Here is a 72,089-nt window from a genome sequence, read left to right as displayed (position 1 = left end):
TGATAATAGATGGGTTTGCCTAAGTGAGTTACTGAACGAAATATTCATTCTATGTATGATTAAGGGTAAATGACTTTTATAAGTCATATCAAGCAATGATGAAGTCGAATAGTAGATTCGACATAGAATTCGTAAGATGGAATAGTCGTATGTGATAATGGTTAATCTAACCGTCTTACGAATTATTAATTATAGTTTGACGCTTGACAAGCTAGGTGGAGGCTTGGAAAGGAAGCGGGTCAAACGAAGCAAGTGTGAAGGAAAATCATGTTTCGGATGCAAGGTAAGTGAAACTAACACCCCCTCTTAGAATAATTGCTTACTTTATGAGTATAAATACGATAAAGATAATATGGGAAACATCGATTTCTGGCGCAATTGATGCGGGTCGGACTAATATAAACAACAAAAACCATGGGTTATGGTAAAAAGGTTGAAATGGTAACTTGGTCATGAAAGGACTAAGAAAATGTGAGTTTTCGATAAGATTACCTTGTAGTGTAATCTAATATTAAGAAAAAGGAAAAAAAATGGAATTTGGTCAAGTGTTGACTAATGTAAACCGAAGTTAAAAAGGTAATCATGGCGTAAGCCGAAATGGGCTAAATAAGTAAGAAAAGGGATTTAATGAAAGGAAAATCCGAAATGGGTCGGATGGGCAAAGTGGTACCTAAAAACCATGTTTTTGCTATACATGTAAGAGTTTGGCCATATAGGGCAAACGGGTCAAATGGTGGTGGTAACACCATTTGACAATATCGACTAATGTGGTTGTCGAGCCTTATGTTAACAGGAACGATTAGCAAGGCGGATGATTTCGTCGCTATAGAATTTGTGATAATAAAAGCAAGGTATAAATCGGGTCTATTTGTTGACCCGGGCCAGGTACGCATATTAAGAATTATACTTAAAAAGCGATAGTTTCGTCAAATATTAGCGAAAGTCCTTTGTCGTAAATGAGGGACTAAAATTGACCAAAAAGCCCTCGGTGGGTAAATTAGGCGAAAAACCCATAAAGGTTGTTTAGTAACTTGCATTTGATTATGGAATCATTAAATTTGAATTAAAGTTATAGGTATGCACCTTCGTGAGTCAAAATAAAGTAGGTGGTAAAATGTTGGTTTTGGTGTTATAAGGTTACAAAATAAACCGGCGAAAGTAAACGCGTACGCAAACCATGTAATGGGAGCGAAAACGCGAACGTTTGACAAGCTCGGGAATGGGTAAAAATGACAAGAAATAATATTCGTTAATAAACATGTAGTATGGTGCAAAAATGAAATGGGTCAAATAATGGCATAAAGAATTTATAAGTCGTTTGCTTATAAATCAGCTTTTATTGCGAATCGAGATGATAAACGGATCCGAAATTGTATACCGGTCGCATAGAAACAAGAATCACGTAATTCGGATAAGTAGATCGAAAGTTATGAAACTTTTAAGTTGGAATTTTGGATGAAAAACATAGCTGGGCAAAATGCAGCATCAAGAAAACAACCTGCTGTGAAAAATAGGCCGTCGCGCTACACGACGGCGAAACCACAAAATGGTCGCGCGACGCGACCCCTGTTGCGGGCCGCGGAGGATGAGTCAAAGACGGTCGCGGGGCGCGACCGACTTGTAGTTCAGAAATTTTGTTTTATTTCTATGGTTGGGCCTTTGAACTTGTTTATACGTGCTTAAACATTGTCAAAACTAACAGTTATGTGGTTTTGGCACTAGGTGAATGCTTCCAAGATTTCCGGATGAAGATCAAGCGACTTACAAGAACCGAACACACAGAACAAGCTTCCGCATTGATTTATTTTGTTTTAGTTAATATGTAAACATTAAGAATTGCATTTGAAATTCTTTTAAACTAGTTAGAATGATAATTCAAATATTTCGATCATGTATGATTGTAAACCAAACAAAATTTTTGTAAGCTCGCATTTTTGTAAGAAATGCGTGTTAAATAGTATAAATTCTGTTATTTCAAGATGAGTCTTACTAGTTGGTAATCAGAGCTCAAGGTTAAAAGAATAAAGTGTTCGGTTCAAGGGTTGATCGCAAATCCGGTAAGTACATGTATGTTAATAGTTTAGCATGCTAAAGTGTTGTAAACAACACATAGGGCTATCGTGTGATACACGTTACCTCAATTAAATGATAAATTTAGTTGACGAAATTGTGCGCGTTGACGCGTATAGTAGAAAAGCCTTGTATTATAATACGGGCGATTATTGAAGTTGATGTTACTAATTCTTGTAAATGTTTTAATTGAAGGACACTCGCATCTGAAGATAGCAAGAGTTTAACAAATCGCGGATATGACGGTGGAACGGTCCAAGGTATGACAAGCAGAGCATACTCATCAAGGACCTAAATCGCGTGACGATCGCGAACAAGGTTAACGACATAGAAAGCCCGTTAGGGCAAACATTTACAGGTGCGCATTTTAAATTATTACGTGAATAGTAATATGCAACAAATACGTAGAGACTGAAAGTTGCATATATAGATTAAAAACTTGAAAAACCCCGAATAGAAAACCTATCCAGGATATTGTTTCCAAGAAAAACAAATAGAGGCATTACTTACATAGGGTGTAATGTGAAAATTATAAAAAGGTCATGTATACCAGGTATTGATCGCTTACTCTGGCCAAGTAAGTGGTGAGCACGTGGTACCATGAACTTTTTATGATGGACATACTTACATCCGATGTAGTAAGGACATGGTAAATGGGATAAATTAAAAGTACCCAAATGAATCAAATAAGCAAAATACTTGAGAATAATGTAAACGCAAGCCGGGTGACGGAAGCGTATTACATTAGAATAATGAGCCTGAGAGAAGGGACGAAAGAGCCATGGTTGATAAAATGGGCAAGTAAAACCAAAGTATAGATGATCCGCCGGATCATAAAAGCGAAGGTATTGCCCACACGAAAAAGATAATCAAAGTTGTTAACTTTGGTCATAGTAAAGAAAGGATGACGATGATAATCGTCATTCATAATCTATAAGGCCGTCAAGGATGGTCACATAAAGAATAAAAGACATGGTCGAATGAAAGCGATGGATTTCGCTAAGACGGCCAAATAAATCGAAGCGAAGTCTTAATGCATACCGGAAGGGTTGCAATAATAACGCCTTCGGTAAAACACCCGGTTGATGGGTAAGGATTTAAACACATGCGTAGACCGAGAAGCAGGAACTCGGAAGGAAAGTCAAAAGACTCGGGTTTCGAGTCATGATAAAAGATGATAAGATGCTGTAGATAGAAATTTTGAAGAAAAAAAATTTAAAAATTACGTTCAACTATTTTAAAGTTGAACGGGTCGAACAAAGGATGAGGCTTGACACTTATAAGTGACGCAGTTCACACGAATAAGTCAAACGAGTTAAATAAAGGATGACGCTTGCTAATGCAAGTAAGCGCGAACTGAATAAATAAGAGCACGAAATATTAATAAACCTATGTAAAGGGTCATTGGCGTTAAAAAAACATTAAGATAAAAGAACCCGAGTAATGAGCTGTAAAGAAGTATAAGTATGAACCGGGAAACAGTAAACGTAGAGCAAACCGACGTGTATATGACATGAGGAGTCATAAAGTCAGAAGATTAGTCTGAAATGGGTTATGAATGAAGCCTTAGACTACGGTCAAGGTCAACTGAAGTTCAAAAGTAAAAAACAAATGATTCCAAACAAACAAGGGATGTCTTAGGTACATTTGCATAGAGACACAAATAAAAGATGATCTACGAGATCATCATAAACTACGGGATTATAAGTAGTGTTAAAGTCTACGGACCAAAATGACTCACGAGTCATAAATAGAAGGAAACGAACTGTTGGGTCTCACCTTAAAAAGGGGAAAAATCTAAAGAATTAGCCTATGAGACTAAGTGAAAGAACCTATGGGTCAATAGCGTAAAACGAGGGAACTGATTATGATTCCCCGTCTAAAACGAGAACGGAAAAAGAATAAATTGTGGGTTGTCAATTTCCTTGACATGAGTAATTGACATAGTCAAAGAGAAAAGCGTTAAACTAAAATTTAGTATTAGTAAGAAACAACGCTTTAACAAATAAGAATATTGTGAGATGAATTCGGAAAATGATTAGTATCAAAGAATAAAGATCTTGACACTGACAGGTGCAAGGCGATACATTCGAGAGAAAGATTTACGGTAATGAAAAGTCGACATAAACGTAAACAAGACGTGATGTGGTCACGGTCACAAAAAAATGGTGATACTAATATAACTACGTCATAACGTTAGTTACGAGATATGAAATCAGAAAACACGCAAAGGGGCGGGTTGGCAATAAAATACTTGGGTGACGGGGTATGAAGTGACGGCGACTAACAAGTCTAACCGCCAAAATAGATAATTAATAAGGATAACGGACACGAGCTGAATGTAACGGCCCACGAGGCCTTACACATGAAAGACATACGCGTCAATATAAATGAAAACTTTGACCAAAAGAAACGAGTGCCTTGAAAACGAAACTAGGTTCGTTTGATTAAACTAACGAACTACTTAAATAAGATTTCGGGGACGAAACCTCTTTAAGGGGGGTAGACTTGTAACACCCCGAAAACGGGTTTGGTAATCAAACCCCATTAATACTAAAAGACGGGTAAAATACCGTTAGTGGTAAAATTAACCCGGTAAATATTAGGATTTAAATAATTAAACCTAATATTAAATAAAAAGAGAATAAAAGTTCTAAGAAAAACAAAGCTTAGGACAGGCCGACTTAGCGGGACTTAAATAAGACGGGTTATAACTCCCGGATTCCAATAAGTTAACTATGTATAATAATAACCTAGTTAGATAAAAGTCTTGTAGTAACTCATAAGTGGGATAAAACACTAAAAATAAGAACTAAACAATAGTTGAGGGACTAAAAGTGTTTAGTTCGAAACTAACAATAATAAAGCATAAATTAAAACTCAAAACACACACTTATGTGTGTGTTTGAGTTAGATCAGAAGCACAGGGCGACCAAGAGAAACCCCCACAACGCTAGTTCTTGTCTAATCTCTCAAATTGAAGGTCCAAATCAATTCTAAATCAAAATCTGAGCACGAATTAGTGATCTCCACTGAAAAAAGGAGTCACAAGGTATGTGAATTTCATGAGAAATCTCTAGTTGAATTTCTAAGTAAACTTAGAGAATTTGAAACTATGGTTGCATGTTTGTTATATAGGTGATATAGGAACAATATAGTGTCCAGGGGTAAACCCTAGACAAGTATATGATGAAATCATGCCTAATTATAGCAAAATTCATAATCACCATTGAAGGTGATAAGTGGGTTTTGTAGAAACATGTTAAACACTAGGATTTTGATAGTTATTCTAGTGTAATTTGAGTTCTATGAAGTAAATTCATATTTGCTGATGCTAAATTCGTGTATGATGTTTTTAGAGTTTTGATTGCTAAAAAAATAGTGTTATAATGTCATAAACATGTTTTAATTGAAAGCTAAATTCAAATAGTTTCTGATCAGAATTTACAGCTGACTTCTATTGGCTGTAACATGGACAAAACGTGACAAAAACGTGTGTTTCTTGAGTCTAAATGTAATTCCAGGAAATATCTTTTAAACCCCACTGGAATTGCATTTTTTCGACGAAAATTGAATTTTTATGAATTTTTCGGTATCGAAGGTTCAGGCTGCGTTTTCTGGCAGAATTTGCAGCCCATTACGAATGTCATAACTCAATTTAAGAATTGATTTATGATCTCAAATTTTTACTGTAGGTAACTTCAGGTAATTCCAAAAACCTCCGATTGGAATTTCGTCAATCGGATAAACGAGGAATTTTAAATGAATTTTTTCATAAGCTGCAGTCAGAAGTGACGAATCTGATTGCAGCTTAGTAAATGAATTTTTACGAATTTTTAGTAAAGAGTTAGATCTGGAAATTTTAACACAAGGCCTAACCCTCCGAGAGGTACGCCACATAAAAAAATCATAATTTTTGAAGACTTGTAAACAGGTTAAACAGGTCTCCAAAAACAGCTTATTTTCAGTGATATGAACTTGGCTTGATTGGGTATCCATAGGAACGCCTAATAACGTGAAAGGGGGGGTTCATTTATAGATGAAAACCCGTAGATGTTGTCTAATGAATAGTGTGTCTTTGATAATAGATGGCTTTGCCTAAGTGGGTTACTGAACGCAAATTTGCATTTTTGTATGATTAAGGGTAAATGACTTTTATAAGTCATATCAACCAATGATGAAGTCGAATAGTAGATTCGACATTGAATTCGTAAGATGAATAGTCGTATGTGATAATGACTAATCTAACCGTCTTACGAATTATGATTATAGTTTAACGCTTGACAAGCTAGGTGGAGGCTTGGAAAGGAAGCGGGTCAAACGAAGCAAGTGTGAAGGAAAAGCGTGTTTCGGATGCAAGGTAAGTGAAACTTACACCCCCTTGTAGAATAATTGCTTACTTTATGAGTATAAATATGATAAAGATAATATGGGAAACATCGATTTCCGACGCAATTGATGTGGGTCGAACTAATATGAACAACAAAAACCATGGGTTATGGTAAAAAGGGTGAAATGGTAACTTGGTCATGAAAGGACTAAGAAATTGTGAGTTTTCGATAAGATTACCTTGTAGTGTAATCTAATATTAAGAAAAAGGAAAAAAAATGGAATTTGGTCAAGTGTTGACTAATGTAAACCGAAGTTAAAAAGGTACTCATGGCGTAAGCTGAAAGGGGCTAAATAAGTAAGGAAAGGGATTTAATGAAAGGAAAATCCGAAATGGGTCGGATGGGCAAAGTGGTAACCAAAAACCATGTTTTTGCTATACATGTAAGAGTTTGGCCAAATAGGCCAAACGGGTCAAATGGTGGTGGTAACACCATTTGACAATATCGACTAATGTGGTTGTCGAGCCTTATGTTAACAGGAACGATTAGCAATTCGGATGATTTCGTCGCCATAGAATTTGTGATAATAAAAGCAAGGTATAAATCGGGTCTATTTGTTGACCCGGGCCAGGTACGCATATTTAGAATTATAATTAAAAAGCGATATTTTGGTCAAATATTAGCGAAAGTCATTCGTCGTAAATGAGGGACTAAAATTGACCAAAAAGCCCTCGATGGGTAAATTAGGCGAACAACCCATAAAGGTTGTTTAGTAACTTGCATTTGATTATGGAATCATTAAATTTTAATTAAAGTTATAGGTATGCAACTTCGTTGGTCAAAATAAAGTAGGTGGTAAAATGTTGGTTTAAGTGTTATAAGCTTACAAAATAAACCGGCGAAAGTAAATGCGTACGCAAACCATGTAATGGGAGCGAAAAAGCTAACGTTTGACAAGCTCGGGAATGGGTAAAAATGACAAGAAATAATATTTGTTAATAAACATGTAGTATGGTGCTAAAATGAAATGGGTCAAATAATGGCATAAAGAATTTATAAGTCGTTTGCTTATGAATAAGCTTTTATTGCGAATCGAGATGATAAACGGATCCGTAATTGTATTACGGTCGCATAGAAACAAGAATCACGTAATTCGGATAAGTAGATCGAAAGTTATGAAACTTTTAAGTTGGAATTTTGGATGAAAAACATAGCTGGAGCATCAAGAAAACAACCTGCTGTGAAAAATTGGCCGTCGCGCTACGCGACGGCGAAACCACAAAATGGTCGCGCGACGCAACCCTTGTCGCGGGCGGGCCGCGGAGGATGAGTCAAAAACGGTCGCGGGGCGCGACCGACTTGTAATTCAGAAATTTTGTTGTATTTCTATGGTTGGGCCTTAGAACTTGTTTATACGTGCTTAAACATTGTCAAAACTAACAATTATGTGGTTTTGGCACTAGGTGAATGCTTCCAAGATTTCCGGATGAAGATCAAGCGACTTACAAGAATCGAACACACCGAACAAGCTTCCGCATTGATTTATTTTGTTTTAGTTAATATGTAAACATTAAGAATTACATTTGAAATTCTTTTAAACTAGTTATAATGGTAATTCAAATATTTCGATCATGTATGATTGTAAACCCAACAAAATTTTTGTAAGCTCGCATTTTTGTAAGAAATGCGTGTTAAATAGTCCAATTCCTGTTATTTCAAGATGAGTCTTACATGAATTGGTCAAACATTTGCCTCTGAATGATTAAGCATTATACAGGCTCTTAATGGTTCAGACCTCTTACTAGTTCAGCACTTAATGGTTCAGATCTCTTCCTGGTTCAGCACTTAACCATTCAGATGTTGCCAAACAGCCTCTAAACTTAACTGAACTTGGCAACGGACTTAACCGGTGAACCGCGGGAACTTATTTGAATATTTGTTATTGAATTTTTGGCCAAAGGGGGGCAAAAGTTTTATGCACAAAGAAGTTGATAGAAAACAAGTTTTACTCAAAAGTTTGTTGAAGCCCAAAATTATTATCTTGGGCCATTTTTTCATACCCAACCTTTCAAGACCAAACATAAAACCAACAATAACCAAGTATTGCTTTGTAGTTTTCCTTACGTCCAGTTAACTCCTTTCAATTCAAATATTTTCAGCCTGAGTCCTTGAACTTTTGTATGTTCAAATAAAGCATATTAGTAATTTGACACTTATGTTATCACCCCCATGAGGCCAAGATTGAACCACGAACTTATAGTTTTAACACGCCCTAGCTACCTTTCACGTAGGCTGATGTTGAAAATCTGCAGAGATAAGAGGTTACGGAGAAGCAGGGCCGGCTCAACCATTTTGGTGACATAAAGCAAATTAAAAACTCGAGGCCTTTTTTCAAGAAAAAAAATACTATTTGAGAAAAATCCTTCTTTACCCGGACTTGGCACCAAAAAAAAAATACACTAAACAATTTATTGTTGGCGAAACTTTTTTTTTTTTTTGCATTTTTATATATTTTTGTATGTCTAAAGATAAGTTTAGTCCAACCCAAATACCATATATAATTTATTTTAAAGTTGGAGGCCCTGTTGATTTAGAAGCCTAAAGCCCAAACCTTAAAATATTTGGTCTTGGGCCGGGACTGAGGAGAAGAGGCATTGTGTATTATTACACTAGTTTTCTTACAATTATGTGTAAAATATTTATTGATTTTTCTTAATATTTTGGGGTGTTCAAAACCAAACTCTAACCGAAAATTAAACCATTAACCGAAAACCGTCCAAACTGATAAGTTATGGTTAAGTGCATCTCCATCACCGAACCATTGGTTATGGATTAGGTTTTGTACCCTTGGTTAACCGAGTTAACCCAAACCGAACCATACATCATAAATTTTCATGTATTTCTTTGCAAAACCGAGCTTGGAGCACCATAACCGAGCTTGAAACTTGCATATTTCAGGTTGGAACACCATAGACGAACAAACTAAACAATCAACCGAAGTTAACCACAACTGGTCCATAGCCACTAATTAACCAACCCTGCCATAACGATGCACGGTTATTGGTTTCGCTGGAGCAATCTTCCATAATCAAAGCTCAGTTATCGGTTCTAGATGAAGCCTCCATAACTGAACTGAACCGACTTTACACACCACTATATTATTCGGGTAATTTGTACACGATCAAATCGGATTGCTTAATATAGTTTATTTCTTTTATGTAATTAGAATCATTATAGATAAACTCCCTTAGTTGTATAATTATGGATAAGACAACGTGTGTAGTTGTTTACCACTAATTTATTTCCGTATTTGAAGCCGCGTGTTTGAACGTCGCAAATAATACGTTTAGACCTACGAGTAGCGTGATCAACTAGTATTGAGCGAAAACCATTTTTATATGAATAATTTTGGTTTGACCTTAAATTATATACTAAAGTAAGACCATTTTTATATGAATAATTTTGGTTTGACCTTATATTATTATATACTAAAGTAATAAGATATTGATGTACTCAATAAATAAAGACATGTTTTGGAAGTTTTAATTATCCAACATTCCAACTTGATGTTTTTTCAGTTAAATTATTTTCTACACAGTTTTCTAATCTGAGAATGTTAAACTAGTATAATGGAAGTTTAAATGCTTATCTTATATCTTTTATTTTTGAGTTAAATGCTATTTTAGTCCTTGTAGTTTGTCTCATTTTGTCAGTTTAATCTAAAGGTTTCATTTTTTGTCTGTGGGTCCAAAAAGGTTTCACCGTTGTCATTTTAGTCTACTGGTTAACTTTATCCATTTTTTCTGTTAACGAGAAGGGCAATTCGGTCATTTTATATGTAATTCTGTTAACTAGAAGGGCAATTCAATGACTGAATTGCCATTCTCGTTAACAGAAAAAATTGATCAATTTAACCCAGTCGACTAAAATGGCAACGGTGAAACTTTTTTAGATCCACAGACGAAAAATGAAACCTTTAAGTTAAACTGGCAAATGACCCAAACCACAGGGACTAAAATGACATATAACTCTTAATTTTTTATCTAGCATTTTCTTTCAATTTATTATGGGTTAACTTTAAATTCTACGTTCTTAATGCATATAAGTACCCGCCAATCTAACGCATTTTAAAAATGTGTGTCCTTATTGAAGAAAAAAAAACATTAGCATAACTTTCTCAAAGGCTTGAAGCTCAGCGGTATTAATATTTGTTGTAAATGGGCTACTCCTCAAGTTGTCGAGAGTTCTACTTTCATAGTAAACTTTGACATACATTTAGAGTAGCTACGTATTTAGTATCACAACCTATGTTTTAGTTGTATATTTAGAAAAATTATTCTTTTATTCGTCACCTAGTTATATAACTAGGTTATTGACATTAGTGGTGTGAAGTTGTAACACGATGCGAAAGTTAACACGAACTTTACACGGGTTTTGTGTGTTCAGATTGAGTTTAAACAATTTTGGGTCAACGATTCAGTCTGCATGCTAAGTGGGCTCGTCAGTAAATGGTTTAGATGTTAATTGTCCAAGCATAAGGGGCTGTTTGTTTACCTCTTAATGAGACTCTTAATGGTTCAGACCTCTTACTGGTTCAGCACTTAATGGTTCAGACTATTTGTTTTACGAGCAGATGTCTAAATGGTTAAAACATTTGTCTCTGAGTGGTTAAGATTTATACAGAGTTTGAATGGTTAAAACCTCTAATCTGAATTGGTCAGTTATTTGCTTCTGAACGGTTAAGCATTATACAAGCTCTTAATGGTTCAAACCTTTTACTGGTTCAGCACTTAATGGTTCACACCTCTTACTGGTTCATCACTTAACCATTCAGATGTTGCCAAACAGCCCCTAAGTTAGAATAGGAGGTTACCCCCGATAAACATGATTTACGTCTCTTGGAAACTTTAGGGAAGAAAAATGTAAACGAATATTGGATTAAAATAAAATTCAACTTTCACCATTTGTCTCATAGCACTCCCAATTTACGAATTGTACTACGTTTTTTCCAACTTTCAACTTATTTTCCTCTAGCACTTCCAAACTAACTGAATCCAAACTCAGTTAGCTGACGTCTGATGTCACGTAACAAAAAAAGTGCCACACTAGATGCCATTTCATAAAAAAAAGCACGTTAGATGCCACGTCACTAAATAAGTTCCACTTTCGATGCCACGTAATTGAAAAAAAAAAACCACGTCAGAAGCCACGTCAGTACACAAGTGCCACATCAGCAAAAAACTAATTGGGTTACTGAAGGGGTATGGTCCCAAAAAGCCGCGCAAACCCCCGTGTGGTTGCGCTTGAGACCATACTCCTTATTTTAATAAACCTCTTACTGAGAAACTCGCGAGAGGTCCGGTCCTCAAGAAACCCAGATAGCAGCACTTGGCATAAAATAAGGGAACACATGGGCATACTAACCACGCGCGGGTTAGTTACATGCCCAACAAGAACCACACAGGAGGGAAGCGCAAGGCTACCTCCAGTGGTACACAAGGTACAAGTGGCAGTGAAAAGAGTCAATGAACGTCCAGCAGGGTCTGGTCAATCGTGCGCCACGATCGCCTGACGATAAGTACATAAGGACGCCTACGTGGCACCAATCAGGGGACGAAGACAACTGTCCCACGATCTCCACTTGTCTGCTGATGGCAGAAAGACAGCAGGGCCGACAACAATGACACGTGGCTCCAATCAAGGTGCGCCAGCACCAAAGAGCTTCTAGAAGCCACTAAACGGTCGGCACCAGCAAGGCAGGGAGCATATCCGCTACGCTGTCCATTTCCGGCCCAAGGCCCATCAGCCCATATCCTCTTACACCTCTTCGGTTATAAATAGAGACCTCATTCCACAGGTTAAAGGATCCCATTCCCTCTACTCTCACTCTTAGCACTTAATTACTCTCAAAACAGTCGCTTATTCTCACGCCGGAGCCTGGTTAAGAGGGAAACCCCCACATTCCCCTCTTAACGAGTAACGGTGTTCTGTTTTGCAGGATCATACATCAAGTCGGAGCTCAAATACTCATTAGAAGATTAACCACTATGATAGGAACATAAACCAAACTGATTAGTAACCTTAATCAGTTCAGTGTTTCTTCATTGGCGCCCACCGGTTTTTTCTATTACCACCTTCATCTTCTTTTATTTGAGCCTTTGACACCTTTTCTTCCTTCGACCATGACTGGTCAAGGAACCATTCCAGAGTTCGGCTTCGGAGCCAACTCTAACGAAGCGTTGGGCGAAGGAATCCAAAATTTCCAAGCCCAACAGATCGAAGAAATTGGTGAGGTCGACGGAACCAATACTGGGGGCCCGCGCGGGAGCTTCACCCGCATCACTCAAGTGGTCACCCCAGGGAACAACGGAGAAGGACCTTCGAACACGGCGCCAGCTCAGAATGTTTCGGCATTATTAGGCCTACCAGAAGGCGAAACCCCAGCCTCGTGGTATGCCAAAAACATCGCCACTATCAATGCAGCGTACCAGTCGCTGATTGCGCAACAAGCAGTTTTGACGGCAGAACCGTCCTTAGTAACTCCCCCAAGTCAAGGAGCGCGCCAGATGCCTCCACCGCCAAATCTCCAAGGCAGAATAAACAGGCCTCCCCCTACCAGACGTTTGAGCGTACACGACACGCGCGATACAAGAGGGGAAACGGATAGTTATTACGACTATCCGTCAACCCTTCAGCGAGGCCCTGTTCACAGCCGGCTCACGCCGCGCAACATGAACAACGAATGGGAAGAGACAGATCCAAACGATCCGACTTGGGTAGATGACGAGGGTTCGTCAGTCTTTAACCGATTGCCAAAGAACCACGAGTACTTTAAGCCGAGACAGCACATCGGGTACACAGAAGAAGCTGAAAGAGATTTCCGCCTGGCGTACTGACCAGCGGAAGCTGCGGAACACTCCAAGTTCATACCAAAAATTGCACTCGCGCCGCTTTCACGAGAGAAACTACCCCCAACTGTCGGGAAGTTCAACGGACTGACTGATCCAGATGATCATGTCAGAACATTCACAAGTGTAGGCTGCATGGGAGGTTGGAACATGCCCATGTGGTGCCACTTGTTTATTCAAACTCTTACCGGGGCGGCTCGCGCCTGGTTTGATAGCCTTCCGCCTGGGAAGATTAAGTCGTGGGTAGATTTCAAGACACAGTTTTTGAGCTACTTCAGCCAACAACGTCGCTACCAGCGCGACACAGCCGAAGTAGAAGATATTTGGCGAAGAGACGGTGAAGGTTTGGAGGACTTCATCACCCGTTTTAATAAGGAATATTTGGAGATAGGCGGCGTCAGTGAACAACTCATGCGTTGTCATTTTAAGAAGGCCATACGCTGTGATAGTCTCATTAGAACTATCACAGGTAAAGATGGAATGCCAAAGGAGTGGGATAAACTCATGGAGGCCGCAAAAATCGTCGCGCAAACCGAGGAGTCACTCGCTGGTAGCAAGAGTTATTACTCTGAAGATCGATTTTCTAGAGGAAACACGCGTGATAACAAAAAACGCAACAAATACAAGAGTGACGACTGGAAGTCTGGGAGATCAAGAGGCCACGACGACAGGCCGCGCTACAGGGAAGACGCGCGTGAAACGGTTGACCGAATCGGTTACAAGAAAGCGGTCAAAGACGACAATCGTGACAAGCACTGGACTCCGCTCACGAAAACGCCGAAAGAAGTATTGATGACGGAGAATCACGACTTCAAGGCTCCCAGGCCTATGACAAACAAGAAAGGGCAAGACCCCACTTGTACTGCGACTTTCACAAAGACTCAGGGCACTTGACTGATGACTGTTACAGTTTGCGCCAAGAAATCGAGAGCGCACTTAAAAGCGGTAAACTAAGCCATCTAGTGAAGAACGTGCGCAAAGAAACTCGTCAGCTTCAGCGCCATGATGAAGGGAACCACAAGAAAGTCCGACGTCTAGAGACTCACATGGTCAACGGACCTAGGTATAGCGCGAAAGAGAAAGGCAAACGTCCATACGAGCCTTCATGGCAAGAGCAGCAGGTCATTTTCCCGATAGTGCGCGGCGGTCCTCGTGCCACACGACCCGATGTCATTACCGGTATCATCGGCCATTATGAAACGGAATACATATTCATTGATCCAGGAAGCACAACAGACATCATTTACGGGCAGTGTTTCAACCAATTTGATGAAGAGGACAAGGCGAGACTCGAGCCAGTCGATTATCCCTTATCCGGATTTTGCAACGAGATGGTCTTCCTACTCGGACAGATCAGTTTCCCCGTCACACTTTCTGACAGAAAACATTCAAGAACAACAAATGTGAACTTCATGGTGATGCCAGTAAAATCGAGACATGATGTCCTAATTGGGAGGGAGACCCAGGGTGAGCTGAATATGGTAACTTCAACACCCCACTCTGCAATAGGGTTCCCAACCAAGACAGGAGTAGCAATTATCTATGCCAAAAAGGAAGTGATGTCAACTGAAGAAATGCGCCCGGCGAAAGCGGCGAAGGTTTCTACAACCGAGCCCGAAAAATGGGTCTTAAACCGCAAATACCCAGAGCAAACAGTGACCATTGGCCACGCCATTTCATCAGACATTCGAACGCAGTTGAAGCAATTATTGTTCCGAAATATGGATATATTTGCCTGGACCCCGGCAGACATGACCGGTGTCCCGCGCAACATAACCGAACATTGCTTAAACACTTACCCCTCCGTTGAACCGAAGGTACAAAGAAGACGCAGCTTGGGAGCAGACAAAACGAAAGCAATGAACGAGCAAGTATGCGAGTTGCTCAAAGCTGGGATCTTGCGGGAGGTACGATATCAGAGTTGGGTTGCGAACCCGGTGATGGTTGAAAAGTCAAACGGCGGATGGCGAATATGCGTAGACTACACTGATCTCAACAAGGCATGCCCAAAGGATTGTTATTCCTTGCCTGAGATCGACAAGAAGATAGACTCGCTAGCGCCGTATAGATGGAAGTGCTTTTTGGATTGCTACAAGGGGTATCATCAAGTTCAGATGAAACTCGAAGATGAAGATAAGACAGCCTTCAGAACTGATCTTGGAATCTTCTGTTACACAAAGATGCCGTTTGGCCTAAAAAATGCTGGCGCAACATATCAACGGTTGATGGACAAGACCTTCGCAGGAGACATCGGAAAGCATATCGAAGTTTACATCGATGATCTAGTGGTTAAAAGTCCCGAAGAGGACCAAATGTTGAAAGACATCGAAAAAACGTTCAATTCACTGCGCAGTGTAAATATGAAACTGAATCCAGCCAAATGCTCCTTTGGCATGGAAGAAGGAAAGTTTCTAGGCTTCATTGTCACAAACGGCGGTTTCAAAGTGAATCCAGAGAAAGTACAGGCTATAGAGCGAATGTCCTCACCGCCAACCATCAAAGAGATGCAACGACTGGCCGCGCTTAATCGTTTTCTCTCCAATCACGCCGCGAAGTCGTACCCTTTTATTAGCACGCTGCGCAACTGTGTGAAGAAGCAGGAGTTCAAATGGACACCCGAGGCCGAGACAGCTTTTCAACAAATGAAAGCGTGTCTGATTGAACTCCCTATCCTGACTGCACCATTCGAAAAAGAGCCACTCCTACTGTACTTGTCTTCTTCAGACAGGGCGGTAGGGTCGGTACTATTGGTGGAGAGAAACGGAGTCCAAACTCCAATTTATTACGTCAGCAGGGTACTCACTGACCCGGAAACAAGATATTCCATGATGGAAAAATTGGTCCTCGCGCTGCTACACGCCTCCCGAAGGCTGCGCAGATACTTTACAGGCCATGTGATAACGGTGCTTACCAATTTCCACATCGGCACGATATTACAAAAGCCTGAGACATCAGGCAGGCTGGCAAAATGGGCTATCGAGCTAGGAGGCCATAACATCTTGTACAAGCCACATCCAGCCATTAAAGGCCAAGTCCTAGCCGACTTCATCACAGAAGTGCCGGCCGATAAAATCAAAGAATGCGAGCTGATAGAGACTCCTGAGAAAGACGTGACTGATGAGACTTGGATGCTTTATACAGATGGAGCATCCAATGAAGATGGCGCAGGAGCAGGATTGCGCCTGGTGAGCCCCGAGAATCATGAATTTACTTACGCCATCAAGTTGGACTTTAAAAACACCAACAACGAGGCGGAGTATGAAGCATTTCTGGCAGGCTTACGCCTCGCCATCAAAATGGGAGCCAAAAGCTTACGAGCACATGTCGACTCACTCCTGATAGCCAGCCAAGTGAATCGCATATACGATGCAAAGGGCGAAGTCATGGCCCTATATCTGGAACAGGCAAAAGAATTGCTTCAACAATTCAAATCTCACAAAGTTATCCACATCAATCGCTCGGAAAACAAACCAGCTGATGCTTTAAGCAAACTTGCTTCGACTTCTTTTCAGCACCTTGCAAAAGACGTAAGAATAGAAGTACTCAAAAATCCATCAGCACTGTTGCGCCAAGTGAACGTGATTGAGGTGGGACAACCATCCTGGATGACCCCCATAATCCAGTATTTGCAAGAGGGGATACTCCCTGAAAACAAAGCAAAGAGGCAAGGAAGATTCAAAACAAGGCCCTGCAATATGAAATGAATGGCGGTATTCTATACCGAAAATCCTTCTTGGGACCACTAATGCGCTGTGTGGACCCCCAAGATGCGAACTACTTGATCAGGGAAATCCACGAAGGGATCTGTGGCATCCATGCAGGACCGCGCATGGTTGTCGCGAAGATCATGAGCGCCGGATATTACTGGCCAGGGATGCATATCGATGCCCTGAAGGAGATCCGCAAATGTGACTCCTGTCAGCGACACTCTCCAAAAACCCTGCGCCCCAAGAACGACCTTATCCCTGTATCTACTGCATGGCCTTTCCAGCAGTGGGGAATCGACATGGTGGGACCCTTCCCAGAGGCTCCTGGCGCCGTCAAATTCATCATAGTAGCCGTCGATTACTTCACAAAATGGGTGGAAGCCAAAGCCCTCGCGTCAACTACAGCTATGATGGTGCGCAAGTTCATTTGGGAGCACATCATATGCAGATTCGGCCTCCCGCTCAAGATTGTAACCGATAATGGCACCAACTTTGCGTCAGAGGACCTTCAGAAGTGGATGAAGGAGATGAAAATAGAACACACTTTCACATCCGTTGCGCACCCTCAAGGCAACGGACAAGTGGAAAGCGTGAACAAGTGCATTGTCGAGGGGATAAAGGCCCGACTGGGCACAAGGTGAAGAGGTTGGGTAGATGAGCTCCCGAGCATCTTGTGGGCTCATCGAACCATGCCAAAAACTACTACCGGCGAAACCCCTTTTAGCTTAGTGTATGGCTCAGAGGCAGTTATCCCGGCAGAAGTCGGCCTACCCTCCCCACGCTTGACAGCGGTCAACGCAATCGACAATGAAGCGGAGAGACGCCTTGACTTAGACTTGTTGGAGGAAAGGCGCGAAATCGCGCGAATCAGGGAAGCCAAATACAAGACCCAACTGGAAAGGTACTACAACACAAGAGTCCGCATTTGTACCTTCACTCCAGGAGAATACGTCTTCCGAGATAATGAAGCGTCAAATGCGGAACGTCCAGGAAAGTTAGCACCCAAATGGGAAGGCCCATATCTGATCCACGAAGTGCTAGGCAAAGGGGCTTACAAGTTACGCACCCTAGATGGCTACATCCTACCGCGAACATGGAATGCGCAACAACTGCGCAAATGCTATATGTAACTTACTTCGGCCATGCGCCTCTTTATGTTCCTATGATGGCTATACGCCGTTTGCAATTAATGTATGATTGGCCTAAGCGCCCGTTTCCGAATTAATGAAAGCATACGACATGTTTTCTATTACTTCTTTCGTTACAAATGCATGTTAAACTTCTGATTAGCGCGAAAACACTCCAGCAACTTAGAAATTATCAAAAGACCGCCTCCAAGGTCCTCCGCGAACAACGCGCGAGACCGGGCAGTTCCGTTTACTTGAAGAGACTTCCGTTTATTCGAGCTAATTTAACCTAAGTTTTTGACAACAGTGCAATAATTGTAACGGGAACGAACAAACACAATTAATGTCATATAAAACATGCGCAACAACGCAGCATTGTACAATCAAAATGCAAAAAAAAAAAAAATTACAAGGCACAAAGCCTATCAACACCTATCCTAGTTCATCATGTTGATTTCCATCATCATCGCCATCATTATCAGTTCCATCATCACCATCATTTCCATCTCCATCGCCATTTCCACCACCATCGCCAGCTGTTTCCTCCTCATCCGATAACTCCACAGTCACCGGGGGATCAAGAATGGCCTTAAGACGCTGACACCAGTCATCTTTCTTTAAAGCTTCCATGACCAAATCCATCACAGGCATACTAAGGTTGTCATAAGCATCCTCAGCACGCGTAAGCGCAGCATTAGCCTGGTCGGTCACCGAGCAATGGCTCGCATCAAACTCTTGTCCTAGCATCTCCTCAACGTGTTGGGCACATTCCAGATAGCCCCCTCGATGACCCACTGCGCGAGCAGAATCCGTAAGAGCAGCTACAGCGCGATCCAGCTCGCCAGCATTGAGGATGGAGTTGGCAACCTATAACGGGAACCACATATTAGGACCAGCTAGCAAATCAGGCATGCAAAACTAGGCAAGTACAAACTTACCAGCACTACTCCACGAGTGCGCATCCATTCAGCCTCAGACACAAGCGTGTCAACAATGCCTTGGGCCTCTGAGTAGTTGGTTTGAGCCACATTAAGAGCGGCAGCGCTGACAGCACGTGCCTCTTCAGCAGTGGCAGCCTTAAGCCTCTCCGCCTCGAGATCGATCTCCAAGGACTCGCATCTGTCAATCTGATCATTCAGACGGCGTTTAAGCTCAGCGATCTCAACATCCTTGGCATGGAGATCTTTATCCTTACTGGATAATTGCACCTTTGTCTCAGCCAACTCAGCCTGAAAAGCGACAAGTTTTAAGCTATTTTATAAACAACATAGCAAGGAAAAGTAAAGTGGTAAACTAACCTCCATCGGCTGCTTGGCAGCCTTCTCAGCCTGCGCATCTTCAACTTTCGAGGTCAACTCAGCAACTTTAGCTTCCAGATCAACAATCTTATTACGAGCCGCGTAGGCGCGCTCATTATCCATCTCGCAGATACGCTTGAACTCGGCCTTCTCCTTGGCCAGTTGTTGCTCAGCAGCCTGAAGCTTATTCTTAAGGCCCTCGCGCCCCTATTCCTCGGCCTTCTTGTCTGCATCAAACTTGGCCTTCTCCTCATCAAAGATGGCCTTGGACTTCTCAAACTCAGCGATACGCTTTAACGTCCGCTCGCGATAGCCCTCCCAGTCTGCCCGCTCCCTAACCATCGTTCGCCACTCGCGAACAATCTGATGGTTGGCGGCGCGAGCATTCGCTTCTCCAAGCACGAAAGTTCTATACAACATTTCATGGGTCTTCGCCCTCTGTCGGTTAACCTCTCCAGGAGTAAACGAGTTCAAGAACCAATCACGGCAGGGCCCGAATTCCTGAAATGTGTCCTTCTGCTTCAAACTCCAGGGAGCTTGGTGAGGGGCATCACCGCGTTCTTCCTCGGTATAACTCTTATAATATATATCACCAACGGTGTCCTTCGCCCCAATGACGTGTGGGTTATAGCCACCAGCCCCACCAGAGCTCGCACCACTAGAGGTATACCGACTCGACCCCTTGGACATGCGCAGGGTGGGTAGGTTTGACGACTTCAGACCCTTGCCTCCTCTCCAACCCTTGAACATTGACAGGCTGTTCCATAGCCTGTTTCTACTCATGCTCTTTCTCCAAGGCTCTCTTCTTCTCCGCCTCTTCGGATCTCTCCTCCTCAGCCTTTTTTCTTCTCTCCTCCTCAGCCTTCCTTCTCTCTTCCTCAGCCCTTCTCTTCCTATCTTCCTCAGCCTTCTTCTTTTTCTCTTCCTCCTGACGTTCCTCAGCTTTTCGCTGCGCCTCGACAGCCTTTGCTGCATCCCGCTCAGCAACATTTTTCTCCTTGTCAGTATCAACACCAGCAGCCTGAGATGACTTGATAGTAATTTTCGGCCTCTTCGGTTCTGGCTCAGTGAACTTGACACCCTTCTCAGGGGTCTTCTTCTTGATCTCTGCGGAAATAAAACAAATAATTACGGAAGATAACTAAAGGGAGAGAAATCAGGAGCTTACCAGGAGAGAACTTGTACAGAGAGCGCAGTTTGCTCGTCTTCCCAACCAAGGGAAGCACGTCAACACCCGGGGCAGAGCCCACACCAGCTGTGGTCTCTGTCACACCCCGATTTCCACGTGTCTCACCGGTGGGCCCGGTGGGGGATTACCGTGACGATGTTGGCAACAATATAGTCAAACCACACAATTATATAATGCACAGCGGAAGCATAAGATAAATATATAAACTTCAACCTCTGATTGTAATATCAAAATGTATTACAGGGGTTGAATATATCCACAGTGGATCGTAATTAAACATAAAGTATTGTTCCATCAGATACTGCAATCAAGCTTGCGAGGCTTATCCCGACGCTAGGGAGCTAATACCAGCCAATTTACGTTTAGGTACCTGCACTTAATCTTTTTGGGGAAAATACGTCAGTTTACACTGGTAAATACATTCAACTGACACATTTGAAAATGTTTATTAAAAATTGATTTGAATGCACAAGGCACAAACTCTTTTATAACTTGGGAAAATTCATAATGATCTTGTGAACGTTTTACATGTTCTTTTATGCGTTCAGTAGCCCGGGTCGTGCCGGGTTAAAGATTTATAGACACACCACGTTTGCGTAAAACCGTAGTATAAAAACCAACGGCTACGTCTTTTAATTTTAATGTCGACACTTTATACCGGGTGTACGCCTACACCGGGATGTCGATGGTCGTGGCCATTTCGTAAAATGATGCCAAGGATATCCGGGACAACGGTCATTAAACCCCCCAAAGGCTTATAAGCAACAAAACTGTTTAAATGAGCCAATCATATTTAATCAATTAACCACCTAAGCGATGGAATTATATAATGCTCAATCAAGCGGTATTAATATACCGTAACCCAAGCCCATATAGGGGAAATAAGTTAAAGTATTTACCTTTGCAAGTATAAATCCTTAATTTAGATCAAGTCACCGATAGCTTTTACTGGGGCTCCTAATCTGGAACGAAGGTTTTAATTAACCTCTTAGAATCCTAACGGTCCTTATATTAGCCGTAGCTTAAACCGGTTGATTCCGATACATAGATATGGTTAATTCGCACGAAAAGGCGAAAACCGAGAATGGAGTATGATTTGGACCCAACAAGTTCAAAGACTTGTTTTATATGGGTTTATAGTTCATACTCTGGATTTTGGGGTTCAAATAATATAATTTGACCCATATCGGCTATTGCACGAAAACTAGTTCCATGAGCCGTACCGTGTGCGCAAATAGGCGAAACGGTTAACCGTAAGTGTCCTACGCTTATTTCCTAAGTCAATATGCCTTAAAAGTATTGTGGTATCAGTAGGATACCTTCCGTAATGCCCGTAACGAGTTTAAGTTTATATTATGCCCCGTAGGGGCTTTTCGGTTATTTTAAAGACTTTAAAAGGGCTTTTCGAGTTCTACAGGAAATCTGAGTTTCCCGAACAGCTTATAGAGCTTAAAATACTTTATTTATTATTTAAAATCAGTGGCAACTGGAATCGGGTCAAAAGACCTTGTAGAACTCCCGTTTTGGCCAAAAAGGGCATATTCGGTATTTACCGAACCGTAGCCATAACCGCAGGTTATGAGCAAGGTAAAAATTATTAAAAATCTTTAAAATTCCCAAAATATTATTTTACCACAGTGGGTAAAAGTTTTGGTGACGAAAACTTGGGTTAGATGGGCGTTATGCTAATTGCGCCGTTAATTACAAAACTTTCTTAAAAGTGCGCTTTTTAGCATAACTCTCATTCTAGACCTCGGATTGACGTGAAACTTTAAGGACATGCTTATAATTTAATAAGCAAGGTTTTGGTCCGTTCACATGTCCGAAATACTCGTTTTAATTTTAAAAGGCCGTTACGGTCAACTTTTAGGCGAATGACGGGATTGCGCAAAAGACTCGGATAACTCATGAACCGACCACAGAGGTTTATACCAACATGTGACCTGGTCCTAAGAGAGTCCTAAGGTATATTTATACCTCACTAAAACGGGTCAGAACTGAAGTCAAAGCAAGAGTCAAACTTTTGCGACATTCGGCTCCGAACCGGTTCAATATAGTAAATGATCGATTCAAACGAGCGCAAACAGGTTTATATACTTATTATCATGTTTTATGATTGTCAAAACAGGTTCCATAACATATACATTACAGATTATGCATAAATCGCTAAAATAGCTTTCTGTTGACTTTTTAACCGCACGTTTGACTCGACATTTGACATAGTTAGAGTGGTGATCAGGGGGAACCATTTTAGAGGTTTATTACCCACATAAATACCAACTCATAACCACTTTTGATTCGTCATAAGACTGAACCATTTCTGATTTATTGTAAAGTCAAACCGTAGTTACGACGGTTTGGTTCTTAGCCATTTACTATGGAAATGTGAAACCACAAAGGGTTAGATCACTTACAGAAGTTGTGTTCTTGCTTATGGAGCAGAGAAAAGGACTTGAGAGCTCTTGCAATGATCAGAGATGTGTGTTTTTGATGTTGTGAATGTTATGTGCCTAAGGTGACTATTTATAGCCAATGTTAAGGTCCAAGATCATCACAACTCAGCCTACACTGATCATGGATGATGGGCATATGTCCCCTAAGGTGTATGGGTCAAATGTAGGGTGCCCATGCCTCATTTATTGGCTCATGATCGTTCAAATGCTCCAAAGGCCAAGTAGTTACAACAATTCTGCATCTGGGCGTCTAATGCGGCCCGCATGGAGGTTCCATGCGTTTACAATGCGGGCCGCCTGGGATTAAAAGATCAGACGCGTAATTGAGGAGGCTCGCGGCCCGCCTCAACTTAACCCAATATGCAACGCGGGCCGCGTGGGGTTAAGATTTCAGAAATTTTAAATCTTTTGTCATGATTACGAAATCCAGGTAATTAATAACGAAATCTTTCGTAATGATTTACCTGACCTTTCGGGTTTGAAGGGGTAACTTTGCGGTTTGGCCCTCGGTTATTTACCGATAGGGGCCTCGTGTTATTTACCCGCGCTATTAAGTCCCCGGTTTATTTATTAATTATATTGGAAAGCCTTAACTTTCACTGTTGACGCTTTTAACCCTTCTTATACGAATTTGAGTATAACTCTATCGTTTTAAGACGGAACTTCGCGGAATTTATACGGTATATTCTAGTGAGCGTATAATACTGTTACGAAGCCTTGGGAACGTTAAAGGGTCACTCAGAGGTAATATTAAACATGTTGACACAGTTAACCCCTGTAGTTCGTAATCTCTCGCTTTCTTCCGCGTTTCGCTTCCGTATGATTTATGATTTATTTGTTTGAAGGTACAAGCATTTATTTAGGGTTACTATACAGTATATTACCCTTGTTGACATTTATAACCCTCGAATTTATATACTTTCAAGGTTTGTCGAAATTAGTCCTTTATTTATTATAGATGCCACGTGTAAACAAATGACACGTGTTAACACATCATTGGACACAAAAATTCGAGGTGTTACATCCTCACCCCCTTAAAATAAATCTCGACCCGAGATTTACTCAAATAAATAGGGGTATTTTTCTTTCATTGTAGCTTCGACTTCCCACGTATATTCAGGACCTCTACGAGCATCCCATTTGACTTTTACAATCGGTACGTGCTTTCTGCGAAGCTTCTTCACCTGTCGATCTTCAATCGACAATGGTTTTTCTATAAACTTTAAGCTCACATCTATATGCACATCTGTGTGTGGAATCACCAACGATTCGTCGGCGAAGCACTTTTTGAGATTGCAGATGTGGAACACATTGTGAATTCCATTGAGCTCTTCAGGCAAGTTCAGTTTATAGGCAACTGATCCGACCCGTTCAATGACCTCAAAAGGTCCTATGTATCTCGGACTCAGTTTGCCTTTCTTGCCGAAGCGCATCACCCCCTTCCAGGGTGATACCTTAAGTAATACTTTTTCACCCACTTAGAAGTGAAAGTCTTTACGCTTTGGATCAGCGTAGCTCTTCTGCCTATCGCGGGCAGCCTTGAGACGTTCCCGGATCTGGACAATCTTGTCCGTCGTCTGGAAAACAATCTCTGGTCCCGATAGTTGGACCTCTCCTACTTCCGCCCAACAAACAGGCGATCTGCATTTCCTACCATATAATGCCTCGAAAGGCGCAGCCTTTATGCTGGTGTGGTAGCTATTATTGTAGGAGAATTCGATCAGGGGTAGGTTTTTATCCCAGTTACCACCTAAATCGATCGCACATGCACGAAGCATGTCTTCTAGCGTTTGGATAGTACGCTCACTTTGACCGTCCGTCTGTGGATGGTAAGCCGTACTAAAGTTTAAACGCGTGCCCAAAGATTGCTGGAAACTCTTCCAGAAGTGTGATGTGTATCTAGTATCCCTGTCGGAGATAATAGACACAGGTATGCCGTGTAAGGCTACAATCTTATCAACATAAAGTTGGGCTAACATATCGGAGCTATACGTCTCCTTGATGGGTAGAAAATGAGCTGATTTAGTCAGCCTATCGACTATGACCCATATTGTATCGTTTCCCTTCCTGGTTTTGGGTAACTTGGTTATGAAGTCCATAGTTACGCATTCCCACTTCCACTCGGGAAGTTCAGGCTGTTGTAGCAAGCCAGACGGCTTTTGGTGCTCGGCTTTGACTTGAGCACAAGTCAAGCACTTTGCTACATGGGCGGCTACAGACTTTTTCAAGCCTATCCACCAATAATTTGCCTTTAAGTCTTGGTACATTTTGTCAGCACCCGGATGGACTGAGTATTTGGAACTATGGGCTTCCTGGAGAACAACATCTCGTAGTCCTCCATGAATCGGAACCCATATACGTCCGTTCAGTCTAAGAATTCCATCCTTGCTAAGAGTCAACTGCTCCTCAGTTACTCCCAGCTTTTCATTAGGATAATTAGCTTCTAACACAGCCTCACGCTGCGCAGCTAATATCCTTTCCATCAAATTATTCTTAACCTCAATGCTCTTGGCATTGATTCGAATGGGTTTTACCCTTTCCTTCCTGCTCAAGGCATCGGCGACTACATTCGCCTTGCCGGGATGGTACCTGATTTCACAGTCATAATCATTCAGGGTTTCCATCCAACGGCGTTGCCTCATGTTCAACTCTTTCTGGTTGAACAGGTGCTGGAGGCTTTTGTGATCAGAATAAATCACAAATTTAATACCATAAAGGTAATGTCTCCACAACTTTAGTGCAAATACAACGGCACCCAACTCCAAATCATGGGTGGTGTAATTCTTTTCATGCACCTTTAATTGCCTTGAAGCATAGGCAATCACCTTGCCCTTTTGCATAAGCACACACCCCATGCCTGTGTGTGATGCGTCGCAGTAAACCACGAACTCATCAGTACCTTCTGGTAATGTTAACACAGGAGCGTTGCTTAGCTTCTGCTTCAGGATTTCGAAGGACTCTTGCTGCTTTGGGCCCCAAATGTACTTTTCTTTCTTCTTGGTCAAAGAAGTCAAGGGCGCAGCAATCCTCGAGAAATTTTCAATAAATCTCCGGTAGTATCCTGCTAACCCCAGGAAGCTACGGATTTCGGTAGGCGTCTTTGGCTCTTGCCAGTTCATGACTGCCTCTACCTTAGCGGGATCCACTTGGATACCACGCTCACTCACAACGTGTCCTAAAAATTGAACCTCTCTTAGCCAGAATTCACATTTCGAGAATTTGGCGTAGAGTTTCTCACGCTGTAGTAATTCGAGAATGCAACGAAGGTGCTTCTCGTGGTCATCTTGATTCTTGGAATAGATAAGGATATCGTCGATGAAGACTATGACGAATTTGTCCAAGTATGGCTTGCAAACGCGATTCATGAGATCCATGAACGCAGCCGGTGCATTTGTGAGCCCAAAAGGCATCACAAGGAACTCGTAATGACCATAGCGAGTCCTAAATGATGTCTTATGTACATCTTCATCTCTGACCCTTAGTTGATGATAACCCGACCTCAAGTCGATCTTGGAGAAGTAGCTCGCTCCTTGCAGCTGATCGAACAGATCATCGATCCTTGGTAAAGGATATCTGTTCTTTATAGTAACTTTATTCAGCTCTCTATAGTCGATGCACAACCGCATCGATCCGTCCTTCTTCTTTACAAATAGGACAGGAGCTCCCCAGGGAGATGAACTAGGTCTAATAAAACCCTTCGCCAGCAGTCCATCCAACTGGGTCCTCAGTTCTTTCATTTCCGTTGGAGCTAGTCTGTAAGGTGCTCTTGCTATCGGAGCTGCTCCAGGAATGATGTCAATTCTGAACTCCACTTGTCTATCTGGTGGCAAACCAGGTAGTTCTTCAGGAAAAACCTCGGGGTATTCAGAAATGACAGGAAGATCCTCGATCTTCGGCTTTGGTTCTTCTAATATCACCTGAGCCATGTAAATTACACAGCCTCTGTTCAAACACCTTGAAGCTTTCAGCATAGATACGTCTTCGGGCAATCCGTAATGCGTATCCCCTCGAATGGTAAGAGATTCACCACTCGGAGTCTTTAAAACTATTTGCCTTTTGCCGCAAATGATTTGGGCCTGATTACGAGATAACCAGTCCATGCCTAGCACAATGTCAAAACCCGCAAGTTTGAAAGGAAGTAGAGATAAAGGAAAAGAATGGTTCCTAATGGATATTTCACATCCTTCTAGAACAGTAGAGACGGTTTCTATCGTGCCGTCTGCTAACTCTACTTCGTATTTCACGTCAAGGGTTTTGATTGGCATATCTAGTAGTTGGCAAAATTTCTGGTCTACAAAGGATTTATCAGCGCCAGAATCGAATAGTACTCTTGCAAATATATTATTTACGAGAAAAGTACCTGTAAGCACATTGTCGTCCTTAACCGCTTCCTTTGCATCCATGCGAAAAACTCTCGCATTTGACTTCTTAGTCTCTTCCGCCTTCTTGGCATACTTCGGGCAATTACTCTTTATGTGCCCCTTTTCGTTACAACCATAGCAGGTTGCATCCTTTATCTTTTTGCACTCCACGGTCTTGTGATCCTTGGACTTGCATAGCCCACAGGATGGAGTCTTTTGTTGCGACTGTGAACCAGACGCAAACCTACACTTCCCGGAGTGAGGTTTCTTGCAGACCTTGCAGTGAGGTCTTCCATCAACTTGCCCCTCTTTCTTTGCCTCCGACCCTCTCTTGCCCTCACCGTTTCCACGGTGCTTTTTCCCAGACTTACGTGAGGTATCATCCTCACGTTTTCGCTTTTCAGCCTCCTTGCTCCTTTGTGCCCTCAGACGGACAGCATCAAGTGTAAGAGACAAGGAGAGGTCAGTAACTGACCTGAAGGTCGTCGGCCTAGAGGCCTTTACACTGGCCTTGATCGCCGGCTCTAAGCCCCCAATGAAACGGGCAATCCTTCTAGGTTCTGGTGTCACAAGATATGGCACCAGACGTGACATAGTGTTAAAACTTGTCAGATATGCTTGACAATCCAGGTTTGTCATCACTAGTGAGACAAAATCCGCCTCAATCTTCTCAACCTCGTGCTGAGGGCAGTAGTTTTCTTTTATGAGGGCAATAAACTCCCCCCATGACATTCTGTATAAGGCAGTCTTACCTGAAGCCTGCACCAGAGCTCTCCACCATGCCAGGGCCTCGCCCTTGAATGACTGGGACACAAACTTAACCACGTCCCTCTCAGCGCACCCGCTGATGTCCACTATCGTGTCCATCTCGTCTAGCCAGGTGATACAGTCAACCGCACCTTTCTCCCCTGTAAATTCACGGGGCTTACATGATACAAAGTATTTGTAGGTGCAACCCTTAGCACTTGACGCATCAGTATATTCTCTATCGCGATGAACGCTGTGCTTAGTAGACGAGTGCTTGTCGTCATCTTTCTTGGGTTCAGAGGGTGGTTTGGAGTGTGTCTTTGGTTTAGAGGGTGGTTTTGACACAGTTCTGCCTTGGGACTCAGTATTTTGACGATCAATAGCTGCCTGGACAGCATTGTCAATCAGAGCCTTCAGTTGTGCGCCTGTCAAATGTACTGACGCATTGTCATAGTCATCTTCATTCGTGTGGCTGTTCTCTCCATTGGGATCCGCCATTGTAACTTGAATCTGTTACAGAAGATAACAAAATTTTATTTAGGCGATTATTATATAATTGTCTTTTATGACAATTTGTCAACCATGGTACAGAGACCATATTTGGTTAATTTATTAATTCATTACATATTAGGATCTGAATATATCCTATTTCAGCTATATAAATAGTATTGGTGGCATAAAGCCTAATCATGATGATGTTTTATAATGTTAGCCGAGATTTCATAGAATCAAAGGCATAGAGATTTGAACCGTAGTTCTTTTATCTCTTTCTTGCAGAGAGTCATAGACTACCACTGCCTTTTGTCTTTATAAGACAATTACTATGGCCCATAGGCACTACACCTCTAATGGATGTTTTTAATAAGGTTGGCCCGTAGGCACTACATCACTAATGGATGTTTTAATATGGTTGGCCCGTAGGCACTACATCACTAATGGACGTTTTTATAATACTGGCCCGTAGGCACTACATCACTAATGGATGTTTTAATAATTCTGGCCCGTAGGCACTGCATCACTAATGGATGTCTTTATAATACTGGCCCGTAGGCACTGCATCACTAATGGATGTCTTTATAATACTGGCCCGTAGGCACTGCATCACTAATGGATGTCTTTATAATACTGGCCCGTAGGCACTGCATCACTAATGGATGTCTTAATATGTTGGCCCGTAGGCAATGCATCACTAATGGATGTCTTTATAATACTGGCCCGTAGGCATTGCATCACTAATGGATGTCTTTATAATATTGATCACCTTCATTGGTGATTTAACCCATGATTTATAGATCATTTAGTTGGGTTTTGAAATCCTTAAAGGATTATTGTATAAGAATGAGGTGCGTGATTATAACGAATCACATCTGCCATGAATGTTAACATGCGTACAGAGGTTAACAGGGAATCAGAATCTTTTCAGTTAGGTCGTACCATCTTGACTAGATCTTACAAGACCCCAAGCTAGGTTCCACCTTTTAAGATTCTTTCTTTAGGCAGATCAATATAAAAGGAATGGTTTTGATTTATTTTATATATATTAAAACAAAACTCATAACATACATTCCAAAATCTCAAATACAATTACATATTGCCCTAAACGGGTCTTTCAAATAGTACATACCTCCATAGAGGGTTTAAAATAAGTGACAAGTCCACGCAGGGACTAATACAAGATAGATGTCCATGCAAGGACTAAGGATAAGTCCACGTAGGGACTGAAATACGATAAGTTGTCCACACAGGGACTTATTTTAAAATAGAAATTACATTCGTACAACTATTAAGGGCTAATGGTCACGTTTCTTCTTTTTGCCCTTTAGTAGGTTCGCCAAGCCCTTGAGAAATCCTCGGTGGCTTTTCTTCTCTTCCTCGAACTCTCTCTCCACACGATCTAGTCGATAGAGTATTTCTTCCTGTTCAGGAGGAGAGAAACGTGGTTGTGGCGCTTGATGCGGAGCTGGAGGTCTGGGAGGTATTGGATACCCATGAGCTGAGTAGTCCGGTGGTCCCATGTTTCCATGTGCTCCGTCAGGGTAGCGCGCATTATATCTTGCCGACACCACATAGGGGTCGCGCTCATAGCCGTAGTTGTATTGTGCTTGTGACGGTTCGAACGGGTTGTAAGCCGTCGGACCCGTATAAGCAGGTATGGGTTGGTCATACCCAAATGGTGGCGAATTTTGTGCAGCTGGTGCGGAGTCTGCCTCCTGTATAGGACTTGAAGGTCCTTCTTCTTGTAGCGGCGGATAGTGGCTACTACTAGAATGTCGAGGAGTGCTAAAGTGGATACCCCCTCCTCCTCGGGTAGACATACGAGCATTTGTCCTCCTACGCCTCGGCGGATCAGGTATTACTGGTTGTGCCGGTGGCGGAGGTGGTGGCGTAACTGCCTCAAAGCGTGAATCCTCAGAGGGATCCTGTGGATGTCTCGGTTGTTGAGATGTCTGTCGAGATGGCGTGTAGTACCATTCATGTCGGTCAAACATCGCTTGGAAACTGTCAGGTCCTTGATAGGGCGTTCCATGGAAGGATGACCCATCAGAAACTTCTATCGGATGCGTGGGCGTACCACGAGCTGGTTCAGTTGGATCCTCATCCTCCTCCATGGGGTCTTCAGAAAAATGGTCTTGTGGCCCTAGTGGAACAAAACCTGAAGGTTCCTGTATGTAGTCAGCTGGATTAAATTGGCTTATGTAGTATGGAGTAGGGTCGTCGTAATTTCGGTGCGATACCGAACGCTGTAGAGGTATGAAGGAAGGTTGTGGGTTGTTGGGATTATTTTCTGAATCTGGCCCAAAGGAGTGCCGATAGGATGGCGTCGAGCTGTGCGAAGTGGAATGCCTCGCGGGTTCGTAAAGATCTCTTCGTCGTTGTGGCTCTTCGCTCCGTGTCATCGAAGGATGTCTTGTACCAGATGTTCCAGCCTCGTTATCGTGATGTGTCACGATTTCTCCTCGGCCTCTTCGTCCCCTTCCTCTTCCTCGGAATATAACAGGTGGCATTTTCCTGCTCCAAAACTCATTAAAAATCAAATCGAAAATAAAGACAAAAAGGAGTAATAATCCGAATTTGTCCTAAGTTATTGTCTAGACTCAAGTATGTGCAATTGTGTCACTGAGATTAAACACAATAGGATAGTGTTTAATTCACTCAATGTTGGCTCTGATACCAACCTGTCACACCCCGATTTCCACGTGTCTCACCGGTGGGCCCGGTGGGGGATTACCGTGACGATGTTGGCAACAATATAGTCAAACCACACAATTATATAATGCACAGCGGAAGCACAAGATAAATATATAAACTTCAACCTCTGATTGTAATATCAAAATGTATTACAGGGGTTGAATATATCCACAGTGGATCGTAATTAAACATAAAGTATTGTTCCATCAGATACTGCAATCAAGCTTGCGAGGCTTATCCCGACGCTAGAGAGCTAATACCAGCCAATTTACGTTTAGGTACCTGCACTTAATCTTTTTGGGGAAAATACGTCAGTTTACACTGGTAAATACATTCAACTGACACATTTGAAAATGTTTATTAAAAATTGATTTGAATGCACAAGGCACAAACTCTTTTATAACTTGGGAAAATTCATAATGATCTTGTGAACGTTTTACATGTTCTTTTATGCGTTCAGTAGCCCGGGTCGTGCCGGGTTAAAGATTTATAGACACACCACGTTTGCGTAAAACCGTAGTATAAAAACCAACGGCTACGTCTTTTAATTTTAATGTCGACACTTTATACCGGGTGTACGCCTACACCGGGATGTCGATGGTCGTGGCCATTTCGTAAAATGATGCCAAGGATATCCGGGACAACGGTCATTAAACCCCCCAAAGGCTTATAAGCAACAAAACTGTTTAAATGAGCCAATCATATTTAATCAATTAACCACCTAAGCGATGGAATTATATAATGCTCAATCAAGCGGTATTAATATACCGTAACCCAAGCCCATATAGGGGAAATAAGTTAAAGTATTTACCTTTGCAAGTATAAATCCTTAATTTAGATCAAGTCACCGATAGCTTTTACTGGGGCTCCTAATCTGGAACGAAGGTTTTAATTAACCTCTTAGAATCCTAACGGTCCTTATATTAGCCGTAGCTTAAACCGGTTGATTCCGATACATAGATATGGTTAATTCGCACGAAAAGGCGAAAACCGAGAATGGAGTATGATTTGGACCCAACAAGTTCAAAGACTTGTTTTATATGGGTTTATAGTTCATACTCTGGATTTTGGGGTTCAAATAATATAATTTGACCCATATCGGCTATTGCACGAAAACTAGTTCCATGAGCCGTACCGTGTGCGCAAATAGGCGAGACGGTTAACCGTAAGTGTCCTACGCTTATTTCCTAAGTCAATATGCCTTAAAAGTATTGTGGTATCAGTAGGATACCTTCCGTAATGCCCGTAACAAGTTTAAGTTTATATTATGCCCCGTAGGGGCTTTTCGGTTATTTTAAAGACTTTAAAAGGGCTTTTCGAGTTCTACAGGAAATCTGAGTTTCCCGAACAGCTTATAGAGCTTAAAATACTTTATTTATTATTTAAAATCAGTGGCAACTGGAATCGGGTCAAAAGACCTTGTAGAACTCCCGTTTTGGCCAAAAAGGGCATATTCGGTATTTACCGAACCGTAGCCATAACCGCAGGTTATGAGCAAGGTAAAAATTATTAAAAATCTTTAAAATTCCCAAAATATTATTTTACCACAGTGGGTAAAAGTTTTGGTGACGAAAACTTGGGTTAGATGGGCGTTATGCTAATTGCGCCGTTAATTACAAAACTTTCTTAAAAGTGCGCTTTTTAGCATAACTCTCATTCTAGACCTCGGATTGACGTGAAACTTTAAGGACATGCTTATAATTTAATAAGCAAGGTTTTGGTCTGTTCACATGTCCGAAATACTCGTTTTAATTTTAAAAGGCCGTTACGGTCAACTTTTAGGCGAATGACGGGATTGCGCAAAAGACTCGGATAACTCATGAACCGACCACAGAGGTTTATACCAACATGTGACCTGGTCCTAAGAGAGTCCTAAGGTATATTTATACCTCACTAAAACGGGTCAGAACTGAAGTCAAAGCAAGAGTCAAACTTTTGCGACATTCGGCTCCGAACCGGTTCAATATAGTAAATGATCGATTCAAACGAGCGCAAACAGGTTTATATACTTATTATCATGTTTTATGATTGTCAAAACAGGTTCCATAACATATACATTACAGATTATGCATAAATCGCTAAAATAGCTTTCTGTTGACTTTTTAACCGCACGTTTGACTCGACATTTGACATAGTTAGAGTGGTGATCAGGGGGAACCATTTTAGAGGTTTATTACCCACATAAATACCAACTCATAACCACTTTTGATTCGTCATAAGACTGAACCATTTCTGATTTATTGTAAAGTCAAACCGTAGTTACGACGGTTTGGTTCTTAGCCATTTACTATGGAAATGTGAAACCACAAAGGGTTAGATCACTTACAGAAGTTGTGTTCTTGCTTATGGAGCAGAGAAAAGGACTTGAGAGCTCTTGCAATGATCAGAGATGTGTGTTTTTGATGTTGTGAATGTTATGTGCCTAAGGTGACTATTTATAGCCAATGTTAAGGTCCAAGATCATCACAACTCAGCCTACACTGATCATGGATGATGGGCATATGTCCCCTAAGGTGTATGGGTCAAATGTAGGGTGCCCATGCCTCATTTATTGGCTCATGATCGTTCAAATGCTCCAAAGGCCAAGTAGTTACAACAATTCTGCATCTGGGCGTCTAATACGGCCCGCATGGAGGTTCCATGCGTTTACAATGCGGGCCGCCTGGGATTAAAAGATCAGACGCGTAATTGAGGAGGCTCGCGGCCCGCCTCAACTTAACCCAATATGCAACGCGGGCCGCGTGGGGTTAAGATTTCAGAAATTTTAAATCTTTTGTCATGATTACGAAATCCAGGTAATTAATAACGAAATCTTTCGTAATGATTTACCTGACCTTTCGGGTTTGAAGGGGTAACTTTGCGGTTTGGCCCTCGGTTATTTACCGATAGGGGCCTCGTGTTATTTACCCGCGCTATTAAGTCCCCGGTTTATTTATTAATTATATTGGAAAGCCTTAACTTTCACTGTTGACGCTTTTAACCCTTCTTATACGAATTTGAGTATAACTCTATCGTTTTAAGACGGAACTTCGCGGAATTTATACGGTATATTCTAGTGAGCGTATAATACTGTTACGAAGCCTTGGGAACGTTAAAGGGTCACTCAGAGGTAATATTAAACATGTTGACACAGTTAACCCCTGTAGTTCGTAATCTCTCGCTTTCTTCCGCGTTTCGCTTCCGTATGATTTATGATTTATTTGTTTGAAGGTACAAGCATTTATTTAGGGTTACTATACAGTATATTACCCTTGTTGACATTTATAACCCTCGAATTTATATACTTTCAAGGTTTGTCGAAATTAGTCCTTTATTTATTATAGATGCCACGTGTAAACAAATGACACGTGTTAACACATCATTGGACACAAAAATTCGAGGTGTTACAGTCTCGCTCCTCACTCTCTTTCTGGTGACTAACCGGGCAGCAACATCCTCTTCTTCTTCGGTTGCCTCTTCTTCATGGACTGATGGGGTCGCGCCAGCATCAGGGTTACGAGAACCCCCGCTTCCAAAGCTTTTCGAGCTACCCGCTCTAGTCTTTATATCAGCTGTGCGCGACAAGCCTTCAAGTGAGTCACTTATTATCACATAATCGTCTAAGTCACTTTGTCGAAGGCGAAGAGTACCTTTAACAGCAGCAGCGGTTGCGCGACTACCAGCCCCCTTGCTGGTCACCTCCAAGTCCGTTTTAACTGTTTTCTTCTTCAGGGGTTTTTTCTTCTTCTCTTCTGGGTCAATCCCCAGGTCGCGCAACACACCTGCAAATATATTAGACCACGAACTTAGCTCGCCGTTTGAAGACCCTACAGACTCCTCGCTGGAAAGATAAAGAACCTCTTTTCCAGCAGGAGTCACAGAGCGCAAAGGACGAGGTTTAGGGAATAGCGCACCTTCTGTTGCAATTGGCGGCGCGGCAAATGCATCAGCAACAGGGTACATGAAGTTGCCCCTGATCTGCTCATACCAGCTCTCTTCATCCTCGCGCAACGGGCGCACGCCCATTGATCCAGCAAAAGTGGCAAAGGCAGCTTGATATAGTTGCGCATCTACAAGTCAGAATATATTATGTAAGAAAAAGCAAACTTAAATCAATGGAGAGGGAGAAAGTCACTAACCCTGATCGCCAATCTTCAAGACAGGGACCTCTTTGCTGTCGGGTGACCACCGGTCACTCATCTGCGCAGCTACCAACACATTTTCCCCAAACACCCGATTAGGGGTAGGGGTTAATTGTTGATACCACAGCGCTTGCTTGGGGATTGGAAGATCCTCCTTCAAAACAGCCTCAGTCCAGTCCCTGAACAACATGGTAATCGGAAGCACCTCCTCCCTAATGAAGAAAAACTTAGGTTTCCAATCGTGAAAACTCTTAGGAGGATTTAGTAAGATCTTCTTTGCAGCACCACGGCTGGCAAAAGAGAAGAACCCCATCGTTCGTTGCAACTGATAAAAAGCCCGGAACTTCTCGACAGTCGGCTCAATACCATGAGAACGGCACAGAAATTCGAAGTGACGAACCCGAACCATCCCAGGAGGGCTCATCTGGGAAAGGTGAAAATTATAAAAGTGCAAGATGTTTCCCAGAAAGTTAGTCGCCGGTAACCTAAAGTTACCCTGAAGGAAAAAGTCTTCATATAGGGTAATGTAACCCGGCGGTGCGTCGGCGGCGGTCTGGCCCGGAGCCGGGTACCGAGCATCCCACTCCGGTGGGAACCGGAAACCTCGAACAAATTGTTCAAATAGGCCGAGATCCCACTTGAGGACAGGAACCGGACCCTCCTCGGTAGAAACAGCCTCATGGTGTTCTTCAGTCATTGTAACAAGAATTTTTGAAGAAAACTTGAAGATCTGAAGAACTCTCTTGAAGATTTGAAGAAATCTTGAAGATTCAAAGAAAGGAGAGGAAAGTAGAAAGCAAGGAAGAGAGAAGTGAGAACCGTCTCACATCTCTTCAGATATATATACCCATCGCATTTAATGCGATGGGTAAGCGTGCCGTATTCGCCGCTAGGCTAGCCAATGAGAGATTGTCACGTCAAGCGGAAAAGCAGGGGTGACGGTTACCACGCGCGCGTGGGCCTCACTCTCCTGACACGAAGTGCAACCGTCGCAGTCGACATGATGACGCCCATGCCAGGGGTTAACTCAAACGTCGCACTCAACGACTTATTCCACCAACTTGCCAGAGTTCAAATTTCGAAGTTTCCCGCCATAAAATTACAAGTAACTTCAGTGAAAAGTTACCAGGGCCGCGCAAGCTAACATCACCTCAACAACACCTCGCGCCCGATCAGATACCCAAGGAACCACTTGGAACCTGCCTGGATAAGCTGCGCAGTTGAAAACAACAATTTTACAACGCGCCACACCAACCAAATTCCAGAGAGCATTCCCCTTCTTTTATTTTTCTAAGTCCAGAGCTCCAACCACTTGCGTTGCGCATGGTGCAGCACTGGACTGGGGGGACTTGAAGGGGTATGGTCCCAAAAAGCCGCGCAAACCCCCGTGTGGTTGCGCTTGAGACATACTCCTTATTTTAATAAACCTCTTACTGAGAAACTCGCGCGAGGTCCGATTCTCAAGAAACCCAGATAGCAGCACTTGGCATAAAATAAGGGAACACATGGGCATACTAACCACGCGCGGGTTAGTTACATGCCCAACAAGAACCACACAGGAGGGAAGCGCAAGGCTACCTCCAGTGGTACACAAGGTACAAGTGGCAGTGAAAAGAGCCAATGAACGTCCAGCAGGGTCTGGTCAATCGTGCGCCACGATCGCCTGACGATAAATACATAAGGACGCCTACGTGGCACCAATCAGGGGACGGAGACAACTGTCCCACGATCTCCACTTGTCTGCTGATGGCAGAAAGACAGCAGGGCCGACAACAATGACACGTGGCTCCAATCAAGGTGCGCCAGCAACAAAGAGCTTCTAGAAGCCACTAAACGGTCGGCACCAGCAAGGCAGGGAGCATATCCGCTACGCTGTCCATTTCCGGCCCAAGGCCCATCAGCCCATATCCTCTTACACCTCTCCGGCTATAAATAGAGACCTCATTCCACAGGTTAAAGGATCCCATTCCCTCTACTCTCACTCTTAGCACTTAATTACTCTCAAAACAGTCGCTTATTCTCACGCCGGAGCCTGGTTAAGAGGGAAACCCCCACATTCCCCTCTTAACGAGTAACGGTGTTCTGTTTTGCAGGATCACACATCAAGTCGGAGCTCAAATACTCATTAGAAGATTAACCACTATGATAGGAACATAAACCAAACTGATTAGTAACCTTAATCAGTTCAGTGTTTCTTCAGTTACGGTTGAATTAATTTGAGAGTGCTAGTGGAGTTGAAAGCTGGGAAATGGATCAATTTTTTTATTTGCGTTGGAAATTAAGAATGAATGCACTGCCTATAGGTATCATTTTATTAAAAGGATTATCACTACTTTAGCAGCTTGCTTACTACTTACAACTTTATTCTCGATTATTCCATTTCTTATGGTAAAATATGATAATTTTTTTTTTCTCGGGACCACTTACTTTTTTTCATCAAGTGAGAATTAGAATTAATTCCAGTTTGTCTACTTCTATCCATGTCGGGAGAACAGAAACGACTTTAATCAACCACAAAAGTTATTTACTACACGGCGAGGAATTTCATTTTTCTCTTAATGGGAGTTTTGGGTGTCAGATTATACAGTTCTAATGAACCAACAATAAATTTTGAAACATCGGTTAATAAGTCATATATTCTATATAGGAATTTTTATTGATTTTTGCTGTCAAATTGCCGATTCTACCCTTACATACATGGTTACAAGATACCCATGGAGATGTGCATTAAGTACTTGTATGCTTCTAGCTAGAATTTTATTAAAAATGGGAGTGTATGGATTGATTCGGATTATTATGGAATTATTTCCACATGCTCATTCTATATTTTCTTTTTGGTTGATGATAGTAGCATAATACAGATAATCTATGCCTCTTCACCATCTCCCGGCCAACGTAATTAAAAAAAGAATAACATATTCCTCCGTATCTCATATGGGTTTCATCTTAAAGGAATTGCTTCAATAACCGATACGAGACTCAATGGAACTATTTTACTAATAATCTCTGATGGCTTTATCGGTGCTGCACTTTTTTCTGCGGGAATGAGTTATGATAGAATTCGTCTTATTTATCTCAAAGAAGTAGGTGGAGTAGCTATCCTCATGCCAAAACTCATTACAATGTTCAGTAGCTTTTTCATGGCTTCGCTTGCATTACCAGGTATTAGTGGTTTTGTTGCAGAAATGCTAGTTTTTTTTGGGAATATTTACCAGCCAAAAATATCTTTTAATGCCCAAAATTACAATCACTTTCGTAGTGGCAATTGGAATGATATTAAATCCTGTATTTATTATTTATGCAACGTCAAATATTCTATGGATACAAGTTTTTTAATACTCCAAACTCTTATGTTTTTTTAGTCTGGACCTTGCGAGTTATTTGTTTCCATCTCCATTTTTATACTTGTAATAGGTATTCGTATGTACCCCAATAATTTTGTTTTTTGACTATCAATTGATAAAAGGTTAAAGGTACTCTATCTAATTATTTTTATAGATAGTTTTCTTTAAATAAAACTCCTATTATTTTTAAGAGTTGGTTAATAAAAAAAAGAAGTATTTTTATTCTCTTAAATCTATATAAAGTCAAAACATAATATGAATGTAATTTTTTACCCAATGTATTTTGCATTTGTGAGAATTGTGTGAATCACTATATCACTTGATTCACATGGGTTTCGCCGGTTGAGACAAGATGTTTTATATACACCATATTGCATTTTGTTTGTATTCTTACGAAGTTTTTCTTGAATTTAACTATAGGTTAACGTAAATGAACCATAACTATGTAACCCTATTCCTAATAGATTGACCCAAAAATAGCATATACAATAATAAGAAAGCCTAGAGTCGCCATAATTGCAGAATTACTCCTTGCAAATTTTTATTTGTTCGAGTATGCAAATGAATTGCGAATACGATTCAAGTAACAAAGGCCCAAGTTTCCTTTGGATCCTAACTCCAACATGATCCACATGCTTATTTCCTATGATTAAAAAGATAAATCCAAGACTAATCACGCGATAACTCGAATAATATTTCTAAAGTTCGTAGCATTGGTCCCGAAAAACCTCAATTTATTGCTTCCTCTCTACAAATAATGCCTACTCCTTCAATCCGTTCTAACAAATGGAATTCCGAGTAATAAGCTTTTGAGATTCAACAATTCCTATTAAAAAAATAATCGCAAAAATCCAAACATTTATCTATCCAGCCATGAGGTACATTAGCAAGGATTCCACCAATGCAAAAAATAATAATAATAATAATAATAATAATTGTGCATCATTCGCATACGGATGGCAGCTTTGAATCGGTCATATATCAATTCTCTTTCTCAAAAAATATAGAGGAAATTAGTCTGCGCCTCGATATCTGCCATAAAAGGGATGCGAAGCTATATGACTGAACTCCAACATGATGACTCTGATATAACTGGCCCTTTAGGGACTTGAATATTGCCTAATTGCTCTAGCGCATTTACAGTTTATACTTCTGTGAAACATAGTAGCTAATTAATCCTAACGTGTTACATAAGGCAATATTGTATATTCGATTGATTTTCCGCAGTATTTTCTATACCTCGGTGTAAATAATCCAGTATTGGTTCACATTCAATAACATCTTCACCTTCTAGAGTTACAATGAGTCAAGGAACATCATGCATTGTTAGGTGGTGAGGTACCATATTCACTATTATAAGGTCTTTTCTTGTAGATGGTACAGTCATAGGTTTTTCCCGATTCATTCTTACATGAATTGCTTAAAGCAAAAAGAAGTTCATCAATCTGTAAGGGAATCATTCAAACTAACTCTTCAAATTAACGAGTTTTCTTTCTCGAATGTCCAACTTCCCTATTAATTCTTTATAACGTGCTCTATTGTTTTTTTACAAATAAGGCAGCAACCATTGACGTTTTCCCATAATTTTCTGCAGACCTCTCTGAGATAAATAGTATTTTTTGTGCAATTCCAAATGTGAAGTGAGTCTCCGTATCTTATTGGTGAAATTTGTTATTTGAAATTCACCAAATCCTATGTTTTCTTTGTTTTCTTCTTGTTCTTTCAAAATAACAAAAATAATAATATTAGAAATTTCAATATAGTATAACAATAATCATAGTTTATTTATATTCATTTTATCAGTTAACATTAATCCATCCGATTTTTGAGTTCATTTGGATAGTGACACAAAAAGACGATACCAAATAGTCTAGTACAAAGATTCTACTGATTAATTTATAGATTTAATTGATATATCATTTCCTTATTTCTTTTTTTTTTTCCTAAACTTGGATGTAAGACAGTTCATGTGTGCATCAGGTTAACTTTTTTTTTTGGAACCGGTTACTTGCACATAACATGGATATTACAAATTATGGACAACATAAAAAATGAAAAATATGATTGATAGAATAAAGTGACGTAATACAATTCATAAGTTGTGAGTGCTATCGGTCAAACGGTGAAAGTTACAAATATTTATCTGATAACCCAAATATAAATAAAAACTTCAATATGAAACACTTACTAATTAAGTTTAGCAGCCATGTTAAAAGTGTTACGAAAGAAAAATACACCCAAAAAAGTACTCAATATTTTAGTTTATGGCTTTGACAATGAATTGTTCAAGAATTTATTTAGATAGTATGCTAGAAAAAAAAAATTGTATGAAAACATAATTAAGGGAGACGATGTTATGAACTTTTTTTATTACTCGTCGCATACATTACGTTTAATAAACAATAATATTTGTCTCATTCCATATTGCAGCTTGAGTTGAATAACAACAAAGAATAAGATAAAGAAACACTCAAATTTCAAAGAGTTCTTATGCAATCCATTTGGCGAATGCATGAACTAACTCACGAAATCCATGACTTTTGGCATGCTAAGTGATTTGACCATCGATATTCGATTGTCTTATTTCGAGATGGATCTTTAAATCTCTTCCAATCGTGAATAACCGTGACCAAATCAGTGACTTTCGCTCTAATACTCCGGCAACAATTTGCATGTACAGTTGAAACAATGTTAGCATCTCTACTATCTTGACAAAATCCACTGAAATAAATAGTGTCCAAAAACCTAACCCTAAGCCTTAACCTTTCAAAAGCACTTTTTTGCATTAGCTCAACAAGAACATCTTGTTCTTTCTTTCCAGTTGAGTTGTTTCTTTGCCCATACCATTCATCAAACAATGCGATAGTCTTGTTGTTAGATTTGATCATGTAGAAACCGGTGTTTATCGGATTTGTTTGTGACCATTGATTGCCATTAAACTGATCCACACTTATTTGAAGATCAATAGTTTCGTTTAGGGTTAGCCTTGGAAAGGGATTCCTTAGCCACAAAACATCGGTGTCCTGTAATTCATTCAACATGAAACTATGTTATTAAGAATGACTTGATAGCGTACATTTTTTAATATATTATTTTACGTGCCTTATTAACACTACTAAAAAAAAACACACTATCTCATTAATGAAAAATAACAATTCCAAAATAACCAAAAATTTCAAAATTCGTTGGTGATCCAATAGTAATTATCGGATGAATCCCGATGATGGCCTACAAAGTTAAGGTATAATTGAAAATAAATATTTATATGGTTGATTATCACTAATCCGTCGATGATATTGTCATGGTTACCCATCTGTGTCTGTTTGTGTATGCACATGTGCGGCAATATTTATTTCATAACCAATATAATATTGAGAACCATAAATACTGTATAATCATATAAGCGTGTAGATGACAAATAAGTAATATTCATATAAAATGGTTTTTATATAGACATTGTATCCAAAATGGTTTTTATATAAAAGAACATATATGCACTGTATATTGAGAGAACACGTAACAACAAAATGAACCATTTATTTTTCTAATTTAGAAAACCAATAAAGTTATAAGGTTTATTGTTTCTCAACCATCTCATGAAAGTTATTTTTGAAAACTGAGAAATATGTTTATTGGTTGTATATGTATATAACCTACATATGTAGATTATATTGGCAACACATTTGTAGAAAATCTATGCATGTTATGTAAAAAGTATAAGATTTAAAGAATATAAATCACTGATAAAAACGTTAACTGATTTCATTTTTTTCTTAATGTACTTTCAATAATTTCGCGTTCTATAATGATTTTCACCAATGCATTTATATATTATTTTTTAATGTAGAGATGCATAAAACATTAAAACTGCATTCTTTATTTCATTTTCTTTTCTAGTTATGTTAGACACGTATTTAAAGAAAAATCAAAATTAAGACAATGCCTGATAATCGTCGATTTAATTTCTTGATTCTACATTTATAGTTATAATATAATGATAAGTTTAGTTGATAATTCGTAGTAAAAAGGAAGGAAAAGGCACGTCGCCATTGGGTCCAGTCTATCAAGATTCGTGGACTTCTATGGAGAAAATATTTAAATATTAATTAAATAGTAAACGTTTTTGAAAAAATATCCAAGTTCTAAAATATAATACTTTTCATTTTTATACCTAAAATAACAGACTACTTTACTCTTTTATCATCTATATAATATAATAAACAAAATTTAAAACATCATATTACTTTTAGCTTTAAATTGATGAAAACAAGTTTGTCATAGTATTTGGATAAAAAGAAAGTTTAAAACATAGTTCACCTCACCCAGGAAAAACGATATGATCGAACTAAACTTGTAAGGAGTACAAATAACTATATAAGAGAGTGTAGGGGTGAAAATGCATTTATTTATATTTCGTATATTAGATTTTAATGTATTACTTTGGTTAACTATTTATTAAATTTTGTTTAAATTTAGAAGACGTAAAATTAATGTATTACTTTGGTTAACTATTTATTAAATTTTGTTTAAATTTAGAAGACGTAAAATTGTATACCTTTTTATATATAAAGTTCTAGAAATCGGTAACTTAAAAAATTATTCGTATATAAAATTTAATATATTATTTCATAATTGTAAATGTAAATTTAACATGTTTCCACATGCTTAGTCCCTAAAATAAGGTAGATATAAATTCAACATGTTCCCACACGTTTAACCCCTAAAATAATAAAATAGATGTAATATAAGTTATAACACATTGTAAAATTGACTTACCGTAAAAACAAAGTTGTATCCACGCCGAAGAACATCTCCAAGAAAACGGGTTCTTTGCCACATCATCTTTATGAAATCCTCAGACATGTAAGTCTTTTCGTCGACAAAGTCCTCGCCATCGGTTTTCAACTTGTAACAATGTAATCTAAGAAACGTACACCGTTCAAACGCGGTTTGGTCAACTGCCACGATCAAAAGATGGTTGGTCAATTGCCTTGTATTTTCTCCTAGCCAAAACCCGTCTAAGAATATATCAAGCATTGGTTTGTCCCCCTCGGTATAAGCTCGGTTCACGATGGTGATGATCACCGTTTTGTTGGCCATCGAAGCTCCCTCCAAGGCTGTTTCCAACTCATCTCTATACATTGAAGTCTCATGCTGCAATCACACAACACACGATATATATTTAAGGAAATTGAATAGAATTCAATAGATTGTTAAGACATTAAGTATGAAATATATATATGTATATATTTTTCTAATCTTTACTGGTTTGAGGAAGTTTTCATGGTATCTAGTTAACTTTTTGAACTTTTTTTGATTCTAGGTGATGTGCTAGTCGAAAAAGCGGTTGTGAATAGCGTTTATGAGACATAACATCTGCTAGTTCAGCTAGCAGACCCTCGTTAACACTTATCACATCCGTTAGTTCAGCTAGCAGGTCACTTAGAATCAAAACAAGTTACAAAAATTGACTGGAAACCATGAAAACTTCTCCAAACCACCTAAAGCCATAAAAAAAAAGTCAAGTATGAAGAAGCTTACGATGGCTAACGAATGTTTCGAATGATGAAGCTTGCGGGTCATGGAGGTTATTGAAACCGAAGGGTTTTCTCCTGATAGAAGATAAATAAAAGTTAATGATATAAGCAATAAAGTGCAAAGGGCAATAGGGGTTCCAGCTTTCATTGATTGATCCATCATGATGATCTTGTGGCGGCCGACGGAGGAGTGCGGTGGCCGGAGACCAGTTTACAGGTTGGCGATATATCAGGAGGAATTTGAGTTAAATTTGGACTTGGAGAGGAATGATGATTGGTTGGACGCGAGTTCATGTTGGACTTGATCACTTCATAAATAATAGTCATGCATGAGGTGCCGTGAATATTGATTCATTTTGGTATTTATGAGTTGCGACTTTTGCTGGGTGTGTTTTTATGTTATTTGTTTGACTTGAGGGTATACACTTGTTTGTATTTTATAATTAGCGTAAAAGTCACATACTAATGAGTTTTACATACAAAAATGCAGGAAACTTTTTTTTCTTATTCTTATTCGCTAGTATTAAAAACTAATGTTTAATTGTAAAATATAAAAAAAAAATGTGATTTTACAAGAGTAGAGTAATTATTGTATGGTAAGTATACTTACTCTACAATTTTGTAGAGTAATTATAATTGCTCTATTAAGTTACATAATTACTCTACAAATATAAAATCATGATTTTTTTTATTTTTGAATTTTTGGACTAAAATATGTGATTAATAAGAGAGGAAAAAACATTTTTCAAAAAACTTAAAAATTTCTCCACTTCTCACGTTAAGGGTATTTTGTATGTTAAAACTCCTTTGTACAGTAACTTAACCCTATAATTAAACTCTTAAAAACTACTGATGTTGTTTTATAGTTACTTCCGCGCTTTGGGGCAGAATTTGTTTTATAACTACTCGAAGTCCATAAAAACGAATACTGGTATGATACTAATTATCCTACTCAAATTACACAGACTCTAACTATCTATTTATACTAAAATAAACCATACTAATCCAACTCAAATACGTCTCGCAATAATAATCAAATACCAACTCACATCATTTTTTTACTAAACACTATCTCTACTAATTAAACACCTAAAATAATTCAAAACATTCAAACAATTAACTAAATATTAATTAATTAAATTTGCCACCTTAACCCCCTCAACTTTCTTTCAACTTCGTTTTAGGATTAAAACCTTCATGAGCAACAACAACAAAGAATAAATTACAAAAACACTAAAATTTCAAAGTGTTCTTATCCAATCCGTTGGCGAATGCATAAACTAACTCATGAAATCCATGAATTTTTGCATGCTGAGTGATTCGACCATCGATATTCGATTGTCTTATTGCGAGATGGATCTTTAAATCTCTTCCAATCATGAATAACCGTGACCAAATCAATGACTTTCGCTCTAATACTCTTGCAACAATTTGCATGTACAGTAGAAACAACGTTAGCATCTCTACTATCTCGACAAAATCCACTGAAATAATTGGTGTCCAAAAACCGAACCCTAAGCCTCAGCCTATTAAAAGCACCTTTTTTCATTAGCTCAATTAGAACATCTTGTTCCTTCTTTCCTGTTGAGTTGTTTCTTTGCCCATACCATTCATCAAACAATGCGATTGTCTTGTTGTTGGATCTAACCATGTAAAAACCGGTGTTTATCGGATTCTTTTGTGACCATGGCTTGCCGTTAAACTGGTCCACACTTATTTGAAGATCAACAGTTTCATTTAGGGTTAGTATTGCAAATGGATCCCTTAGCCATAAAACATCGGTGTCCTGTAATTGATTCAACATATATAAAGAACTATTTAATAGCTTAGGATCTTTTAATATATTATATTTTACAGGCCTTATAACACTACTAAAAAAGTACTATCATTAATGAAAAAGCAAAATTCCAAAAAAAAGAAACCAAAAATTTTTAAAATTCTTCAGTGATCCAATGGTAATTAAGGCTGTAAACGAATCGAACGTTTAGCGAATAGTTCATGAATTATTCGGCGGGAAGTTCGTTTATGTTCGTTCATTTAATAAACGAACTAACATGAACAAGAAATTTCGTTCGATTAGTTAAATGAACGAACGTGAACAGAGGTCTCGTTCGTTCAATTGTGTTCGTAAACTTTCGGTAAGGCGTTCGTGAACTTTCGTTCATTTTATATGCGTTCGATTATGTTTTATGTTTGTGTTTTAATTAAATATTTTTTACTTTCATATATTTATCTATACTTTTTATATTATTAAACTTTTATTTATTTTATTACCATAACAATTAAATTAGGAAACCTTATTTCACTTTGTTTATGTACTATTTTCTTTTCCTTTCTCATTATTTACATCGACGAATACGATCGACCTCTGTTCCACAATAAGGGATTCAAGTTCCAGTGCTACTCTACGGGCCATCCACCTTTATCCTTCGTCGCGTTGGCCAAAGTTATTTGTGTTCGTGAACCGTTCGTGAACACTCTCATTTCCTTAATGAACGAACACGAACATAAATTTCGTTCGGTAAGTGTTCATGAACCTTCATAAACACATTTATTTCCTTAACGAACGAACACGGTTAATTTTAGTGATTTTCTCTTGAACAAACTATCATGGCCGGCCCTGAGGGTGGGCGGGGAGGACCACCGGCCAGGGCCCGATACTTCGAAGGGCACGTTATTTTTTTTTTTAAATCCGATATGTATATGTAAAAAAATTAATAGGTTATACACATACAAACACCAACATAGGTCCACTTACAAAACTATTTTTATGATTTAGATTAGTTATTAGTGTCACACCCCCAATTTACCACATAGGGAGTGTCCCTGTTAGGCGTGTGACATACCAATAACGAGCCACCAATTACATTGAACCCATACAAATTATAAATAAAATCCCCATTATTAATAAAAACATCTTCAACAAGTTTTAAACGAAAATCAATAAGTTCAGCGGAAGCAAATAGTAAACGAAGTTAAACTGTTTCAAAACCAAAGTATAATATCAAGAAATCAGTCACATAAATCCTTCCTGTCGACCCATGACCACTCCAGCTACTCCAGACAGCAAGTTCCCCGAATTCAAGATACCTAACGACCTGCGAGCATGCAACAAGTGTATCAGACAACGCTGGTGAGTTCATAGTTTTACAAAAACGTTGGTTACCAAGTGTTTAGTTAATCCATTGAATTTAATTCCAAAAGTAATGTTGAAAACAATGTTGATAATACCCCAATACAAGACGGCTTCTGATTATTTTGCCCTTTCTCCAATGCTCCTATCAAAGCATTGGTCATGACTAGGTCATTAGTTCAACACCCGTTCTCCCAGATACGGGGTGAGGTTGCCAAACCTAAGTAGCGCTACTAACTAATACCATGTTACCTTCCAGGTAACCAAACAACACGGAGGGACTTTAAAGGTGATAGGAAGAGTATATTATCCAACATTCCCGTTTTTACCCAAAAGACTTATCCCTCCCCAGGATACCCACTGACTGTCCCAACCACCGGGACGCATGCTCAAGAAAGATGAACTCACCTTAGATTGCTCGGTGTGTTTTGCTACGCTATTCGTCCAAGGTCAACCGAGTCCTATTGTGTTTATCACTAATAATCAGTTCCGTGTGCAAAGAAATTACATTCTTCACGCATACATCAAAAAGGTACCGCACAAATATTTACACATATTGTTTCACATGCTATAATAGTAATACACGTATTCACATCGTTCCTCAGGTATACGTAGTAAGCCCTTGGCTGCATACACCCTCGTATTACATGTTCTCATATCATCTAACAATTTAGCAATTTAATCAGTTTGTTAAATAGATATACGGCCCAATCAACAACCTAATAATTTCAAAGATTTTCCATCATCACATGTGTTTAATATACGGACTAAAATTCTCTACTAATTATGCAACCCTCTGATGTTTATCACGACATACCCGTAGCTATTATCATAACGTAACAACAACTGATACATATTCATTAATCATTGAGTATTTATAATCATGCCGTTAACCATCCATATTCTAGTCGATTTACGATCTCATTATGTATCTGAATAATCCCTATCATATGCTTATTAATCACATACTATCATAATCTATTCTAATACATCAATGATAATAGTGCCAATTGCCTTAGTGTGGATAATGTCGATTTAATGAAACCAAAGACAATGGCCGACAAAATTAGATCTAGTGTTAAAGCTTCATTGGGCCCCTCAATTTTATCACATGGCCGACAACACTCCATCCTAATTGGACCTCTAATTTGAGTCACAAATTTGTTTTTAGTGGAGCATATGATTTCTGATACATTTACTTTTTGAGGTATACATATAATCATATTAAATCATTCCAATTTACATGATGTTTGTGAGGTGGCATAATAGCCGACAAAACTTCTTTAATGCTTACATGTTTCACAGTTCATGTGATTGGACCGATTTTATATATTATTCAGGTAGTTGGCCGATTTCTATTATCATCATATATAAATCCTACCATACATTAACAATTTGCACACATATAGGGCAAACCTGCACACATAATTCACGTATAACATCAAACTAGACACACATAAATCATGATCACATACCGGCTGCAATATGGACACGAGTAAAGAAGGGATCTTCGCCCAGCCTGCTGTCGTCGCACACTTGATGGAAAAGGAATCAATATTTAGGGTTAACTATGTGATAAATGGGATATCTATAATAGCGATGCACTCCTTAACCGATTATGAAAGCCTCTACTACTGTTGGGCCTGGCTTTGGGCTATATAGAAACTGGCCAACTCATAAGTGAATTAAAGGAGAGGGCTTCAAAGAGAACGTACATGGTCCCCGGCCCAATTGAGAGTGTGTGCTAGACCTCATATGCGATACATACGGCCAAAATACATGGCCCAAATACACACTCAACATATTCCTCATCCGTTTTACGTTTAGAAAGTTTATTCCAGTTACGAGCGTTAAACGATTTATATCATTGTAAGGGACGTAAACGGGAATAAATAAGAAAACAGAATCGTGAGACTAAAAGATACTAACCTTTCTAGTTCGGGTTGTCACATCATCCCCAACTTGAAAGAAATTTCGTCCCGAAATTTAGCAAACAGTCACTGAGGAAGCTAGTTTTGTTAAGCGTTTTCGCGGGGTGTCACATCATCCCCTACTTGAAAGAATTTTCGTCCCGAAAATTGATCTAAAATAATGGCTTGAAGTGAGTTCCGACGAACTCGATCTATAGATACTTTACAACGCCTGGGGGGGGCTAATCTTGTGATCGGTGGAAATCATGGTATGGTTGTTAGCGTTTTGTTATATCAGTTGCCAATCAAAGAAACAGGGAATTAATGAGGTTCGTACAAAGAATCGAGCGAAACAGGGGTCCATTAAACATCCGAAGGATTTGGCCAGCAAATTTGTTGTCTAGAAATAATTTCCAGTAGTGGTGCATGGCGGCATGGCACAACAGGGAGGTTCGTTACATTGCGGTCGCGTGAGTGTATCATTTGTCCAAAACAGAGTTTGGTGGGTAAAGATTAGTGTTGCAAAACGACAAACGCGTGTAACTGTGGCTGCTTCACTTCTAGCGGCGATGACAAGTGAAAGTGATAAGGTTCGTCTACAGGGATGCGTGGGTATAGTTCTCCTAATCCCGTGTTCGTTCGGAAGTTCCATCTAGCGATGCCATCACATGGTTAGCTCTATTGAAACAAGGGTGCACTGGAGGCCCTTGTGTTCGGTCTAATTGGTGCATTCGGTACCGTCCAAGTAATGCCTCCCACTTAAATCCAATGACCACGGTTTCCACCGGAGATTGTAGGTCGTGCAGTTCCTCTCCGTAACACCATCATGGTATATCGCTGGATCATCGGTACCCTCGGATAGAAGCGATGCTCCGCGTGTTGTAGGGTTGGGTTTCAAAAGCTGAAAAGACGTTCCCCGATTTTATTTCTCAGGAATTCACAGCTCCCCGCTATGCTAAGGAGGTTGAAGTTGCGAACCCTTCGAAAATCCTATGATGAAGCTGTGATAGTATCCAGCGAATCCAAGGGATTGCTGTACCCCAGAAGGAAATCAGGATTTGCATAGGGTCAATTCTAAAATTCCACCTAACGATGTGGAGGTAAACCAGGTAACTCTTTGGAAGACATGTCAAAAATTTCACGAATAACATGAAGATACTCGATCTTCCTTTCTTAAAGTGGCGAATCGGTGACAAGAGCTAGTATAACAGAGTAGCCCTTCCGTAGGCACTTCTGGGCTTTCACGACGGTGACAATGCCAACAGCGGCACCACTACGATGATCTTAAACGGATAAGGATTTCCCCACTGGGGAGAGGGAACGCACGATTTTCTTTTTGCAGAGAATTTTCTGCTTGATACATAGATAACCAAGTCCATGGCAATGACCATGTCAAAACTTACAGGAGTATTGGGAAGTAGGTCAATGTCGAACACTTGACCCACGAGATCAAGTTTACAACCAAAAAGAACATGAGAAGCTTCTATCGATTTACTATCAGTTAATTCTACTACATGCTTATTTACAAGAAAGGTGGGAGTCAGTCCTTACTGACGACTGAACCCTAAAGCACATAACTCCAATCGGAACAAGAGTCAACTAAAACAGAAGCAGAAAAAGTCGGTTAATTCGGCCTGGGTCATAGCAATGTGGCCACGTCCACCACCTCGGCCTCCTCCACGTCCACTCATGGTTCTAATAAGAGAAGGGAACTATCTTAAGGGTCGAAACGAGGTAAAAGTCAAACATCACGTTGAAACATACTAACTATCAAGTTTACACACAATAGGGCAGAACCCTTCCCACGCTCGTTAAGCCTCACTGGGACTTGCATGCACCTCGCGTTATTATTACGTGTGCACCCATAATAATAAGGCGATTTGCATGCTTATCTCAGTGCCTCTTAACTTGCGCTAAAAGGTTCCCCACATTCAAATAGCAAGCGAAAGGTTTCACATGATCAAGAATGACAATAGTCAAAGGGTTGTGTCACACTAACAGTTCAAATGACAGGGGTTGGTAATATAAGGGCTCATGTTGTTGTGCCAAGTGTGCATTCACATGTAATGTTATACATAAGTGTACACTAGATATACTATGTAATCGTAAATGAGAAACGAACCTTGCAGTCTGGAGCTGAGTGTCATGGTCGATGTCGGTACTGTTCGGTTATAGTCTGGTTTTATGAAAACGTTTTAAAACCAAGTTCACTATAACCAATGGCTCTGATACCAAACTGTCACACCCCCAATTTACCACATAGGGAGTGTCCCTGTTAGGCGTGTGACATACCAATAACGAGCCACCAATTACATTGAACCCATACAAATTATAAATAAAATCCCCATTATTAATAAAAACATCTTCAACAAGTTTTAAACGAAAATCAATAAGTTCAGCGGAAGCAAATAGTAAACGAAGTTAAACTGTTTCAAAACCAAAGTATAATATCAAGAAATCAGTCACATAAATCCTTCCTGTCGACCCATGACCACTCCAGCTACTCCAGACAGCAAGTTCCCCGAATTCAAGATACCTAACGACCTGCGAGCATGCAACAAGTGTATCAGACAACGCTGGTGAGTTCATAGTTTTACAAAAACGTTGGTTACCAAGTGTTTAGTTAATCCATTGAATTTAATTCCAAAAGTAATGTTGAAAACAATGTTGATAATACCCCAATACAAGACGGCTTCTGATTATTTTGCCCTTTCTCCAATGCTCCTATCAAAGCATTGGTCATGACTAGGTCATTAGTTCAACACCCGTTCTCCCAGATACGGGGTGAGGTTGCCAAACCTAAGTAGCGCTACTAACTAATACCATGTTACCTTCCAGGTAACCAAACAACACGGAGGGACTTTAAAGGTGATAGGAAGAGTATATTATCCAACATTCCCGTTTTTACCCAAAAGACTTATCCCTCCCCAGGATACCCACTGACTGTCCCAACCACCGGGACGCATGCTCAAGAAAGATGAACTCACCTTAGATTGCTCGGTGTGTTTTGCTACGCTATTCGTCCAAGGTCAACCGAGTCCTATTGTGTTTATCACTAATAATCAGTTCCGTGTGCAAAGAAATTACATTCTTCACGCATACATCAAAAAGGTACCGCACAAATATTTACACATATTGTTTCACATGCTATAATAGTAATACACGTATTCACATCGTTCCTCAGGTATACGTAGTAAGCCCTTGGCTGCATACACCCTCGTATTACATGTTCTCATATCATCTAACAATTTAGCAATTTAATCAGTTTGTTAAATAGATATACGGCCCAATCAACAACCTAATAATTTCAAAGATTTTCCATCATCACATGTGTTTAATATACGGACTAAAATTCTCTACTAATTATGCAACCCTCTGATGTTTATCACGACATACCCGTAGCTATTATCATAACGTAACAACAACTGATACATATTCATTAATCATTGAGTATTTATAATCATGCCGTTAACCATCCATATTCTAGTCGATTTACGATCTCATTATGTATCTGAATAATCCCTATCATATGCTTATTAATCACATACTATCATAATCTATTCTAATACATCAATGATAATAGTGCCAATTGCCTTAGTGTGGATAATGTCGATTTAATGAAACCAAAGACAATGGCCGACAAAATTAGATCTAGTGTTAAAGCTTCATTGGGCCCCTCAATTTTATCACATGGCCGACAACACTCCATCCTAATTGGACCTCTAATTTGAGTCACAAATTTGTTTTTAGTGGAGCATATGATTTCTGATACATTTACTTTTTGAGGTATACATATAATCATATTAAATCATTCCAATTTACATGATGTTTGTGAGGTGGCATAATAGCCGACAAAACTTCTTTAATGCTTACATGTTTCACAGTTCATGTGATTGGACCGATTTTATATATTATTCAGGTAGTTGGCCGATTTCTATTATCATCATATATAAATCCTACCATACATTAACAATTTGCACACATATAGGGCAAACCTGCACACATAATTCACGTATAACATCAAACTAGACACACATAAATCATGATCACATACCGGCTGCAATATGGACACGAGTAAAGAAGGGATCTTCGCCCAGCCTGCTGTCGTCGCACACTTGATGGAAAAGGAATCAATATTTAGGGTTAACTATGTGATAAATGGGATATCTATAATAGCGATGCACTCCTTAACCGATTATGAAAGCCTCTACTACTGTTGGGCCTGGCTTTGGGCTATATAGAAACTGGCCAACTCATAAGTGAATTAAAGGAGAGGGCTTCAAAGAGAACGTACATGGTCCCCGGCCCAATTGAGAGTGTGTGCTAGACCTCATATGCGATACATACGGCCAAAATACATGGCCCAAATACACACTCAACATATTCCTCATCCGTTTTACGTTTAGAAAGTTTATTCCAGTTACGAGCGTTAAACGATTTATATCATTGTAAGGGACGTAAACGGGAATAAATAAGAAAACAGAATCGTGAGACTAAAAGATACTAACCTTTCTAGTTCGGGTTGTCACAATTAGCCCATTGGCATTATGTTTAGACATTTAGTGAGCCCAATACCCAAATTCGTTAAGGCCTATGGGCACGTTTTTCGAGTTCGAACAGGGTACACGAATTCTCAGGGCCGGCCCTGCAAACTATATATAATATATGTGTGTATGTATGCATATTTGTAGCAATGTTTATTCATAACCAATATTATACTAAAGCACGTGTACAAAACAATTTAGTTATGTCCATCTAAAAGAGGTGTTTATATAGACATTGTATCCAGATAATGAATATTAAGTTAAGCATGCACAGTTTTCTTTTGAAATCCATAATGGAAGATAATGAACAAATACATATACATGCATGTAGAAAGAAAAGATATATACAAAACACTATATACTGAGAAAATATACACGTATAACAAAATAAACAGTTTATATTTTCAGTTTTAAAAAAATATAAAATGATAATGTTCATTCTTTCTCAATCCTCACATATAAGTTATAATTAACACCTAGAAATTAGTTTATTATTGTATTGTATATAGCCTACACATATGTAAATTATATTGCTAATGTGTTTGTCACGGGCGGACCCAAGCCCACTCCAAGGTGGGCGGGCGCACCCCCGGGGAAAAAAAATTAGTGCTAATTTCCGTCGAAAATCCCGTCCGCACCCCTTGGAATTTTTCGTCCGCACCCCTTGGAATTTTTCGACCGCACCCTTGAAATTTTTCGTCCGCACTCCTTAGGTAAAAAGTATTATCAATTTATATTTTATATTTTTTTAGTAAACTTCTATTTAAAAAAAATACTACCTAAATTATATAACTTTTAATACCTAACTTACTAAACCCAAATACCTATACCTTTACCCACTTATAATTCCTAACTAGTTAGCCCATTAATCAAACCCAACAATATTTCAAACTATAATAAAATAATTAAAGCTCAAAACCTTTAGAAATTGTCTCCTGCTCTCTCTCTCTCTTGCGTCCCTGCACTGCCAACGAACAACATCACCCAACGACAACAGTCCAACAGCCGGCGACCACCGTAATCAGCCACCATACCACCGCCGTTTGACACCAAATCTAACCGGAATCCGAACACGGGTAAGTTTCTTTGTTATTTTGATGACTTTGGTTGATATTATAGGAGAAAAAAAGGGTAATAAAGTTGTTAAATAGGTTTGAAATTTTGTGTGTTTTGACGTTGTTTATGGTTGCTTAGATGATTTTTAGGGTGATTATGTTGTTTATATATTTTTAGGATGATTACAACTTACGTTATGATTTCTAGGGCTTGAATAGTTGAAAATTAAAATTAAATTTGAAACATTATGTTATGGAGCGATAAACTTATATTATATAGAGAAAGAATTGCTTAAGAATTTTAATTTTAGATGATGTTTTGGGTAGATTTCAAAAAATGAAAACTCATAGGGCGTCGACGTTTTAATTATGTTTGTTACAAGGTTTGACATGTTTTTGATGATTATATAAATTTAGTTTGATGTTCGTTTGTTTTACATGACCCGACCCGACCCGATACGAACCGGTTTTTTTACTTATATACCTAGGGGCCTAAAATTTTTAAAAATATTCCGCACCCCCATGAAAAAATTCCTGGGTCCGCCACTGGTGTTTGTAGGTAACGCTACAAAACTAAAAATCATATAAACAAATTAGTTTGATAGCTTCCTTATACGTAATCTATACATATATACACGTGTGCGATATATATATATATATATAAAGCTACAAGATTTAAAAAATATAAAGAGTAAAATGTCAAAATGATCCTTCAGTTTAGGTTATTTTTGTCACTTCGGTCCAAAAATGAAACTTTTTCCATCTGGATCCATGAGGTTTCATTTTTGTAGTCATTTTCATCCAAATCACTAACTCAGTTAAAATGTACTATTAACTCATGGATGATTTTGGCAATTCCCAAACCTCAAGGACGATTTTCACAATTTAGCCATTTATTCTTTTATTTTTTTAGTTTTATTTTTTATTTTAAAGTAAAAACAAAAAAAATATAAATATAATATATATACACACACATATATATACACACTTATTTTTTTCCTTTTTACCTTTAAAATAAAAATAATAAATTAACCATAATATATATATATATATATACACACATGCATTTATAATTATATATATACACACAGTGGCGAAGCTTTATTGAGATTTTTTGCTCGTAGTGATAAATTTTACCAAAAATTTCTGAATTTTTTTGGTGTAAAATATTAGATTTTTTAATAGTCTGACTCCCTACCAATTTGGATTTTGAGAGTCTGGCGGCCCCCATTGAGAGTTCATTCAAGCTTCGCCATTATATACACACACCATGCGCGCTCTTTCTCTTATATCATTCTCTCTTCGCCACCACCAATCTCACCACCACAACCACACCCTCTATCTCGGCACTCGTATCTTATCTCCCCTTGTTGATCCGTCGTACCAAACATCATCAGTTTATTATTTTTTTTATTTAAAGCTAAAAAAGAAAATTAAAAAAATAAGTGTAAAAATATAAAATGTGTGTGTACATATAAATTTGTGTATATGTATATATATTTTTATAACTATTTTTATTTTTATTTAAATATAAAAATAGAATTTATAAAATTTAAAAACAAAAGACTAAATGGGAAAGTGCCAAAATCGTCCCTAAGGTTTGAGAATTGTCAAAATCATCAATGAGAGTTAATGATATATTTTAACTGAGTTTGCCATTTATATGGAAATGACAACAAAAATAAAAACTCAGGGACCCAGATATAAAAAATTTCATTTTTGAACTAAAGTAGGAAAAGTGACTAAACTCAGTAACCATTTTGACATTTTACTCTACACATAATCTACACATATATACACGTGTGTGTGTGTATATAGAATAAATATATCGTACATTTTGCCTTAACGTGCGAGCGTACGCAATGTCAAATTCGCAAGTTATAACAAAAGTTCGCATGTTGTAAAAACAGAAGATCGCATGTTCAAAAAAAATTCACAAGTTTATAAAAAAAGTTTCGCGTGTTTTAAAAAAAGTAAAAATCGCATGTTACTCAAAATACCAAACTCGCATGTTATAAACTTTTTTCGCATGTTGATATTGAATCTCATACAACTCGTACGCTAAAACATTTTGTACAATAACTGGTCTCTCTCTATATATAAAACTACAAGATTTAAATAATATAAATGATTGATAAAAAAACGTTTAACTGACTTGTCAATAACTTCGTGTTATATAATGATTCTCACCGATGCATTTATATATGATTTTTTATGCAGTGATGCACAATTAAAAACCGAATTCTTTATTTCACTTTTTTTTTTCTAGAGATGCATAATTAAAACTGGATTCTTTATTTCACTTTTTTCCAGTTATGTTAAACAAGTATTTAAAGAAAAAAAATTAAATTTAAGACGATGTCTGATAATCGTGGATACGATTTCTTGCTTTTACATATTTTTGTTAATATCATTAATATTCTAGATTAAAGGAAGGAAAAGTCACGTCGTCATTGACTCATTGGGTCCAATCTATCAATATTCGTTGAGTTTTTATAGAAAAAATATTAAAATATCAATTAAATAGCACACGTTTTGGAAAAATATTCAAGTTATAAAATATACCTCGGATAATAATATTATATCTTATTTTTGCCTAGTTAATACTTTTTATTTTTATGCCTAATTAGCAGTCTTACTTTACACTTTTATCATCTATTTATGATCTAAATTTGGTCCTTTAAAATAATTTAACCACATAATATCACTAGAAATGAACAAAATCTAAAATATCATATAACTTTTAGCCTTAAATTGACGAAAACAAGTTTGTCATGGTATTTGGATAAAAACAAAAAGGTTTAAAACATAGTTAACCAACGAAAAATGATATTGTAAAAATGGTATGAACAGTTTTATGCAAAGCAATCAACAACAATAACACCAGAAATAGTGATAAAACGGTGACATAAAACTTTTATTATTTACCAACCCAGAAAAAACACCCAACCACCCTTGATCTTACAAAGTGTAAGATCTTATGAACAATACAAGTATAAGTAATCAACTGATGATAAATCAGTTGATTATCTAGAACAATACAACCATAACAACTGAGATCCACAGGATCTGAAAGACAGAATGAACAACAAACACTGATCTACAATAGATCTTGAAGATCTATGAATGATCTTCAACAGCAGCAACCCAGAACTTGAAGAAAACTTCAAGTTCTACAACTTTGAGTGCACGAACAAGAGAGAGAGACAGAAGGATCTGGAAGTGGTGAATAATGAAACCCTAGCTGCAACAAATCATTATATATGATGTAACTTGACAAAGTTACACTTAAGCCCAACTTCTTTCCCAATGTTTATCCGGAACCCCTGAAACTTACACACAAGTCCTTAGTAAAACCAGGAATAACAATAATGGCCCATAAGTGGTTGCAACAAGTTGCAACAAGTTTCCCAAAATATCTTCCACAGTAACAGACACAACAACTTGCACCGAGAGATGGACCAGCCCATAATAAGCCCACATAAGCTCAATATGAGCCCAATAAATAATACACAAGACTGGATGAATTAGGAACCAAATTATAAGCCCAATAATAGCCTCATAATTTTACATCCCCCCATAATTCATACAGTAAAAACATCCAGCATACCCAACTGCTTACACAACACATCATGTTGTGACCCATTCAGACCTTTGGTAAATAAGTCAGCCAATTGCTGTTCAGTAGTTACTTTTTCTGGAACAACAATACCAGCTGAGATTTTCTCTCTCAGAAAATGCAAATCAAGCTCAAAATGTTTAGTCCGTTCATGAAAGACCGGATTAAACGCAATCGAAATTGCAGACTTGCTATCACAAAACAACTTCACAGGTAAAGTACATTCAACACACAATTCTTTTAATAAGTTCAAAATCCACATAACTTCACAACAAGCAGTACACATAGCACGATACTCCGCTTCAGCGGTAGATCTTGCAACTACACTTTGTTTTTTTGACTTCCAAGATACAACTGCATTACCTAAGAATATACTATATCCGGTTACAGACTTTCTGGACATTAGACACTTAGCCCAGTCTGAATCAACAAAACCTCTTAGCACAAAGTCATTATCTTTTCTAAACAAAATCCCTTTTCCAGGGGACTGTTTCAAGTATTTGAGCAAACGTAATGCAATCTGTAAGTGACACTCTTGTGGAGCATGCATAAATTGACTTAGAAACTGAACCGCATAGCTTATATCAGGTCTAGTAATAGACAAATATATAAGTTTGCCTATCAGTTTCTGAAATCCAGTAACATCCTTCACAACAGACTGATTTTGACTCAATTTATGACTAATAACATGACTTTGTTCTATAGGCGTATTTACCGGTTTAACACCCAAATAACCAAATTCACTGAGCAATTCTAAACAATACTTGCGTTGATTCAAACACATACCACTATCAACATAAAGCACTTCAATACCCAGAAAATACTTCAACACACCTAAGTCTTTTATTTGAAAACTTTCACTCAAAACAGTTTTAACTCTAATAATGTCAACTTCAGAGTTCCCCGTAACAATTATGTCATCAACGTAAACAAGTAACACCACAAAAACAGAGTTAACAGACATAATGTACATAGAGTGGTCACACAAACTCTGAACAAACCCCATTTTAAGTAGAACTTCATTTAATTTCTCATTCCACTGTCTCGGGGCTTGTTTAAGCCCGTATAACGATTTAACTAATTTGCATACACGAGTCTCATTTTCAGAAAAATAACCAGGTGGAAGTTTCATATAAACATCTTCGGAAATAGAACCATACAAGAACGCATTATTAACATCTAGTTGATAAATTTTCCAGTTATTTTTAATGGCTAAGCTTAATACACATCTAATGGTGACCATCTTTACAACAGGAGAGAATGTTTCACCAAAGTCTAGACCCTCACGTTGACTAAAACCCTTAGCAACTAACCTAGCCTTAAACCTCTCTATTTCACCATTTGATTTATATTTCACTTTATAAATCCATTTGCAGCCTATAGCTTTTCTATCTTTAGGCAAATTAACTAGAACCCAAGTACCATTTTTATATAATGCTTCCATTTCCTTATTCATTGCCTCAACCCACCTGGGATCTTTAACCGCTTCACTAAAACATGTGGGTTCAACTGTTTTATTCAGATTTGACACAAAACACATATTTTCAACAGACAAATTAGCGTAATTAACACATTTTTCTATGCCATACTTAACCCTCCCTTCAACAACATATTCATCAAACCTTTTTGGCATAGAAACATTTCTAGAAGAACGTCTAACAGACTGAGTGCCCTCAGACTGGTTGGTGTCATCATTTGACCCAGAAGTGTCCTCTGCCCTACCACTGTTACCTAACCTACTACTGCCAACCTGTTCCACCGGTTGACTAGACTCAACCCCGGAAACAGGGGCTGATGTAGAGGGCTGCAGTGGTTGCTGATCATCACTAACTGGATCATGTGCACCACTTGTACCCTCTTCATCATTGGGCGTGTTAGGAACTTCAGATGTTATTATATCAAAAAAATTTAAATGATTTAGATTTAATTCAAAGCCTCTTTCTTGATTATCTATTCCTTTAAGTTTAAAAGGGTACACATTTTCATAGAATTTTACATCTCTTGAAAAATAAATTTTTTTACTGTCTAAACTCCAAACTTTATACCCTTTTTTTATGTTAGAATAACCAAGAAAAACACACTTATCAGCATGAAATGCAAACTTATCAGGTTCATTTAAAACAGTAGTGAAACACAAACATCCAAAGTTCCTTAAATGAGACAAGGAGGGTTTAAAACCAAACATAACCTCAAAAGGACTCTTACTATTCAACACAGAGGAGGGTAACCTGTTAATCAGGTACACAGCAGTTAGAATACAATCTGACCAAAACCTCAATGGAACACCACTTTGGAACATCAAAGCCCTAGCTGTATTTAAAAGGTGCCTGTGTTTCCTTTCCACCACACCATTTTGCTGTGGTGTATAGGAACACGTAGTTTGATGTAAAATTCCATTAGTTTTACAAAACATGTTCATATTATTGTTTACAAATTCCGTCCCATTATCACTTCGAAACACTTTAATCTTTTTCTTAAACTGTGTTAGAATCAATTCATAAAACCCTTTTAAGTTTTCAAACACTTCAGTTTTACTTGCCATAAAATAACACCAAACAGACCTTGAAAAGTCATCAACAATTGTCAAAAAATACCTAAAACCTTCATAACTAGTGACCTTGTATGGACCCCACAAGTCCAGATGAACAAGATCACCTACACTTTTGGTTTTATGTTCACTTAAAGGAAATGGGACTCTAACTTGTTTAGCCCTGTGACAAATATCACAAGGGCTATGACCATTTAAATTTAAGTTAAGACACTGTTTCAACACAGCTAAGACCTGATCAGAGGGGTGTCCCAATCTAGTATGCCAAGTAACAGATTTCACAGCACTATTAAAGCAAGTATAAGTGGAATTACCATTAATTCCTACAACATACAGTCCACTATCTTGCCTACCACTCATCAGGATTTTCTTTGACTTGGAATCCTGAAGCAAACAACTATCCTCATTAAACACAACAGACACACAATTATCCTTAGCTAACTTATGTACAGACAACAGATTTACACAATAATCTGGAACAAAAAAAACATCTTGTAACACAACATTTTTTGTTAGCTCAATATTACCAATCTTTAACACTTTAACCTTTGTACCATTTGGATGACTAACAGTAATATTAAACTCAGAGACATCCACAGCATTTATCAAATATTTATCAGACTTAACCATATGTTGACTCGCCCCTGAGTCAACAATCCAAACATGACTATTATTAAACACACTAGAACTAGAACAACTCACAAAATTAGACACATTAAAACACTCACCTCCTATATTAGGATTCTGTGACTCTGACTGAGAACTTTCACCAACAAGATTTAACAGCTTGGTAATCTGCTCAGAAGTAAATGGCAATCCAGACACAGAAGAAGCAGCAGATTTACCAACAGAAGAATTAGACTTATTATTATTATTATTAACACTAGTTGAATTAACTCTATTAGAAGAGTTATTATTAGTATTATTGTTATTTCTTCTTCTAAACCCTGATGGATAACCAATAATCTCAAAACATCTGTCTATGGTATGACCTAACATATTGCAGTGAGTACATTTAAGATTGTTTGGTCCTCTAGTTGACCTTTTCTTATTCTCAAAACTTTGGCTAGCCTTAGAGACAAATGACACATTCTGGTTTTTAGATCCATTACTAGAAAGCCTGTGTGACTCTTCTCTAGATACAATAGAGAAGGCCACTTTTACTGAGGGAAATGACTCTCTTGTCAAAATATTAGTTCTCACAGGCTGATAAACATCATCAAGCCCCATGAGAAACTGCATTAATTTTATAAGAGCTGAAAAATCATTGTAATCCTTAGCAGCTTGACAAGAACATGAAGGCAGTTGAAGCATTGCATCAAACTGCTTCCACATTGTTGTCAATCTGTTATAATATTCTGCAACTGTACTACCATTTTGTGAAATACAATTTATTTTTTTATACAAATCATAGACAACTGAACCATCAATCTTATCAAAGGATTCTTTTAAATCAGTCCAAACTTCAGAAGCTAGTTTAGAAAAAACTTGACCAAGAAACAATTCTTCTGAAATAGAATTTAATAACCAAGTAAGTACTACAGAATTGCATCTATCCCATTGGGCTGCCAAAACTTCATCATCTTTAGATTTTTCAACCTTACCATCTATAAATCCATACTTGTTTTTAGCTTCTAAAGCCAATTTCATGGCACTAGACCACACAGCATAATTCTCAGTTCCTTTGAGTTTAACACTAACAATAGTTAAACTACTGGAATCACTAGGATGTAAGTACAACGGATCTCCTATATCCAATTTACTAATCAACGTCTGAGAAGTACTAGGACCAGTTTCAGCAGGCATAATGACAAGCAACAAAAAAACACCAAATATACAAACAGACAACAACAAGTTATCAACAAAAAACACAAGAACCAAACCAACTAAAGACAAGGCGAAACTGAGTCAGGGACCAGATTCCAGGTTCATCACTCAAGGTGCCTGGACAAGCCTTTACTCAGGAGCCGAACCCTAACAGTAACAACAGCAACAATAACCAACCAAAAAACAACACAAACAATACAAATATGTGCCGGTCCTCACTACCCCGACTTCAACTATCCAACAACAGAAAAGAAATAGGATAGAACGATCTTACAGAGGGTGCAATACTTGAAAGTATATCAGATTCGTAGTTTTCAAGAACTACTAAATCTGATGTCCAGAATACCAAGTGTCACACAGGTTAGTTTGCCCTAAAACCTTCAAGGATTTTAGAGACCAACGCAGTATGAACACCAGCAGCACAAATCCTCACACAACCAAAGAAACCCTAAGATAGGGTTTCAGTAAACAGATCTGAACCAATATGCCCAAGATCAAGTCGATCCAAGCCCTAGAACACCAGGGAAAACCTAAACACAAACAATCAACAAAAAATCAGAGATGAACAGCGGAAATAACAGATCAGGAGCGATGAAGCTCTGATACCATGTAAAAATGGTATGAACAGTTTTATGCAAAGCAATCAACAACAATAACACCAGAAATAGTGATAAAACGGTGACATAAAACTTTTATTATTTACCAACCCAGAAAAAACACCCAACCACCCTTGATCTTACAAAGTGTAAGATCTTATGAACAATACAAGTATAAGTAATCAACTGATGATAAATCAGTTGATTATCTAGAACAATACAACCATAACAACTGAGATCCACAGGATCTGAAAGACAGAATGAACAACAAACACTGATCTACAATAGATCTTGAAGATTTATGAATGATCTTCAACAGCAGCAACCCAGAACTTGAAGAAAACTTCAAGTTCTACAACTTTGAGTGCACGAACAAGAGAGAGAGACAGAAGGATCTGGAAGTGGTGAATAATGAAACCCTAGCTGCAACAAATCATTATATATGATGTAACTTGACAAAGTTACACTTAAGCCCAACTTCTTTCCCAATGTTTATCCGGAACCCCTGAAACTTACACACAAGTCCTTAGTAAAACCAGGAATAACAATAATGGCCCATAAGTGGTTGCAACAAGTTGCAACAAGTTTCCCAAAATATCTTCCACAGTAACAGACACAACAACTTGCACCGAGAGATGGACCAGCCCATAATAAGCCCACATAAGCTCAATATGAGCCCAATAAATAATACACAAGACTGGATGAATTAGGAACCAAATTATAAGCCCAATAATAGCCTCATAATTTTACAGATATGATCGAACTAAACTTGTAATGAGTACAAATAACTATATAAGGGAGTGTAGGAAAATGCATTTAATTTATATATTTCGTATATTAGATTTTAATGTATTATTTTGATTAACTAACTATTGATTTTTTTATTTAGAAGATGTAAAATTGTGTACCTTTTTATCATTTTATGTATAAAGTTCTAGAAATCGGTAACTTAAGATATTATTCATATAAAAACAAATTTTAAAATTTAATTGTTATTTCTTAATTATAGATGTAAATTTAACATATTTTACACACTTAACCCCTAAAATAAAATAAATGTAATATAACACATTCTAAAATTGACTTACCGTAAAAACAAAATTGTATCCACGTCGAAGAACATCTCCAAGAAAACGGGTTCTTTTCCACATCATCTTTATGAAATCCTTGGACATGAAAGTCTTCTCATTAGCGAAGTCCTTGCCTTCAGTTTTTAGCCAGTAACAATGTAATCTAAGAAACCTGCACCGTTCAAACGCGGTCTGGTCAACTGCCACGATCAAAAGATGGTTTGTCAATTGCCTTGTATTTCTCCTAGCCAAAACCCGTCTAAGAATATATCAAGCATTGGTTTGTCACCCTCGGTGTAGGCTCGGTTCACAATGGTGATGATCACCGTTTTGTTGGCCATGGATGCTCCATCCAAGGCTGTTTCCAACTCATCTCTATACATTGAGGTATCCTGCTACGTACAATCACACAAAACAAGCTAATTTAGGAAAATTAATCAAGAGAACACCGACACATTAAGGAATGTTTATTTTTATCTTTAGCTTGTTTGGAGATGTTTTCAATATGATTTTTAGTCAATTTTTGGAACTTGTTATGATCTAGGTGATCCGGAATAGTGTTTATGTAACATATCACATCCGCTAGTTAACTAGCGGATCTTGATAAACATTATTCACGTCCACTAGTTCAACTAGCGGATTCCCTACAACCAAAACAAGTTTCAAAATTGACTAGAAACCAATAAATCTTTTCCAAACTATTTAAAGATTAAAAAGAAATCAAGTATGAAGAAGCTTACAATGACTAACGACGATTTGGAATGATAAAGCTTGCGGGTCATGGTGAGTATGGATAACAAAGGGCTTTCTCCTGATAATAGATAAATAAAAGTAAAGGATATAAGCAGTAAAGTGCAAAGGGCAAGAGGTGTTCCATGTTTGATTGATTGAACCATTGTTGTTGTGGTTCAATTGGATGGGTCTGATGATGAATTAATTAGAAAGAATTTTATATTATATATATATATATATATATATATATATATATATATATATATATATATATATATATAATAGGGGTATGATTAAATAAAAAGTTGATTTTGCCTATGCATGATTAAAATGAACCTTAACCTTTTACTTTTCAAATCAATGGTTAAGATGAAAGTGTTGGAACAAAAATGACTCCAAGGATATTTTTGTAATAACCTATTTGTTGACTTTCTCTCTCTATTTGTAAGGCACATGGATATTCCTCCAATATTTTTTAAACGTTTATAACTTTTTCATACGACATTATGTTTTCAAAAAAAAATTGAAACATTTCGACGTGCGTTTTACATTAATCGACTCGTATCCTCGTTCTGATCAAAAATCTTAAAACATCAACTTGTAATTCGGAAAAAAAACTTAACGGAGTTAAGTTTTTTTAACTAAGGACTGTTGAAGGCAAAATTGTTAAATGATGGGACTGCCAGAGGCCTACCACTTCTAGGTTGGATTATTAAATCCAATTTCCCAAGCAAATTATATTATTTGTTAGTGTTGATATAAACTTTGAAATAAAAGAAACGTTACATTACTTATGTAAATCTTAAATTACAATTAACTGAAAAAAAAAATAAATACGAAAAAATCACAAGTCGTTAAAAATTTCTTTATACACCACATTTGTTGTTTCGTTCATAAGTTTGCCGCCTTTATCTAATATTAGTAATATGACTCCATCTTTAGTTTTTATTGTTTTGTAAAGTGACATACAAGTGTTATATGGTTACATAATCTCAAAGTGTGTAATAAAATAAATATACCAAAGTGACATAGCAAACTAGGAAAGTAGTTTAAATATTTATGTGTATCTTGTATGGTCTTTCCTTTGTATAATTGGTGCGTAACACCTTGCTAGTATGAATAAACGAATTTTGTTGGCCGTTCAAAAAAAAGTTTAAATATTTTATGATAATATATTTATTTATATAAGTAATTTAATTAGTTCAAACAGTTGATTGTGTATGTCAGACAGGGTCCATACATATATAGAATGGGTCCAAACGTGTGAAAACGGATCAATAAAATTGTCGTAAAACTCAAGTTTCTTGAACTTTGGGTTTACGTGACTAAAATTATCTTTAGTAGAGATTGAAAAATCTATATATAATAAAAGATAGCATCTTTAGTAGAGATTGAAAAATCTTCTATACATATAATAAAATACCATGGAATGGAATGACATGTGTAATTTATTAGGGACATTTACTTTTTGATTTTTGTGTCTTTCTTTTCTATTTAATTAATATATGTATAATTATAATCATTTATCTTTTAAATTAAAAATAACTAATATATAGGACACTCATCTCAATTTGACTTTTTTCTTATCTCAAAAAGATAATAATAAAAATATTGTAGGATCGTTTTCACGACCAAAACGAGTCGTTCAGAAGAATTCTGATCAATACGAGAGGCGAAAACTAAAGTATCGACTTTGAAACAGCTTGATTTACACTCTAATTGTCTTTTTGATTGATATAACAGCGTTTTACAGCGAGTAGACACTTCAGCAGCACTTCGGCTCTGGAATCTGAAAGTTACAAATGAAATGAACAGGCACGATATATATATAGGCCATCCATTCCGTGCGAAATGGGCAAGACCCATTTCGTGCGAAATGGAGAATGTCCATTTCGTGCGAAATGCCCTTGTTCCATTTCGTGCGAAATGGTCACTATCACACGTTTCTCGTATTTCGTGTCCTGATCTTTCTAATCTAATACAAGACTCGATACAAGACGAAGTCGACATATGCACCAACAGACTCCCCCTTGGATGTTGACGAAGTCTTTAGTGTCGAGTCTTCAACGTCTTCAATCTTTATCAGTCTTCTTGCTCTCTCTGAAGTATCTAACAGTGTAAAGCATCATCAATCTTCTTTCTTCTTCTCTCTCTCTTTTTCAGGATTTCAACCTGGCTTTCAACCATTCATACTCCCCCTTGAATGTTGATCTAATCTTCAATAAATTTTCAGGATCTCAATCTGACTCTATCTTCTCTTGATCCGATCTCTTGATTCCTTAAGTTCATCAGCATCAATAGCTTGCGAGGACATGGTCCAGGATCAGAAGCCGGCTCTATACATCAACCGACTCCCCTTTTTGAACAGACTCCCCCTTAAGTTGTGCTGGGATCGTAGTCTGACTTTTACATGTTTTAAAATCGTGACCTGGCTCACACTCTGCTCAGGTGTAAACATGGGGACCTGCACAAGACTCTACCACACAATAAATTCCACAAATTTAAAATTTGACAAATTTATTCTATGCTCACCATTCGTAAAAACAAACTCAAAACATCATTTGTTATAATATGACATTTCACAAATTATCTCAACTTTTTAACTTTACTTTTCACGGCAAACAAACTCACCCAAACCTGTTTATCATGTTTAGCACTCGGAATTTTGAAAATCAGCTTTTCATCATCAGTTGTCGAAACTAAAATGAAATAAAATCTTTTTGAATTTTCAAAATTTTATGCTAAAACACACTGAAAATCTTTTTGGATTTTGATTTTAACGAAATGCAGTAAAGAAATATTTACAAAGAATATTTTTGTGAGTTTGTGTAAGAGGATCATATCAGATTATGAGACATATCACTAATCACCGTTAAGCTTTAAACATTTTAAGTTCTAAATGATTCACTTATATTGTCAGTATATTGATCCATTTAAATTTTCATACAAAGTTCAACTGTTTCGAGATACGAGATTAGTGTTTTAATTGACTTAAGTGACAAAAGTGACCAAACCTCAGGTACTTTTTTGGCAGTTTACTCTTCCTTTAATGTTGAAAACCTATTTCAAGATTTAATAAGGTGTGAAAAAGAGAGGTTTAAAAACCCAGCCAACCCAGAACGAGATTCAATGGCCCATTCAAGTTTGGGCTGGGTAAATAAAAATTCACCCTTAACCAAAAAAAAATAAAAAAATAAAAGAGTTTCACTTTAAACTTTAATAATCATAATACCGAACGGAAGTATAAAAGACTAAGGTGCTGTTTTTTTTTGGCCAAAAGCACTTCTGGCCACTTATGTCTGCGTCGCGCAGACCTTTGGGTCCTGCAGCTTGTTTTTTTTTTCAAAAGCACTTCTCATCTTTTACCTCTTCCCCACATCTTTCCCACGCAGACATAAGCCCACCTCTTCTCTCTTTCAAAACACAGACACTCTCCACCACCGGATCTCCACCTCCACCACCAGTCCACCACATCTCCGCCACTCTCTGCATCCCCCCACCACCTCCACCACCACATCTCTGCCACCACCTCCACCCCCACATCTCCGCCTATATAAATACAATTACACCCCTAAACCGGATGAACCTGAAGCCGGATTTGAGCTGCAACTCGAATCAAATCAAAATAAACCGAAAATCCACCTCAGCCACCGCCGTGAGCGGCGTCGCTGTCGCCTGCCGTCGCTGGTGCACCACCGTCAACATCATCTTTGCCGGCTGTTATCCTGTCGGAACTGAGAAAGGGGCGAGAGGGTGAAGGATTTGTCGGACCAGACCAGCAGGAGAGGGAGAGAGATCGAGAGGAGTGGAGGTGGGTGTGACTGATTGTTAAATATGAGGGGAGGGAGAGAGATCGAGAGGAGTGGAGGAGTGGAGAGTTTAGGGCTTTCTGTTCTTTTTTTTTAATTAAAAATGAGGGGTTTTTGTAGAAGTATAAAAAAACAAACCCTCTTCTCCTTGCAGACTGCAGACTTTTGGTTCACCTCTTCTTCTGCAGATATCTACAGATGTGGTGCACAGATTGCAGACCTTTTACATCTGAAAAAACAAACACCACCTAAGAGACTAAAAGACGATTGCGCCATGTTCCTTTTTTTGTCAAGTGGTGTCAAATCTTGACAAATTTACAACCTAAATACGAATATTAAATGAATAGATAGGGGAATGAGTTAATGACATTCACTATTTACGTAGTTTTCCAGTTAAAACTAAATAAATCAAATCTAATCATACTTATATGCATGTAACGGCTGAAAAGTGATGTTCATTGTAAGTTGTACATTTTTTTCTAGCTCACTTGCTTCTCTTCACTTGTTTCAAATAGGAGTCCGCTAATTTTGGATGAGCTCTTTATCAACAACCATCAAGATGAACTAAAAAACCTAGATGAACTCACGAATTTCTTCTTTTTTGTGAGAAAACTTGGTTGCAGCACAAATTTTGATTACGGGTACCCGGGTACAAAAATAACCGGTTCCAGGTTTTTTTATTCTCGGGTCTACTTCCGGATACGAGTTTTTTATGCGCCTGTCCTCATGACTTTCGTTTTAGGTTGCTTTTAGTAAAATATTAAGGTAGCGTTGTTGGTTCAGTTCTGTTTGTTCATGAAGGAAAACATATGAATCATACCTGTCACAGCAGATAGTGCAGAGGAGAATCCTGTGAGGGAGTTCGACATGCCTGTCATCTTGATCTGGTTCCTCCTTAGGGTGCTGACTGATGATGGGAACTTAGAAACCGAAAAGGGTATCGGTTATGGAGAGGAGGTTTCGTGATGATGTTATGGCTAATGGGGTGTGTGAATTGTGTAACTGAGTAACCCTTAAACCTCCACATAACTCTCCTTATATAAGCACCCAGGAGGAAACCTAATTAGTTACTAAGGGCAATATGGTCCATCAACAATTACCAACTAATTAAATAATAGGTTCTAATATATTTTGATCTCTATAATGTAAATGATTAAGATGGCTATAGATTAAATATTAAACATAATATATTTAATCTTACATTCTCCCACTTAGCCGAGTAATCATTTACTATGAGTATTAGCTAAGCCTGATCAGGAGTTAACACTCATTTTAGCCTTAAACAAGTACTATAGCAGAAAAATACAGCCGTTGAATCATTATGCGACTCAGGACCCCCATTAATCATACTATAGCCTTAATTTAAAACCTAATCGTCATGATCAAAATACGCGTAAGCCCTTTGTTTGATTTGTAACCTTTTATTTGTCTATATGCCATTATACCGGTTGAACATATTCTAATAGACATACAAAATCAAACTTGAGGAAATTTCATTAATCATAAAACATAAGCTAGTACAATATGCTCAAATAAGGTCTTTACGTAATCCCATATTCCGAACATGTTCTTCGTAAACCTTAGGAGGGAGACCTTTAGTCATCGGATCCGCAAGCATATCCTTAGTACTAATATACTCGATACAAAGATTATTTTCCTCAACACGTTCACGTACAAATAGATATTTCGTATCGAGATATAAACCAGCTCCAGTCGAACTGTTACTGTTCGAGAAACTAACGGCAGCTGAATTATCACAGTAAAGCTTCAATGGTCTAGAAATGGAATTAACAATTTTGAGTCCAGTGACCAGGTTTCTAATCAACATTCCATGACAGGTTGCGTTATAAACAGCAATGTACTCTGCCATCATTGTGGAAGTTGTGGTCAACTGTTGTTTATGACTCTTCCAAGAGATAGGGCCGCCTGCTAACATAAAGATATAGCCCGAAGTGGATTTCTTGTCATCTTTGCATTTGGCAAAGTCAGAATCAGAATAGCCCACCACTTCCAAATGATCACTTCTTCTATAAGTCAGCTTATAGTCTTTCGTCCCTTGCAGATATCGAAGTACCTTCTTAGCTGCTTTCCAGTGATCTAGGCCAGGATTAGTCTGATAACGGCCTAGCATTCCAGCAATATAAGCGATATCTAGACGAGTGCAGACTTGAGCATACATCAAGCTCCCGACTACTGATGCATAAGGTATCTGGCTCATTTGCTCCTTCTCAACCTCTGTTGTCGGACACTGAAACGAACCGAAAACATCTCCCTTAACTACTGGAGCGATGGAGGGTTTGCACTGTTGCATGTTATACCGTGTAAGGACACGATCTATGTAGGCCCTTTGGGACAATCCTAAGATCCCTTTGTTTCTATCTCGGTGAATTTCGATGCCAATGACGTAAGATGCATCTCCGAGATCCTTCATGTCGAAGTTATGCGAGAGTAACCGCTTCGACTCATGCAACATGTCTAAACTATTACTTGCCAATAGAATGTCGTCAACGTAAAGGACAAGTATAGTAAAGTTGCTCCCACTCATCTTGAGGTAGGTGCATTGATCCACTTGATTCTTCATAAAACCTTGCTTCTTCATGACTTCATCAAACTTGAGGTACCACTGACGTGATGCTTGTTTTAACCCGTAAATGGATTTCTTCAGCTTACAGACTAGATGCTCCTGACCTTCAGGCTCAAAGCCTTCAGGTTGCTTCATGTAAACATCTTCGTCCAAGTCTCCGTTAAGGAAAGCGGTTTTAACGTCCATCTGATGCAGCTCTAAGTCGAAATGAGCTACTAGGGCCATGACGATCCTTAATGAATCTTTACGAGAGACAGGTGAAAACGTCTCTTGATAATCA

General features: G+C 38.6%; 1 protein-coding gene and 2 pseudogenes across 1 annotated transcript; 1 reads left to right on the top strand and 2 right to left on the bottom strand.

The window, feature by feature from the left end:
- The first annotated feature begins 37,915 nt into the window (after positions 1-37,915).
- On the top strand, positions 37,916-38,950 carry LOC118480310 (annotated as a pseudogene).
- Positions 38,951-41,199: 2,249 nt separating this feature from the next.
- Positions 41,200-44,649, bottom strand: LOC110869111 (uncharacterized protein At1g28695). Its single transcript, XM_022118400.2, has 3 exons — positions 44,387-44,649; positions 43,622-43,999; positions 41,200-41,868 (listed from the first exon to the last, which is right to left on the bottom strand). Exons 1-3 carry the CDS (start codon positions 44,543-44,545, stop codon positions 41,368-41,370), a joined length of 1,038 nt encoding a protein of 345 aa, XP_021974092.1. The 5' UTR covers positions 44,546-44,649; the 3' UTR covers positions 41,200-41,367.
- Positions 44,650-45,570: 921 nt separating this feature from the next.
- On the bottom strand, positions 45,571-68,959 carry LOC110867150 (annotated as a pseudogene).
- Between the last annotated feature and the right edge of the window lie 3,130 nt (positions 68,960-72,089).

This window comes from Helianthus annuus, chromosome 7, assembly GCF_002127325.2.
Source record: "Helianthus annuus cultivar XRQ/B chromosome 7, HanXRQr2.0-SUNRISE, whole genome shotgun sequence".
NCBI classification, from domain to species: domain Eukaryota; kingdom Viridiplantae; phylum Streptophyta; class Magnoliopsida; order Asterales; family Asteraceae; genus Helianthus; species Helianthus annuus.
Note: the sequence above shows the minus strand (reverse complement) of the source record. Positions and strands in the feature narration are given on the sequence as shown.

Coding starts and splice junctions, on each gene's coding strand:
- LOC110869111 (XM_022118400.2), bottom strand. CDS start 44,545: ATGATGGATCAATCAATGAAAGCTGGAACCCCTATTGCCCTTTGCACT. Junction 44,000..44,386: donor CGAAACATTCGTTAGCCATC/GTAAGCTTCTTC, acceptor GTGTGATTGCAG/CATGAGACTTCAATGTATAG. Junction 41,869..43,621: donor GATACAACTTTGTTTTTACG/GTAAGTCAATTT, acceptor AATGAATTACAG/GACACCGATGTTTTGTGGCT.